This window comes from Sinohyriopsis cumingii, chromosome 1 (genome assembly GCF_028554795.1).
Source record: "Sinohyriopsis cumingii isolate HCF-2022 chromosome 1, ASM2855479v2, whole genome shotgun sequence".
Lineage (NCBI taxonomy): Eukaryota > Metazoa > Mollusca > Bivalvia > Unionida > Unionidae > Sinohyriopsis > Sinohyriopsis cumingii.
The window spans coordinates 63299045-63371133 of NC_142961.1; the positions used below are offsets into that span (position 1 = coordinate 63299045).

Genomic DNA, 72089 nt, shown 5'->3' on the forward strand with positions numbered 1-72089 from the left:
TCCACTTTTCATTCCATTAGGAAACTGCGGTAGCTCAGCTGTTCGAGTTTCGGACTTGTAATCCAAGGGTTTTAAGTTCATATCACTGCCTCTTTGTGCCCTTCAGAATGGCAAGTAGACCACATAGCGTCGGCATGATATAGCCGTTCAGAAAGAGTAATGGTAACTGGATCGTCATGGTGGACGTCAGATTGGCACCATTTTCATTTAGGACCATCTATAAATGATAATGAATCTTTTAGTTAAAACCTATGCTAGTATAAGAACCCTTTACGAACATTAGTGAGAGCAAAATTATCAAGATAGCCTGATGACGAACATATTTTATATCCGAGGGGCACCATATTCACTTCATCATCGCATTCTGTTGATACGCTCCTTTTTTGTCCTTGGCAGCCAATGCATCGCCAGAAGCCACGGTCAGTAATCTGCTACATGCATTTATCTCCTGTGCCTGCGTGTGCAGAGAGTTCTTCTTTTTTCATCAGCACGCATAAAAAAATATATCATTAATAACACAGTGCAATAATCTCCTACACGATTAATATGCCCTTTTATTCGATCAATAATGATTGTACTTGTAAGAGAAACTTTGCTTATTCAAAGAGTGTGCAACGTACTGTTGGGTCACAATGGTAAAAATATTTACTTACACTAGGTTAAACAGATGTATGCATATTCATGAGAAACGATGAAATCTCTGCACAGGCGGCCACGGGTGATAAAGGAGCGTAGCGGATTCTCGCTTGTGGCTGGCGACAATGTTTCCCGTGCATGAACAGTGCACCATTCTCATACACGTCAATGAAAATGTCCGTTTCATCGATCGATAGGTTGCTGATTTTAGAAGGGAAACTTCGATTGGCTCATTCAAACAGCTTTAACGGTCATGTATGGGTTACAAAGGCGAGAAAGGAAAGGGCAACTCCAAACAGGCGGCCACCTGAGATAAAGGGGGGGGGGGGCTAGCGGATCTATCGCCCGTGGTGTGCGACGATGATTCAACTTTTGACCAAGTAGAACTCAGGTTGAACCATGTGCCTAATTTCATGACCTTCCTCTAAATAATTTAGGAAGAGTAGCCATAACAAAAAAATTTCCAACGGAACCCTGACGAATATGGAAAACGTTGCAAATGCTATTCTGGTCTTTGACCAGTAGAGCTAATATATCTCACCACCTCCAAGAATAATGGAAGTATACAATAGTATGAAGGGCTCAATTTTCAGTACTCATATACATTCTGCACACGTTAAACTACCGTTATTTTGATAGTCTTTGGTCAGGTCATTAGTACTAGACGTAGCCATTGAATCGATACCATGAAACCAATATATTTCACTGTTTACTAGGGATAATACTTCAATGTTACGAAGTATGAAGTACGCAGGGCAAGAAGATCACCTTTCTGACATGTTAGGTTCTTCGTTTTGGATAATGAGCAAACAAACTAAGAACCAAACATGCAAAATAAAAAAGAATTTTAATGAATTCACGAGAAGTCCGTTCCTTCCCTATATTTTTCTTTTTCAACTACTGAGAATTGAAACCATTTACATCACGACATGCACGTGCGCTGTGTATACCCTTCATCGTAACCAGTGCAGTCGAAGCGTGCGTGCTGTCAGCGTGTAGCGGAAAAAGGACATGTTGCCAAAAGACAAGAAAGGTATGTTATTTTTGTTTTTTTGTCTATTTTCCTTGTTACCAAGGTCTGTACAGTTAACACAGATCACTTTCTCTTGATCTGAATATTTAATTTTATACCATGTGACAACAATCCAGAAGTTCAAGATGAGAATACTGTACAAGCCGATAAATATAATACACATTTTGAATGTCGCACGTGTTCCTCCCATAGCTGGATGAATAAATAAATAATTCACACACTAAATATTGTTATGCAAAGTTACCAAATGAAATGAAGAAAATTGAGGTACATCGGTATGTTATCGTACTATTTGCATTTACGTGTATTTCACTTCGCACTACCGCGAATCCATAGAGTATTTATCATAGTTCTAAAGCGGCTATCTTGTGCCAAAAAGGTGACTTTCATTTTAAAATAGAGTTGCATAGTAGGGGTAGGAACTATTTTTAAGACCACGACTTGAATGTTTAAACAATACAACAAAAAAAAAAAAAAAAAAAAGAAGCAGCCAAATGCTCGTTTTTTGACCATATTCGTGCGAAAAGGGAGGCAATTCAAAATCAACAGTTAAAGCATACCTGTGAACTGTGAATATCTGTTTAAAGATAAATGGTAGAAAGTGATATGTACAGACTATTTATTGAAATAGACTTATCTTTATAAGAACGTTGGTATAAATTAGTGAAATAGGCTTACTTTTTATAATTGTTTTTTAGAGTTGCTAGTCCTTAATCTATTGATTGAAATAGACATTGTACTTTGAAAGTTGGCTGAAGTTACTCGTCTTGAAATAAAGGCACATATGCAAAACTAATTCAGGAATAATTCTTTGTTTCTTAATCTTTAATTCGTTCACGGCAAAAATGCAGTAAAAAATAAAAATATTGCTCACATGCACAAGAAAGTCATAGTTACCAACTTTTCACTGCCATGATTACGTTAATTTTCTCATTGTGCACCGTCTCCCAGGACTATTGCGATTGACAGCAAAACTTTATGTAGGAACTTCGATTAACACAGTACATGACTCGGTACGGGAAAAATTTACATAAACTTGTCATAACTGACAGAAACTCGGTAAAGTAGCAGTTAACGAACTGTATTTAAACTGACTACACACCGGCATTTACAGCGTACGTAACTTGTATAAATGAACGAGTTCATAAGCATATGTAAATTTACACCATTTCAAAGAGAAGATTTGTAATTTTTATATAAACAGACTCAGAGGGGATTGTTTAGCGTCTTTGGGAACAAAATGTTTTCATAATATTTTACATGATAGCATATCGCAAGCTGAGGGATGTATTATAGGAAATGAAAATGATTCGTGCGATGCTATGGGATTGTTTTCTTTATTCCTCAACGCAGTTCAGAACAGCTTCTGATGACATCTATCATTAAACTCTCACGAATGTGAGCATAGTAGTTATGGGTCCGCTCCGGTGTTTCTCATTTTTGCTCCGAGTTTACAATTTAACGAAAGGGTATTTCCCAGATGATCCCCAATGGTAAACTTTGTTATGGAAAACACAACGAGAATATTATAAGGAATGTTTAAAGAGCACGCCATCTTCCCTTTTTACACTGAATTGTGGGGATTTAATTTAAACTGAAATCTTGCTTGTAGAGTATTATCTCAGAGAAAATTGCGAACTCTGCATGACTTTTTCACTTTCGGAACTTAAAACACACACACACACACACACACACACACACAAACTTTATAAAAAAAATACGTTTTTGCTATTTCACAATTCCATTAGTGCACTTTTATAAAACCGTATTGATTCCACTGTGAAAATTTATTTATGTTTAAGGACACGATAAGGCAGTAATTGCTGTGCACGAGAAGGCAGCCATTTTCATCAGCTGCCTGTTTCAGAAACCACATGGTTTCATAATAATGATCAAAACTAAACAAGTCCAGGAATCGAAAGACATGCGAGTCTATGCTAATTTTCTCTACATTGCAATAGTTTTGGAGCAAACGACCGTGTATTTTCGCTTTCATAATTTTGTTCCTTCTAGTTTTATTTACAAATGAATTGAAAGAATAAAACGTATATAATTTTTCTTTAATTTAAATCCAGCAGGTTTAAATGTAATGTTAATATATTTTCTTTGTAGGTCTCTTTATTTCCTATAATTTGGTACATTTCAAACACATTACTGCCTTAAGGAATGATGTTTTATGAAGAGCAGAAATGGTATAATAAGATATTTTCAGAATACTTTGGAATTACACAAATCCACTCTTTACCGAAGTTTTAACCATAAACTAAAAAGGGTTTTATTATGCATCATATTTATATACCATCCTACCAATAATCACATAACTTGGCGAAGGGATGCATCTGCGGGCACATATTTACAACAAAAATAGGTCACTTTGACCTATATTAAAAATTATTTGATTTTTGCTAATTTTTGTATTAAAGGAAAATTTATCCGTCGCCGGTAAAGGTAGTGTCACTGTCTCCTCTATCAATTTTCGCAGACTTTGGTTATTATTCGTGTTAAAGTTAATTGTTCACGGCAAGGTGATCGGATGCATCTGAGAGTACGACATTCGGACCACAAAACGGTCGCTATGGTCTACATCTAGTGTGGCCGATATTTACATTAATTTCACATAACCGTGTACTTCAGAATCGTAAAGCTTTGTGGTCGATTTGATTTCTAGGAGTTGTACACCTTCATAACAAAAGTAACTGACATAGAGTTCCATTTTATACGTCACAGTATTCACCAGTGTGTGATAAGGTTCATATAGAGTGCCAACGTCATAAGATAGGATAGTTGTAACTAAAAAATTAAGGGATTTTTTTGTTGGCAAGTGATAAATTACAGATGTAGCTGTAAGTAGTCATGGTACTCTAAAGAAAACAGAAAAGGTAGCTGATATTTAGGAGTCAAAATGTTAAAGGAAATAGTCGATGGAAAATGAATAAATATGTTTCTTGTTCGATATCACTGACATGCGAATGTCATGAAATTTCATTGTATAATTAATCACCTGGAGTGTTCCTGTTTGTTTGTGACCCCAAAGGTCAATTTAAGCCAGAATTTAAATTTTCAGCAATCCACTTTTAATGACTGCTGGAGACTACCAAATGCATTGTTGGCGATCCTTGTCTTCGGTGATACATCGTTCTTTTACCGTCTGTGTTAAACTTGGATGTCAGTTCCGTTTACTGTTTGTTCTAAAACTGTATTTATATGGATGTTCCGAAAACTCCCCAGTGCCTATAAAGCGCCGTAGCGGACAAAAGCTGGTCCAATCAGAACGTTGCCGTTGAAATTTTAAAGTCGTATGTCCAGAATTTCAATTTCACGTGTTGTATCAAAAATGCTTGTCCTTAAAGTTCCATTTTCTAGGTCGAGCTTTTAGATTTTATCTGTTGAATTAAACAGTAGTGGTTCAAAGTTATATTTTCTATATCGAGGTTTTTAGATTGTGTCCTTTGAATTACACGCCGGTGGTTGAAATTTCAATGTCATACGTCGAGAATTCCTAATTTACATATTGGTTCAAAGAGTTTGTTGAAAGTTCCAATTCATATGTTGAATATTTAGATTTCATCTGTTGAGTTACAGTGCCTGGTTGAAAATTCGATATCCAATATTGAGCTTTTAGATTGTATCTTCTGAATGACATGGCGGTTTTGAAATTTTAATGTCATATGTCGAGAGTTTCAATTTAATATGTTGAATCGTATTGATTGTGCTGAAAGTTCCATTTCGTATGTTGAGTTTTCAGATTGTATCTGTTGAAGTACACAGCGGTGATTGGATATTTTATTGTGCTTGTCAGAATTGTTGTCTTTATATGGTGAAATGATCTGTTAGTGTTACAAGTAACATTATACAATGTCCACTTTGACAATGACAAATAATATAGAGTATTAAGATACATCATTCGTGTATTCAATTATGAGGCGCCATTACATTTCATGCCTTTACAGTTTGAAAGTTACCATTCACAGGTCGAGAATTACTATGAATTTCTTCGCTAGAGGTAGCTCTCGTGAAGGAACCGCGTTATTTTTAAACAAGGGGGCTGCTTCTCGGTGCTGTGAAATTCAACAGATGAAATCAAGATACTCGCCATATGTATTGGAACTTTCATCGCAAACAGTTGCATATAACGTTTGAATTAGGAATTGTCAACATATGCAATTGAAATTTCAACCACCGCTGAGTAATGCAAAACATACACTATAAAACGTCGATATAGGAAATAGAACTTTGAACCGTCACTATATAATTCAACATCTAAAATCTAAAATTTCGATCTAGAAAATGGAACATTAAGCACATGCAAGTTGATCCAACACGTGATACTGGATTTCTCGACAAACGACATCGAAATTGCAACTGCAGCTTTTTCACTGGACCAGCTTTTGTCCGTTATGGCGCCTCATACAGTGCCCTTCAAAAGCTGCAGTGAAGTGAACCATTGCACTTGCTCTACATGTACGTCTCGTCAAGGAGTTATATCTTTGCCGGATAACTGCTTGACTTGTAAGGCAGACATCATTCTATAACTTATCACATCATGCCGGGAATGATCAAAATTGCTTGAGGAAAAAGCTGGCCGCCATTTGCATCTTCTCTTTCATCTTTAGGTCGATCAAAAGCCGAGAATGTTACTTTTAACGTCATCGTGAAGCTTCACTCTCACGCGCCTAACGGGCATACCATCTTCTTTTCGTGACAAAGTGTGTGTGTGTGTGTGTTTTTTTTTTTTTTTAGAGTGAAGAATAAGTTGTTTATATATCTTTGCATTAAAGAAAATGTGATACCTCTTGCACATCCATACCACCGCTCTCGTGGCCAAAATGATTCTGCCTCCCGCCTCAGCTGCAGGAAGTCGCGGGTTTGAACCCCTCCCGAGTCATCCAAAAAGATTTATAAACCATGACACTTGCAGCTGCCTCGCTTAGCGCTCAGCATCAAACGTTTAGTTTTAGGGTTGGTTGGCCTGATGTTGGGATAACGTGACTGGGTGGAACATGATGCTACATGTCTGCGGCATGCTGCCCCAGTGCTAGACATCACTATACACTGCGACACGACAGACATGGTAGCATAACTAAAACTGATAAAGCTACCGGTCTGTTAACAATCTAAATCACACACCAAACCAAATCATAACTAAAATGTTGGACTCGAAAGGCGAAGTTTTATTGCATGACATGACCTATTCACATATCCATGCATGTTTTAAATTATGCACACACGCTAGTATGGATGTATATTTACTTGAAATCTGTCATATTATGAGAAAGTCTCCTTAGAAGTAACATCTTTCCGAAAAACAAACAAAACACAACAAACAAAACCCTTCATACAATAGAGGTACTTCAGTATGCATGTGGATGTACAGGTGTGTGTGTGTGTGTGTGTGAGAGAGAGAGACAGAGAGAGAGAGAGAGAGAGAGAGAGAGAGAGAAGTACAATGGAACAAGCAAAGGAAACTGAATACTATCAGTAGAAACGTGACGTGGTGAGTAGTGTGTATCAACTGCCTAAGCAACTCCATGAGTGCAGGGGGAGGGTGTAACAGACCCATTGGGAGCTAAAAATCCCAAGAAATAACTTTCTTTTATTACTGAGATGGGGCCCCAGGATTATTTTTTGGGACTGGGTGGCATACTTTCTTCCAACTCCACACCATGTCGTGTCGCAAAGGTTATCACATAATTTACATTGGCTGTATAAATCCACTTGGATCATGGACAGTAGTCCAGTAAAAATGAACATTGCTTCCATTAATACAAGTTAAAGTGGTGTTTTTACTGGTGGTGGTGGTGGGTTATATTTTTCTGCCGCCTAAACATCTGCTGTAGCCACATTCAACGATAGGAAGACGTGAATTTTTCTGTCTCCATGTTTTTCTAAAATCGTCGGGGATCATCGAGTCCGTGTGTCCCTCGGCAACTACCTCCTCCGAAACCTCTGAGTGGGCCATGGTTGGAAAGGCGGTGGATTCGAGGAGGTAGGCTAATGAAATTGCGTGGAATTTTGCAATGGATGTAGCTTTAATTCGGACATGCTGTTTAACATTACAATAACTGATTAAATGTTTGTTGCCCTTATAATGTAAATTGGACACAAATTTTAATCATCCAAATCATGCGAAGTGTCGACGTTTTGCCGACATTAGACACTGAGAGATATTAATTATCATACTGATGTACAGGTAGCGGCAAATTAATGCTATATACTGGGGGGCAGATTACCTGACGGCGCACAGTTCACTAGCACGAAAGAGCGACGCATAGGTGAGTGGTTTATACTATGAAAACTGTATTTTATTTACTTTTTATCTCATAAATTATATTAAAAGAATTTAGTATAGAGGATAAAACAACTTAGTTTTACCTGAAATAACATGAACGTATTAAAATTGGAGTAAATTTGCACATTAATATCAATGTAGTGATGTTTCATCGCGTTTATTCAAAGGGATGGTTTCATTATACTGAATATTGCACAAGTACATTTTACATGACGGAATGTCAGAATGGTATCTTCTTGATGATGGCGTTATTCCATACCGATTGCATGCTGTAATTCAACAATGCATTGTTTGCCTATGCAATTATTTGAATCGACAGATACAAACATCTTCTAGGAATGGAATAAGTGTAATTGTATGCATGTATGTATGTATGTATGTATGTATGTATGTATGTATGTATGTATGTATGTATGTATGTGTGTATGTATGTATGTATGTGAGTGTGTGTGTGTGTGTGTGTGTGGATATATATATATATATATATATATATATATATATATATATATAATCGCGTGAGGGATTGTTGGCAGATGTGTTGGTGGCTAAAGCTTTTAATACGATTCTTTCAGTAAGAAAACTCCGTGTCTCTCTGACGTTTTTATTGACAGAGAAAAGGATTGGCTTGGTTTAAATCAGCTTCTATCCCGTTTGTTTCTTTATTATCTACCAAGTCAGTCCGACATTATTTATTTGTCTGTCATTCTATTTTCCTCAGCCTTGCTTCAATATGATAGGTCGTCAGATGAATATCAACTTTTATACTTGCACACCAGATATTTATGGATATGAAATTCACAATACACAGTATACTGTGAAACCCACAATACGCAGTATAAAATGAAACTCACAATGCACAATATAATGTGAAACTCACAATAGGCAATAAAAATGTAACCGACAATGCACCGTAAGATATGAAATTTAATATGACCAGAAAAATATACAACTTGTAATACAAAATAAAATTAAAAAATGTAACCTAATATTATCTTTTTTAACTTCAGTACTCGATTTGGTGAGTGGGTCAATGAAAACAAAACCTACCATTTTTATATTGTTTAAAAATCCATTTATATTCCAACATCCTGCGAAGAAAGCAATAGCTATGATATCAGATTAAGACATTGTTATAAACCTAAAAACTGGGGCATTATTATTGGACAAATTAAGGAAACCCATGTAAACAGAAAGGTTAACGTCTGAGATTAGATAATTGACAACTATGTAGACATAAGAATAATATCATTCTTTTCTAAATATATTCGTAGAATTTGTTGTCTACGCGTAATATAATGAATTATTCAAGAAAATGGTTCATTATTTAAATGGAATCCATATTAAAAATGAAATATATTAATGCCAACTCAGTGCTATGACCCCTACAAAAATATTATTATTTATGCAAATGCAATAAAACGGCTAAATGTGTACTCGTGTGTGAAAAGGAAGTCAACCCATGGCTTGTTATTTGACGTTGATGACTGCCTTAACAAAGGTACATTAATCATTCATGCCACTCGCAATTATCTTTAAAACAGATGCGTTGAATCCAAACAAAAACCCCTATGTTAATTATGCTAGAATTAGTAATTTGAGAAATTATGGGAACAACACTGGCTTACATTTTCCGTCTGAAGTCTCTTTGTGTACCTTGGATTCGCAGTTTCATGTAATTTCTCTGTAAGGCTCTTAGCAGTTATTGATCTAGATGGGCATTAACTTTGAAAAGAAATGTCATTGTGCGTGTGTTTATTGAACTGAGGGAAAATATTCCTAGATGTATGCTTTACGTCTTGATCTGCTGGAAAAGCCGGCATTATATACGTATGTATGCCTGCCAAATGGGTATATATAATGGATGCTCGACCATTAACAAGTCTAATGACCTTATAATTCGTTTCTTGACCTACACAAGTATATATACGTGTCTTTTGTCCTCCAGAGGGAAACTACAAAGTTTGGTGATGATCTGACATGTGCAATTATCCTATGGAAACGTGTTAGCATTTTGTCCTGTGCTGATCTTGTGATCTAGACTTGACCTCAGACCTTGGGCAAGTCAGACTGTATGGCTTGTAATATATCTTCTCAAGTTCTTGATGTATCTGATACAGTTAATACTATATAATAAGATATCGTATAAAAAGGGTTACGTGAGATATTTAAAAATTCTAGAAGACATTTCATATACTCTATAACATTAACAATAAATGGTTTAATATATCTTGGAAGCGTAATAAGATATCGTAATTAAAATTATATACAAGATTTATTATAAAGTTCATGATATATTTTAAAAAAGATCTGTAACAAAGCATGCACGATGTATTATATTATAAAAACAAAATAACCCAGATTCTCACTCCGTTATCAAGATCGCAGGTCTCTCGTCATAAGTGAAACGTGCAGATAAAAGTAAAAAATTTTAAATAATAATAATAATAATAATAATAATATCCTTTATTTATCCAATACGGCAAAATCACCTTATTGCTTGTTTGCATTATGGCCCTTTTAATTAAAATACGTACATTAAATGTATGTGGAGCTAGGAAAAGTTTACAAAGTTAACATCTAATACATACCATAAAGAAATATAACAAACACAAATTATACAAGGTTATCGTAAAGATGTTTCACAGCTACCATCTACAAATGTTGTACCTTTATAGAATCAGTATGGTTCATTAAAATATCTACAGAGGTATAGTCTCTTAAAAGCGAAAAATTAGGAGCTTGTTTAATGTCATGCTGCAACCTATTCCATTAGGTGCTTGTTTAATGTCATGCTGCAACCTATTCCATTAGGTGCTTGCTTAATGTCATGCTGCAACCTATTCCATTAGGTGCTGCAACCTATTCCATTAGGTGCTTGTTTAATGTCATGCTGCAACCTATTCCATTAGGTGCTTGTTTAATGTCATGCTGCAACTTATTCCATTAGGTGCTTGTTTAATGTCATGCTGCAACCTATTCCATTAGGTGCTTGTTTAATGTCATGCTGCAACCTATTCCATATAAATAGACCAGAGTAAGTAACAATTTCTTAAAATACTATAAATCACTGTTTGCACTCGATCGTGTACGTCTTGAAGGAACAGGCTGGTCCTAATATTTCACAACCTTGAACTTTGTCTAGCTTCTTCGGTGTTATATTGGACTTTATACGTACATTAGAGATCTGAAATAAATGTGAGAAAATAAAATGCCTCATTAAAAAAAAAAAGAAAACAATTGCAGTATGCCTAAGAGACATGCATCATAGACCATAGAGCAAAGATATTGTTCAACGTCATGTTCGGGTGACCTAGATGTCACAATGCGCTCACATTTACAGTTCACTGCTATCTCACCTCTGTCCGCGTGGGTCTGAGTCTGCTCGGCTAACGTAAGTATATCAGAAAGCTTGTCAGTAGTTTCCTGTCGGTCGGTGGTTCTTCATTGGGGTTTTTCTGGGTTCTTCCTCCGCCAAATGTACTGGCGCCGATGTATAGTTATCGTGTGCTGAAAAATTGTCAAACCCACCAAAAACCAAACCAGCCAACATTATGTTCAAAGTAAACATTTATCCTGCTTTCTTTCTCTCGACCCCGTTCGCCTTCAAAGTTGACATTTATTCTGCACCCTTCCTCTCAGCCTCGTTATCCTTATTATCCTTCTGTTGTTTGATCTTAGATTTATGTCGTTTCCTCCACCGCTAACTTTTTCTCAACAATATACACAATATAAAGTAAGCAGACAATACCATTGATACTGATTTAAGATAACGTTGGACATAGCCTTGGAGGCAACAGTATGAAAACAGTCACAATAAATAGGTGAACTACAGGATGCACATGTATATAATTTATTGAAGAGAACTCGTTATATCAGCTACAATGAGACTATATTAAAAATTATATTATAAAAATTATATTACATGCCATTTTCCTTCACCGTTCTTTCTTTCAGTCTGATAATTTTGCCTGAGAGGGACTTAAAGTCCGTACCTTACACCTTTTTAGGCCCTTTTTGGGGTATGAGTGCATGACCATACAAATTTGGGCGATAGTGCATGAGAGCTGGGTGATAGTTGCGGTTATTCGAAGAATACATTCGATATATGCTTGAAGCGCGTTAAAACTCCAACCTGTTAGTTTCATCGGTGGGTATGTTTGTATGCGCGTGCGTTTGTGTGATGCGAATCTACATACATGTACATGGATCTATATATAAAAAATTATCGATACGTGTGCCCTTTATTTAGGGGTCGTCCATTAATTATGTCAACAAAGTAGGGGGAGGGGGTTTGAAGAAGTTTGACAATTGTTGACATGGGGGAGGGGGAGTTCAAGATAAATTGACATCAACAATGTTATTTTTTTACAATAAATTTAATAAATCAAAAATAGGTGCGTTGGTATGGCACACACTCGCTCGCCCGTCAACAGCCCACCAGTTTAATCCTAAACCGGTTGAGCTCTTGCCAAGGAAGTCATAGTCTTGCATCATCATATTTTATTTTTATTCAGTGTAGATTGTAGACTGTAGACAGATTTTAAGGGAAGCTGTTACTAAATTCAAAGACTGTACTGAGCCATAGACATCTAAATAGTATATCCATGGACTTCTATTAAATAGCATCTATGTTATATGTATAGATGCTATATATATTGAAGTCCATGAGCTATCCCTCCAAGGATGGATAACTGAGCCTAGGAAACTTGAGAGCTTGACTATTATACAGCCATCTTTAGCATAATACATAAAATAAATTATGTAGCCTTCACAAGCCAGCCGTATAAAATATTGTTAGTTTGTGGGTGGGGTGGGGTACAATTTTATTAGGGGGTCACTGAAAGTTTGACAGTTGTTGACAAGGGGGGGGGGGTAAAAAATTGCCTAAAAATTGTTGACATAATTAATGGACGTCCCCTTACTTAAAACATTGCATATAAATTAATCTTCTAACATTGGGTCTTGATCGTGCAAATTGTATAGATCTAGATTTTACGAGCGAATTTCCTTTATGCTCACTATCAGTGATAACACTGACAAACTTCACGGCCGGATCACGTCACGTGTTTTGGAGGGGGTTTCCAAAATATCAAAAGAACTTTCCTTGAAAGGACACCAAAGCAAAAGTCGGCGAGTCTATTTACTTGAAGTGTGCATAATACTCAATATCACATGCGCAAGAATAAAACGATGGTCCAATATCAAGTGACAAGTGCCTGTACGCGTGTGTGTGTGTGTGTATGTGTGGTTTCTTTTAGCCGGGGGTATGGTGGGTCCGGGGTTTCCTGATCCGGCCTTGAAACCTATAATTTGTGGCACAACCATACCTAGTTGAGGACGGGGGTTTCGGGCAAGCTGTTTTAGGGTGTTAAGCGGTGCCTTTTGTTTCTGTTTGGAACGAAAATTCCGTGGGACCGCAAGAGGACAAGTGATCTAAAGAGCTCACCGCTATGGATCACTGTCATCTCACCTCTGTGTGTGTGGGTTCGAGTCTTGGGCTCGGTCAATATGGGTATGTGAGAAAGCTTGCCGGTAGCTTCTCGTGGGTCGGTGGTTCTTTCCGGGATTTTCCAGGGTTCTTCCCCCATCATTTATACCAGCCTCTTTTTATCAGGCATTGTCGGAAAAACAACCACAAAACCAGAATGATGGTTGCTGGAACTGATATTCATTTCTGACACTGGTTAAATCAGAAATATTCATTGATATTATACAAGGCCTACCACCCGTAGGTGTGTTTTACTGCTACACGTGTTCAACAATTAGGTACGACTGGCAAACCGTAACGTGATATGAACTATTGGATATGTTTTAGGTAACTGTTAAATGTCCCTGTATCTTTCCATATCTTGTATGATTGCAGTCTTTAAATCCAAAAACCAACATTGTGATTACATTTATATTATTGTGTCTCTTGACGCAAATTGGAATAATATAAAACAAACACATAGGACCCTGAAACTTTAAAGGAAAGAATCTGCTTCATCTTAATATTAAGAAAGCCTGAGAAAAATGTTGTTTACTGAAGTTGTGGACGAATATTTTAAACTAAAAGTAATGTGGGCAATACGGTTTTAAAAATTGTCTACAGTCAGACGGTTTTCATCCTCCAATTTGCAATTACATAACAAATATGGGCGGTGGAGTAATTATATACATATCGGATATGATGCACCAAATTAGACGCTAAGATTTACAACGACGAAACAACGGGAGTCTTTGGGTAGAAATAGTTTTAAAAAAGAATTCGGTTGCTCGTCAGCCCTCTATAAAGATCCCCAAATAATCAATCAGGTATTAGTTTTTGGTCACTATCTGATAGGGCAGTTTATGTAGGTACGAGTTCCACATCGATGGTTGTATTATTGGGAAATTGTATTGAAAACGTTCTTGCTCCAACAAAAAATAAGGGTATCTTCCAGACCACAAGTACATATAATTTATCCAGTGTTGTCTCCCAAACAGCTAAAGAGTGACAGACAATTCTTCAACTTTGTTGGACCCAATACTTGTTGTCAATAATATCCAACTCATGGCAGAGGGTACAAATGCTGTCGCCCGTAATATTAATGATCATAGAACACTATTTGTCTATCCATTTTACAGTGAAACTAAATCGATGCTTCAAGCTCCCCTCACCCCACCGCTCTGGTGGCCTAGTGGTTAGAGCGTCCGCCTCTGATGTGAGAGGTCGTGGGTTCGATCCCCAGCCGAGTCGTACCAAAGACTTACAAAATGGTACTAACAGCTGCCTCGCTTGGCGCTCATCATTAAGAGGTTAGTATTAGGACTAGTCGGCCTGGTGTCAGGATAATGTGACTGGGTGGGACATCATGCTACATCTCTGCGCCCCAGTGCTAGACATCACTATAAACTGCCACATTGCAGACATCGTAGTGATATGACTGAAAAATTGTTAAAGCTACGTTAAAATCCTAATCACACACACCCCACACCAAAGCAAGGAATGATAGGAATGTAGGCTTTAATGAGCCCAATGGTCAGATCAATAGCTTTAAGTGGGATCAATTATTTGGTCATTGGTCGAATACACTGGACAACAAATTTTTACAAAAGTCATGTTACTGAAATAAAATTAGTCAATTCTTATCAATTTTTATGTGCTGAACACGAATATGACAGTCAAATTGCAAAATTGGCTCTAGTTTTTTTGTAATCTGCAAGAAATTAATGTTTACATAACGAAATGCATTCCAATAGTAAAAGGTCAACTGTAATAGCCTACCTATAAAAAATCAAGTCATTGACTACATCTTAGATTTCTTCGCCTGTCTCTTGTACAGCTGTTCGGGAGCATCTCTGAGGAGTGTCCAGCAGTAGTCAGCCAGCATTGTAGTGGACCATTTTCCCTGGTATCTTTGTTCCATTGTTGCGATATCTTGATGAAAACGTTCGCCGTGTTCATCACTAACAATACCACAGTTGCTAGGAAAGAAATCCAAATGGGAATGAAGGAAGTGAATCTTTAGAGACATATTGCAGCCAAGTTTCTTATACTTCATCAACATGTCTTCTACTAGTTCCTTATAGTTTTCTGCCCTAACATTTCCGAGGAAGTTTGTAGAAACTAGGCGAAAAGCATTCCATGCTTGTTTCGCGTCACCTTCCAGCAAGTTGTTGAACCGGTCATATTTGAAAAGCTCTCGAATCTGAGGACCCACAAAAACTCCCTCTTTAATCTTTGCTTCGCTGAGTCGAGGTAATTTTTCATGCAGGTATCGGAATGCTGGCAAAGTCCGGTCAATGGCTTTCACGAAGTTCTTCATCAAACCTAGTTTGATGTGAAGGGGTGGTAGCAAGATTTTCTGAGCCTCAACCAGAGCTGGGTGTTGGATATTCTTCTCTCCAATGGCTACATTCTGCCTGTGAGTCCATTCCTTCCTCATGTAGTGCATTTCCCTTGCTCGGCTATCCCACTCGCATAAGAAACACATGTATTTTGTATATCCTTGCTGCAGTCCCATTAAAAGGGCAACTACCTTCAAATCACCACAGAGGTGCCAGCTGTACTTGTTATACTCAATGGAATTCAGTAGCTGCCTTAAGTTATCGTATGTCTCTTTCATGTGGACAGCATACGCTACTGGAATAGATGGAAGAATGTTTCCATTGTGCAAAAGCACAGCCTTGAGACTCAGTTTCGAAGAGTCCACAAATAGTCTCCATTCTTGTGGGTCATGAGTGATTTTTAAAGCATTCATGAGGCCCTCAATATCGGAACAGAATATCAGATTACTTTCCTTTCTGAAGAAAGGCTCCAATTGCTGGTGGCGCTTTCGATATGCAGTAATTGTGACATCTTCTTCTAGAAGATTCCATTGTTGGAGTCTTGATCCTAGCAATTCTGCCTTGTTCTTTGATAAGTCCAAATCACGAATCAGGTCATTTAGTTCTTCCTGTGTTATTCTGTGTGGGGTTGATGATGCACCACAGTGAAAATCTGGATCACTGCATGCTGATGGACCAGGAGAAGAACAGGTCGACTCACCTTTGTCTTCGTCAGATGAATCAAGAGAATATTCTGCTGGAGGTTCTGGAATAGGAAGTCCCTCACCATGTGGAACTGGTCTCAATGCAGACGGAATGTTTGGGTAGACTATTCTCGACTTCTTTCGCTTCGTTATCCCGCCGGAAAGAGGAGGAACCAAGCAGAAGTAACAGTCATTTAGGTGGTTGCTTGGCTCTCTCCACACCATTGGGACTGCAAACGGCATTGATGACCTTTTGCAATTCAACCACTGTGAAAGCTGTGTTGTACATGTAGCACAGCATATATGCGGAGCCCAAGGCTTGTCTTGGTCACCAACCTTGCATCCGAAGTAAAGATGATATGCCTTCTTCACTTGAGAATTGATACTTTTCTTCTGGTTGGCAAATGTCACTTCCCCACAAATATAGCAAAAATTGTCCGCGGTATTAACACACTTTCGAGGCATTACTGTTCTTTATTGTACGTAAATGGATAAAATAATAAGTTTTATGTAACAGTAGCTTGAACTGTCTCGCACAACGTCTAAAATATTTTAAATGCTGAACCTATCTGATTGGGCTTTATATAGTACACTGCTTACGTCAGCTTCAGCAGCCGCCTGGCATTAGTATAATAGGCCTACACATGTATAGTACACTGCTGACGTCAACTTACTTCAGCAGCCGCATGGCATTAGTATTGCATTGCATCAGAAAATGATGCAATCAACTGTGGATGATGTGAGCATGATGGTATTATGCAATGTTACATCATTATTCCGGATGTTGCTGCAGTCCTACTGGAGAAATTTACACAGTGAAACATAGAAAATGAGGTATATGAATATCTTCAAAACGAGAGCCAATACAAATTTTTCACGGTTATATTCGTGTTCGGCACACCAAAATACTACAGATTAGGGCCTTTTCAAGTCAGTAATGATTTCACTGTTGACCAGTGATATTAATGCTTGTTTTAATAGTTTCAACGTTACATTCTTAACATTAATCAAAGATTGTATTCAAAACAAAAAGGTTATGCTAAGACCAGACGACACAAAAATATGGTATGATTCCGATATCAGGACACTCAGTAGAAACGGGATAGAACACGAAAAAAGGCTATTCATCCGTGCCAGTAACTCGACATATTTGAATGACTAAATAAATATGAAATAAAGTTCATTCAACGGAGAAGGAGTCTGAATTATTAATTTTAACATAAGCGCAAGTTTAACTTCTCTACTATATACAGTCCCAGAAATTCTTGGTGAATTGCTAGATATTTCCTGACAGAATCGAAATCTACGAACCAAATACCGCTAATACAGTCTCCAGATCCTCGTAAATCCGATTAGTTGTATGTGAAGATGTTAACAAAGCTGTATTTGTGTCAGTATTGATGTTCGATGATAAAAAAAAAATGGACTCTTACAGAAATCGTCCTTAGAACTTGTAATGAACTATCATTTATTAGGATTACTCAGAGTTTTGGATGCTGTACAAATGTTTGATGTCATTAAGGCGAGTGGTCCCGATGCCATTAGTCATAAAATGCTCAAACCAGTTTCACAGTCACTACGTAGATAATTAAGAGGAAATCCCAAACTAACCAAAGCCTGAAATCAAATTATAGGTTTGTCAGTACAAACACTTTTATTAAAACTACGAAACGGTTTAATTCCAAAATTGCTTAAATCTGTTTCTGCATCGATGGCACCTTATCTAGAATCTTCTATTTATGCCTTTTTTGTTGCTCCATCTCATTATTTTCTCCCAATAAAGCCATTTTAATAATTATTTATGAAATTAATTAGGTACCTATGCCAGCCATGTTCAATGTTTGTATTATTAAATATTCTTGGTATGTAAGAGGCGATAACAAGTTATTAGTACCATTTAGCCAATTCCCGTTACATTGCTTGCAATACAGCAGTGTTAAAACACATTTAGTACTGCTCAAGGACGAAGTAAATCTTGAGGTTTCATGAACCTATGCACACGACCATTCCAATCAGAAAAAAAGTAAAGCTGTGCAAACCACAGTACAATCGTGGAATGTAAATAAGTAGTGACCTACAATATCAGTGGCGCAAATGAATTGCTCTGCCCTTAAAAAAAGAAAACAGAAACAAAATCAATGGAGTTGAATTTCAAGTAGAAAACTACTAGACAATAAAAATGGGTAAAGATACATGTGCGATTATGCTTTAGACCGAGATTGATTGAACAGATTAAGCTGCATGGCGTATGTCGAAGGCGACAAACCATTTACCATCGGCTCGAATACGAAAAGAGGCAATTTGAATTTATAAGGCGTTAAATTGGTTCGATATCGTACACATTAGACAGACCTTGAAAATGGTACCTTTATTGATTACTAAGCCATTCCCTGTTTCTGTCATCTTTGAAAGCACAATTTATTGTATTGATTTAGTGTCACTGGCATCATTTGGTCCAACGTTGAGTAGGATTAAAATATAAGAACAGCGGAAAAGATCTGCTAACTTTCCTGTCATTGCTTCACGCTGGTGGCCAGTACAGGAATTATATTTTAACAAAAGAAACTGTGTTACTCTAGGCAAGCAAAAAGGTGTGATGAACTTGGATTGGGTTCACCAGCTGCATCAATGTTTAAATAAGAACTTTGCAGGAATATCGTACACTAAACAGACATGAAGGACACAGAAAACACCTTATCATTATATGGACATGTTCAGTGTGTATCTCAAGGTGACTCTATTTTCTCGAGTCTTTGTTGTTTGCATATAAACATGTTGGTGATTTCATCAAATGACGAAGATTTTCTGGGGTAAGCCATTTTGATCCAAGTCTCATAATAAGTTGAACTTTTGTCGCACATTCTTTTTTCTTTCTTTTCTTTTCTTTTCTTTCTTTTTTTTTTTTGTCTTCTTAGTTTCAATTAAATGGACAAAGATGGTGTAAATGGAAGCTTATGCTAAAAACAACACGAACAAACTTGGCAATCTTAGCTACTAAAATGTGTGTGTGTGTGTGTATCGCCTAGGAGATACTGCAAATATCGTGTTTGTGTATATTCATAATTTAATTTCTGCACTGTCTGACCACATCGCGATGGCGAGGGTAAGGTGGATTGACATGGAGTTCATCATACAGATTTTCGTATGCAAAGGTTTTACCCCTATGCCATTTTTTTTTAATACCATAAGCGTCATGTCTAGACAGTAGGTCGAATTCCATGCACACCTAAACACGTACAGGACATTCATCCTCGTGAGCTTTCACTACGCATCATTTTGTGGCGTCAAGAGCAATCAAGGTCGTCATTAGTATGGATTGTATTAGGTAATTGGGAAACCAAGCAAGACGAGTATTCTTGAAAAAATAAAATACAAATCCAGATTTTAGAGTATTTTCACAACCCATTTTCACTGTTTATTTGTTAAAGTTATAGTTTAAACATAGGGTCCAACTTTATTTAAAATGCTAACATAAATTCGGGATATAGACATAAAAAGAAAAATTAAAGTGGTTTCTGATACCTTTCTTTCCACCTTTTGACCCTCAGTCCAACTTTATGTAACAAGCATTCGTACGTTTCAAATGCACGAGCTTTGCTCATATTGTTATGGTGTTACGTATATCTCTAGTACATGACTGAATTAACATCATGTGCAATGTTTGCTCATGACCTTCAATTGTTGCGATTATCGATAAAGAAGATATTGCATAGCTAATTTTGTACACGGGTACAAATTCTATTTTAAGATATTACATACCATGTAGATTGCATATCATTTATAAATAGACGTTAAGGGTTTAATCATAAAACCTGTTGACAAGTTTCGGGTAATTTCTCATTGGCTGCTGGGTTCAGGTGGGTTCTTAGAAGAATTAAGTTATATCCCATTGGATGGGTTAGGTCACTTGAACAGCTATTGTGAAACATTAGATTGAGTAGTAAGATCTGTCATGTGGGGTATATTGCATCATGCATGCGTAATAGACGCTCAGGGCTGGCAAGGTGTGGGTGGGTTGGGGTGGTGTGGCAACCGGGTATATATCCATGGCCCGCACGGTGGTCTGGGCCGAACAAAACTTATTTCTATAAAAGAAAAAAATATCTGAACAAGAACTAGGAGAGGCACGGGTGCTTCTTACCCGAGGGCCCGTGATCGCTCTCTACGGTCCATTAATTATGTCAACAATTTTTATGCAAGTTTTTACCCCCTCCCCCCCCCCCTTGTCAACACCTGTCAAACTTTCAGTGACCCCCCTAATAAAATTATGTCAAAATTTTTTACCCCGCCCCCCCACAAACTAATAATATTTTATACGGCTGGCTTTTATGCTAAAAATAGAATTATGGAAATTAAAAGGTCTACAAATAAATTTTAATACATTTTTTTACTTGTTTAACAGATTTCAAATTGACTATAACACTTTGAATTCATGAAAAAATCGAGGCTTTATATTTTAGCTTCTATCATCTTCCCATAGGGAAGCCAAATGTTCCTCAATTGTTATAATGGGCATAGTGGCTGATTCATTAATTTCTTCAGATTAATACCATATGTGGTTAATCTGTCTACAGTCTACAATCTACATTGAATAAAAAACAAAATATGATGATGCAAGACTATGACTTCCTTGGCAAGAGCTCAACCGGTTTAGGGTTAAATTGGTGGGCTGTTGACGGGCGAGCGAGTGTGTGCTATACCAACGCACCGACTAATTTCCTATTTTTTGATTTATTAAATTTATTGTAAAAAATAACATTGTTGACGTCAATTTATCTTGAACTCCCCCCTCCCCCATGTCAACAATTGTCAAACTTCTTCAAACCCCCTCCCCCCTATTTTGTTGACATAATTAATGGACGACCCCGCAGACACTTAGAGATGTATATCAGGGGAGAACTATGCAATTAATTCATTCTTATTTAGGATTCGTTCCTACTTCGGATTCTTTTTTACATCGTAAAATCGGTTTGCAAATGTATTTATACTGTGCTGAGATAATTTGAGAGAAGGGATTTGTTATGATTATTCACTAAGTGCTCATTGGACTTAGAACAGGGTTCTGTGACTATTTGTAATTATTCAAAGGAGTTCCAAACAATGCCATTGATACGTACGTACATTCGAGGATCTGAAATCCATTCGGAACATCGGATTCTTTGGACCTGAATAAAACATTTTAGGATTATTTTGGATTCAATTCATAATACTGTAAGTTCTTCTTTCATTAACATTGTATAACTTTGACAATTTAATTATTTGTTAAGTTTTATAAACCTTCTTGGTTTTGATTCATTCTGTTACTTAGTTTATGACCATAGAGTCGTAACAATATACAATCAATAACCTCGGTAATTAGGAATGCCATCATACGTATAAGAAAAGCCGTCGTATCTGGTCATTATGTAGACTCGCAAGAGCGGTCTCTTTGTTGATTTTACAAACTGTTTGATATTTCAAACCAAATTATTTAATTTTTGGAATATATTACTGCTGATGTTATTAATGTGGTTTGGTAGTATTCCTAGTGGATACATTCGTAACAATGGGAGAAAACTTTCATAAAGGATGACATTTTATTTGCTGCATATAATGGAGTAACACTCGCCCCATGCTGTTTCTCAGTTTCAGTGACGGAAATTGGACTTAAACGAGGAGAACCTACTTTTTAATCCAGGACGAGTTTGATGCGTGCATTTAGATGTGCAAACCACATGCCGCAGATAAAAAAATCTTAAGCACTGTGCAAATAAATTTCATGTATATGTATAGATTATGCCTTGTTTCCTCTTTCTCTCCTTTACTAATCAATAAAACAAAGGGTCAATGTAGATACATATTTGCAATTCAATGAATATGGCATGGTTGGATGAGAAATCGTCATCTAGATAAAGCTCTTCGCTAGAGTGAACTCAGTTTTATTTGTCTCGCCTGTTTATTGTTAACTTCCTGTCCAAGACCCAGAGTTGGATTTATATGGCGATAATACGTATGTCAGTAAATAGCGTAAATAGAAAATCCAGTCAAAAGGTGTCCCGGCACTTGGGCATCAAAATTGACCTTGGGCCACTATAGCGTTAAGGGAAAGTGGAAGATAGGTTGGGGGTTTGGGGGTTGGGTTAGTTGTATAGGGACAATATCTAAAGTTTTTTTTTAGGTAAAGAGAGCAAATCTTTTCTAGGCAAGGTAGTGGCCCTGAAAAGGGCCATTGGTTTTCTTGTTAACACCATTCCGTTAACACAGAGAGCATTGCATAGGTCTTCTTCTCTTTCTCAAACTTCATCTGATTTCTGGACCGTAGATGAGGACTCTCTAAATCCTTCTTTTCCAAACGCTCGTATCGGTGATCCGGATTATAGTCCATGATGATTCGACATACATGGGTTAGTCCGTACGGAACAGAATCTACGATACGAGAGTAGACGATTAAGCGTTAGTCTACATCGTGTGACGAGAACAGGTGAAGAAAATGAAGTGAACCGCGGTTATTGACAGTGGAAGAGCGGATCGAAACAGATTGAGTTTTTTTTTTCTCCAATCCAAACACGCGTTACAAAATTCCGTCACAGCGCGGAGTCTGTCTTCTAATTCGAAGAGACTACATGTGATGTCACATTCCCTATATAGATGCGTAAGCGTATGTACGCAGTGAATCTATGCGACTAAAAAGAATATGGATTGGGGTGCACCGGGAGTGGAGACGATAAGCGATGGCATAGCGACAGCTACTAAAGTCAACACGGTCCTAGTTCCAGAAGAGACCGATTTTAAATTGGACTTAGTGAATTTTCTCTCTTCTTCGCAAGAATTTGTTCTGGTATCAGCACCTTTGCCACCTTCTCCTTCCTTACCACACGTCGAGGATTTTAAACAGAGACAGGAAGAAGAATTGGAGAAATTGTTACAGCAGAAAGAAGCAGGAAGTTTTCTCCTTCAGCAGCAACAGCAAGAAGAAGAGGCAAGAAGAAGGAAACGACAGGAAGAAAAAGAACAGGCAGCAGAGAAGAAACAAGGTATAGGGTAGGAGGACAATGAAATTCAAACAGTGACGGTACTCTTAGACATTTTGGCAGAGTTGAGGAGTCCAAAACAAATGTATCAGGTTTCTTTAATACGACCCAAGAGAAAAAGATCCTCCCGAGCCAAACAGCCCAAACTCTGTTACTACACCTGAGATACCAGCCCAAGTGATTTCTACCAAATCATCGACAGTATCAAGTCCAGAAGTAGGCCTTGGAAAAAACTGCAAGACGTCCTGGCGCAAACGCTACACCTTGAAAGCGCACCCTCCAGAAGAACGCAGACCTCTATTGTTTCGAGGCAAAACTTTCAAAAATGGAAAATAAATTCACGTCTATCATCATGATGAGCATTTTGATGCCATTACCAGTATCGCTTTGTTTCTCGGATACAGTTATTACTGTGAGAAATGTGACTATGGCTATAACAATCGAGAGCAACACAAACTTTATGGATGGAAATATGAGGGATGTTTAGCCTCTAAACCCTGCCTGGACCAAAGACAAGAACGAGAGCATTGCCCTGCTTGTCAGTGCACTTTTATCAGCCCTACTTGTTACCAACTACATCTGAAGACGCAAGGTTCACAGCAGAAAAGTGCTTGTCAACTCCTGAGATTGTGCTCTACTTGGGACAAGGCATACGCACCAATATTACCAAGGCTCACGTATGTTCAGAAAAGAAACGATGTCTCATTTGTCACCCAATCGTGGACTTGGAAGACGAATGCTACATTCAAAAATACCATTCCAAACATGAAGAGGAAGATGGCCAAAACAAGAAAGGTAATTTCATCTTTTTCGATTTCGAATGCATGCACGAGACTGGTATTCACATTCCTAATTTCTGCGTGGCTCATCGAGCGTGCGAGAAGTGCATCCAAGAACCTATCTTTTAATAATTTCCCTCACTGCAAAAAGATTCCTGGAGGACGTGAAAAAAAATCTTTCGGAGACCTAACACGCTACCCAATTTCGCCCAATGGATCTTATACCCCATCGACGAAGCGTGGAGCCAAGAGGACATCGAACATTACGGAGACTGTCATCGCCATGCCACGGTGATGGTTCACAATTTCTTGGGGTACGATGGGCAATTTCTTCTCAGATACTATAAGGAACAAAGTATCGAACGTTCGAAAGTCACTTTGAACGGAGCCAAACTTATTTCCATGCACGTGGGACAAGTGTAGTTTAAAATTTCGATGAGTTACTTGGCCATGCCATTGAGTCGAATGCATAAAACGTTCGGAATGACAGAAATGACCAAAGGCTATTTCCGCACTTTTTCAATACCAAAGTCAATCAACACGCCGTTCTACCCCATTTGCCTGAATCTCACTGCTACAACATGCATACCACACTCACGCCTCGGACCTCTTCGACTTTCAGAAAGAAATGTTAAAGTATTGTCGTTCCAACAAGGATATTTTATGGCGTTGCTGTGGAAAATTTCGAGAAATGTTCATGGAGCATGGATGGATGGATCCTTTGAAAGAAGCCCCCACCATTGGCAAAGCGTGTTCTTTAGTGTACTGCCAACGATTCGTGCCCGGAAACACCCTGGCTGTCATAAGACATCAAACGACTAATTTTGTCAAACGTCCATACTCTGTCAGAGCCCAACGCCGGCTACATTACACTTGTGACAAGGAAGACAAATGGATCCAACATGCCCGAAACGGATGGAGGCGAAAAGACCATCGGAACTTATTTGGTGGATGGTTGGGACTTAGAAAACCTTCAGATAGTGTACGAGTTTAACGGGTGCTTATTTCACAGTTGCCCATCCGCTACCCTCAACGTGACACCATACATCAGTTTTTACAACTGACCATGGAAGACTTGTACGAGGCCACTTGTCAGCGGTGCTCGAAGTTAGAACAGCAAGGAAACCAAGTGGTGGAAATAGGATCACCGATCACCGTTTGAAAACCGATCCTGAGTTTAAACGCTTCGTGAAAAGTTATAAGCTGTGGACCCACTGAACCCGCGGAACAGTTTGTACGATGGACGGACGAATGCCACCTGTTTGCTGTACCATTCTGACGGGGAAAAAGGAGAAGAAATCAGATACTTGGACGTGTGTTCGCTGTATCTTTACGTGTGCAAATATTGTCACTTTTCTGCAGGGCACCCGCATTTGCTGTCGGAACACATAGACCTGGACATCATTCGACAATACGAAGGATTGATTAAATGTAATACCTTGCGTTCCACGGACTTGTACCATCCCGTTTCCCTTGTACCATACTTGTGTCGAAACGTGCAACCAATACCGACCATGTTAGCACATCCAGGAAGAACGCGCCTTGACAGGAACATGGGTCAGCATTATTTAAAAGCTCTGGTTCCTGGGATAACAACTGTTAGAAGCGTACAAAATTTACCACTTTCCCAAGACAGAACAATATCACAAGGGTGACGAGACTCAGAAAGGTATTTTTGCAGACTAGGTGGATGCCTTTTTGAAACTGAAACAAGAAGCCAGCGGCTATCCTTCCTGGTGAAACACTCACGAAGACCAAGATAGATACTGGGAACAGGAAGGCATCCCTTTAGACCACGTGGAGAAAAATGAAGGAAGGCGATCGTTTGCCAAAGTGATGTTAAATTGCTTGTGGGGCAAAATGGCACAACTACAGTGTTTACCCAAGACGAAGTATTTGACAGAACCTTTCCGCTACTTCCAGATGATTCACGACAAAAGCAAATACATGAAACACGTGACGTCCTTCGTCAATTACGAAGAATTGGACCTTGTATAAGCCGACGAATTTGGAAATGTCACCATTGCGGCTTACGTGACAGCCCATGCTCGCTTAAAATTGTACGAAGCTTTAGAACTGTTAGGGGATCGTGTCCTGTACTTTGACACGGACAGTTGCATCTACATCGATCGACCGGGTCAGCAACACCCTAACATCGAAGAAAACCGTTTAGGAGCCTGGACAGACGAACACCCCGACGACAAGATTCTAAGTTTCGCGAGTGGCGGTCCTAAAAATTACGGCTACCAATACCGGGACAAACAAGGAGAAGTGCACACGGAGTGCAAAGTGAAAGGACTGACTCTGAATTATCGTACCAGTCGAGTGGTCAAATTTGGGGTATTGAAAGAAGCCTTGCAATCGGGAGAGGATGGAAACTTTAAAGTGACCACTCACCAACCGAACAAGATTGTACGTTTACCCACTCTCCACATCGTCAGTCGACCCCTGGAAAAAATCTATCAAATCGTGTACCAGAAGCGAGTGAGACTTCCCAATCACTTTACGTTGCCGTACGGTCACATCGATATTGGTCAGCATATAAAAAGGGACAACGTCCAAAACCAATAGTTCATTGTCACTACCAAGACCAATCGACAAAAATGAATCCTTTCAAACAGCAAGTATAGAGCGCAAGACTCAAGTCCAACGAGAAACTCGGGTGTGAAATCAATGCCAGTATTCAGACAGTGGATGATTACCAACCCTTATTACGAGCACTGTTTCCCATGAATTTGGGTCGTCGTGTAGTGTGTGTTTTAGTGACCTGCTTTCTGGGATTTAGTTTACCAGACGATTCCCTGTGGGCTTTGTACGATCTGTACAGTGAGGTACCGCAAGAAAACATGAAATTGGTATATTTACATGTCCACGAGAGATTCATTCTTTTGTGCTTTCATCTGGATACTTCTCGACCTCTACGGGAAAAAAGATTGTCAACTTTTAGGTATTGAAGTTGTGTACGACGATGTCTGTAGCTTGTGACTTACACCCTCACTGAACAGATATCCTGACTGAAAATGTTGGGGTTTCGAGGCTTGGCCCAAAGAAGTGGCCAATTATGCCCAAGAGTTGCGATCCTGACTTCAAACGTACTGGGAAAAAGTAACTTTTAAACCTGTTTTAGTGATGGTGTTAGAAGAAGAACCCGTACCGAGGAAAACCACTCCCTTCAGGACAGGACTGTCACGGACATTCCCGAAAGGCCATTCCGGGAGGACACATATGTGACTGTACCCAATGTAGATACTGTAAGAATATTTCACACTGTCCCTAGGACACCTTTGTTACCAAAACATGTTGTACAGAGACTTGTTAATATTACACTTTCATCGTTTTGATGTGTATTTTACCGCCGTATGTAACCATTTGGCTCTTATGTATTTTTGTATTTCGTGTTGTTCAATTTTAAAATAATAAATAAACGTGTCATGAAACAAAGTATAAAACTTTTGTTTTCTCTGTCTACGTGTCAAAGGTGATATTCCCAAACTAGTATGGCTACCTCTGCTGTTTCTGCTCCCTCTTCTTCCAATTTCAAAGTCATCGGCGAAAACTTAGATCGTGTTAGTTGGGAGGCCTTGTATATTCGCCATCCCTTTAACATGTTAATTGCCGGACCCAGCGGTTCCGGCAAAATCGAATTTGTCAAACGTTGGATCGAACATAAACATCATTTGATCGATCATCCACTTCATCGTGTCGTGTGGTGTTACAAAGAGTGGCAATCGGCGTACTGTCTCTTGCGAGAAAGTCAAGGATATTCCATCGTGTTTGTGGAAGGCATTCCTAACGAAGACAACGGGATCGTATCTGACCTCAATCAAACCCATCTGGTTATCTTCAACGACATGTTAGGAGAAGACGATGAAGAAATTAAACTGTGGTTTACGCGCTAAGAGCATGCTCGTAATGCCAGTGTCATTTACATCACTCGAAATTTGTTTCAACAAAGTAAAGCCTATTGCATCATCTGTCTCAATGCTCAATGTTACGTGGTCTTGTTTAAAAACTACCACCCCCGATTATTTGCAATTTCGAACCTATCTGTTTCACCACTGGTGCCAAGACGGAGGGCCCGTTGTGTACATGTCCCCGTCGTCGACTTCACAACAACAACAATAAAAATCTATAAAAACCTCGGACACTTTGGGTCAGTCTCATACAGCGTCAACACAACGTCCTTTCAGTCTTATCTTCCCGTCTACTTGATTCGTGCCTTGTACGGGATCAGTCGCGAAAAAAAAATTCACAAATACGTGCTGTTGTCTTAGAAGCCAGTCTCAAAGAAGTCTTACGATGGTTTACGGCGTAAGCACACCAATTACTGCAAGGCATCATTCACATCCCATATCAAATCAAACACTTTTTGAGAGAAACAAAGTAGCTTTGACGCAACTGGCCGATCCTCGCATCGACACACAAACCAAAAAGCAAATCATTTTGAAGCCTAGAGGAAGTGGTTCTCTAGGAGGTGTCGTCATTCGCTCCCTCTTAAAATAAGATCGCAATGCCCCCAAAAGCCCTCTTCAAGACCCCCTCCCCGACTTACCCAGAAGAAAATAAAGCAACGGTGTCAAGATCAGGTCGCAGCCTCAGAAAAAGATATGTCCCCAGAAACAACCCCAGAAAACAGCTTCTGCCTGCAAGAGAGGCACTTCGGCCAGGATGCAACCTTACTTTTGTAAAAACCACTACCGGCAGCGACAGTGACCGCGTCTCCAGTAGCCTCAGGTTCTTCCACTTCTCCGTTGCTTGTGATGCCACCCGTTCTTCGTTATTTGATGAAACAATGGAAACCGCGACTCCAAGAATTTCTCCTCCAGCGTTGACACCCTCTTCCCCTTTAGCTGCAGTGTCAGCTGCTTACCAAGTTACTTTGTCCAAAGGATCAAGTTTGTGTAGATAATAGTTTTATCAAAATGGAATACCAAGTCAACATGGTTCCCTGGATAAGAGGCAATATTGAGAGCACTTAGAAGGGATTTTTTTAAAGTTCCCCGTTTGTCTTCTGCTTATTTACATTTATTCGCAGTCCTTCTTTCCTCTCTGAGAATTTCGGGGAAATGGTAACTGTGAAGCAAGCGCAGAAATGTAGTAGGCTGCTTCCACAAGCTGCTGGACTGGGTTGTTTGTATAGGCTTCTTGATAGAATTGAGAGAGAATTCTGACCCCATAGTGCCATTGCGGCGGTAGGGATTTGAATGTATCCGGAGAACACCAGGCGAGATATTGTACTGCATTGATAGAATATCCCACCTTTTTATGTCGTCCATCGCAGGTCCCATGCCCATCTTTCGGTATTGTGTTGCACTGGGTCAGTCTCCTCCCCGTCTTCCATTTCTTGTTATCATCCCACAGCTCCTTCATCCTCTTCACCGCTAGGGGAGGATACCTCTAAGTCTGCTTCTAAAGTGGAAGTTTCTTCTTCACGGGAAAGTGTTTGCTTTTGTGCCTCCAGTGTGCTAAGAAGTATATGAGCAAATTGCTTTGTTATTGCAACTTTCTCAGCCTGTTGTTGTGATGTTTCTTCCGGTACGTGGTCCATTTTTGCTTTGGCAGCCTTTTCCTCTATCCTGGCCCCTTTTGGTGAATTTGTAGGAGAGATAGGCTGCTGAAGTTTGGTCACTTGGTGAGTCGTAGAACTGGAGTGGCGTGATAACTGGGTCTGCTGTAGATCCACCTGATTCCGCTGTCTCCTATTACGATTCCTGGGCCTTTTCTTAACTTCTATGTCGTTTTCCCATATTAAGAGCAATGTTGTGCGTTACCCTGTGCCCTTATATTCCATCCTGTGGCTACTGCAAGGCCAAGTCCTTGAAGTGCACTCGGTATTTGAGTTGGGATAATATCCATCGCTAGCTCCATTTATAAATTTTAGTGTTGCTCGCTGCTCTGTTCGATGAGGACTAATGTCAGTGTACGTTGTCTGTACGTTGAAAAATAGAAGTGTATATATAAACACTTTGTTTCTTTGTTTTATGTATAAAAAAAAATTAGAAGTGTGTCAATAAGCATTCGTTTCCGTAGCTTGTCAAATAGTTTGTGTTTTTGTTTATAGTTAGTGATTGTGGGTAAAAAAAGTGAGTGTTTCTTTTAGGTCCGCACGTTCTATGTAATGGATAGTAATGTGGGTCTTGTAAGTTTCGGTGCCAATAGATGTTTTCTTTCACGTCCGCGCTTCACTGATGAAGCGAAAGCGTTCGTCAGTCTGGCTACCTAGCGTTGACTAGTCAACATAAAAACGAGTAGCGGAATTGCGAAACAGTTGGAACTCCAAATGTACCAGGAGTGTTCCAGGCGCCTACTTGACGAACTGGCCATGGAGGCCATAGTTGAAGCTGCCAGGCTTGAAGAAGATGAAGAGAAGAAAATGAAAAAAAATATAGAAGAATGAAAAGAAGACAGGGATCCTGCCTCACCTCATACTGAGACTTTTGTGTGAGGTCAAGGCTGAAGTGAGGATACCTCCACAAGCAGCACCAGCACAACCACGTCATCTAGAGCCAATGCCACAACCACAGCCTCTACCACCAGTAGCAAGAGAGTGATCCACCAGATGGAAAACTGGGAGGAGAAGTTGCGAGAGTAACCACGTCAACATCATAATCATCCCCGGGTCTGATGTTGGAGAAGACAGTGTGAAGTCTTCAGGGTTCAGCAAACTGAAACTAGGAATGATATATCTGCCTCCGCACTCTCAGCAGCTAAATTCAGATAGGAGCAAGATTGAAGTAGGAGGGGTGGGGGACTAGGCCTGGAAGGTGTCTTCACTGACAGGTGCATTTGGACCTAGAGAAAAACTTCCCTTATCAGGGATAACCAGATCTCTAGAAAAGAGACTATTCAAGTTGCCACTTTGTGTGAATTTGGAGTAGTGTAACTATAAACACTGGCTCCTTTACTGATATGTGTGTGTTTACTCGTACGTTTGTGACTTTGTGTGTATGTGTTTGTATGCGTGCGAATACGTTGTGTGGATAATACATGTTTGGGTTTATATGCATGCGCGTACGTCGTGTTGATAGTTGATTTGTTTTTTTTTCTCTCTTTCCGTGTGTGGATAGTAGAAAATGTTGTTTTTTTTTCTCCTTCCCATGTGTGGATGGTAGATTTGGGGTTTGTTGTTTCCTCTTCCCGTGTGTGGATAGTATATTTGAGGTTTGTTTTTTCTCCTTCCCGTTTGTGAATTTATTTGGGGTTTGTATGCGTGCGCGCACGTTGTATGGATAGCAGCTTTCTCCCCCCCCCCCCCACACACACACTTCTGTGTGGATAGTAGATAATATGTGAAGTGAGTGTAAGGGATGTTTTCATTCACGTCCGTGCTTGAAGAATATAAAGTCGAGCTTTGGTCATTCGCGCCATGCAACTACAACAAAGTCAACAATTATTGGTGCCAGACCAAACCAAAAACTGGAACAACACGAGATAAAAACAAAAAACAAATTCTAGCTACGAAAAAGACACCAAAGAAACCAAAGACACAAAAACAAGAAGTGGCCCAACCAAGACTGACCCAGCCACAACTAAAACAGACGTGAATAACTATGTGGCCGACCAATTTGACGAATGGGGCCCTTCCTACCTATTACAAAATGTTCAACGCAGCTACATATTTCGCTGAGGCATTCCGGACAATACTAGAGGCCCACCAAAAAATCTACTACGATGGAACACTAGGAAAACAATACGTGAAGAAATCTGAAGATGCTAAAGAAGCCATCGTAGACATCAGCACCCGGGGAGAAGAATTTTATGACTGCTCAATCCCAATCTCGGCGATGATGATAAATGAGCTTCTTACGTTCCATGGAGTGCAGTCCAAACCAATCCAAAAACACCATCAGTGAAAACTCCTGGTCCTGGGAGACCTATGCTGTATTGGTGGATACGCAGGACGAAGAAGTGAAAGATTCAGCCCTCCAAAAAAAACATCCATGTATGTATGTATGTATGTATGTATGTATGTATGTATGTATGTATGTATGTATGTATGTATCTATGTATGTATGCATGCATGCATGCATGTACATATGTCTGTCTCTCTACTCTATTTATCACTACTATTTGTATTTGTATTTGACTCCTATTGTCCGTATAAAAAAACAACCTATCTTCCACATTCCCTTGACACTATAGTGGCCCTAGGTCAATAATTACGACGCCAATGTGTGGGGACACCTTTTTCAAATGTTGATGCCAAAGTGCCTGGACACCTTTTTGAATGGATTTTCCATTGACGCTAACAGTCCCCCTTCACTACTTACGCCGCCTATTTATTGCGAGATACTTGTACAAGACCCAGAGTTGGATTTATATCGCAATAATACTTGTATCGTTTGTTTATTCCTCACTTCATGTACAAGACCCAGAGTTGGATTTTTATATCGCAATACTACGTGTATCGTTTGTTTATACCTCACTTTTTGTACAAGAGCCAGAGTTGGCTTTATATCGCAATATTACGTGTATTGCTTGTTTATTCCTCACTTCATGTACAAGACCCAGAATTGGGTTTATATCGCAACAATACGTGTATCTCTTGTTTATTCCTCACTTCCTGTACAAGACTCAGAGTTCGATTTGTATCGCAATAATACGTGTATCGCTTGTTTATTCCTCACTTCATGTACAAGACCCAGAGTTTTATTTGTATAACTCGGTACAAACACCTGTTTCTCATATACAGATATCACGGAAGAAACCAAGAATACGGAGAAAAGGATGACAAGGAGTAAATTGGTGAATTGGGTGTGAAGATGTTTATCAATTCTTGCATATAAACGAATGCTGTTGGAGAAGGTGAAGATCATGGTTAATAATTATATAGTATGAATCACGCAGACATTTTACTAGTTGGTCAGTTTTCACATAATATATGGAAGCATTTCCTGAAGTATTAAAATAAGATTTTTATATTGAAATGTGCCTCAGAAACGGATTATTAACGTTACTGTATTCATGCATAGATAAAATATTTTAGATGCCCCACGATTTAAAACCTCAACATTCGGTAAAAATATCCTTTTCATATGCAGCTGCCACTTTATGGAATGACCAATCCGGTGGCCTAAGAGATTAGGGCGTTTGTCTCGGATGAGGGAGCTCGCAGTTTCGAACCCCGACCGAGTTGTACGAAATACATAAAATGGTACTTGCAATTGCCTGGCAAAGCCTGTCAGTAGCTTCTCGTAGGTCGGTGGTTCTTCCCATGGTTTTCCAGGGTTCTTCCTCCACCAGTTATACTGGCCGCCATGTATATAGCCTATCCTGTGCTGAAAAATGGCGTTAAACCTGAGAACAACAACAACAACAACTTGCAACTGCCTCGTTTGGCGCTCAGCATTAAGAGGTTAGTGTTAGGACTGGTCGGCCTGGTGTCAGGATAATGTGACTGGGTGGAACATAATGCCACTTGTCTGCGGCATGATGCCCCAGTGCTAGACATCACTATAAACTGCCACACTGAATATATCGTAGCTATATGACTAAAATTGTTAAAACTACGTTACACATACACAATGAACTTTATTTCATTCAGATCATTAAATTCTATCCTGGAATGGTAAAATGTGTAAATGTAATATCTGTAAACAATACTCCTCCCCCGGCCACGATGACAGCTAATGCTTGCATTTACGTTTGTCGATTATCTGTCATTGTCTTGTGTGCCCTGCTGTAGGCTGTTCTTTTTAAGTAAGGCGTAAGCATGTATTTTAGTCTTAATTAAGTTCTTCTGCATTTATTTCAAATTTCAGTACTGACCAACAATTTTATTTTTTGTATAAATAATCCTAACCTGTGCGTTTAATTTATCTTAGATACTAAATTCACTTTTACTCACTGACTTTTAAAATGCGTGGTATGGTTTGTCCAATTCTATATTTATGGGTTAAATGTTTGTATATCTTATTAATCATGTTTGTTCTAATGTCTTATTTGATTTATGTGATGTCGGTAAAAAGCTCATTAGAGCTAATGTAGAATTGTTGTTTTAAACCAAGCCGACGTTAAATAAATCGTATCGTATAAAAGTTGATAAATACCGACCCACCCAATTCACTCTTTCACATCCTTTAATCCGTGTTCTTTGTTTCTTTCCTTGATATTGTTCTATTAATTACATTCTTAATCTCTCACAAAGTTCCATATCAAATGGCATATATTAATAAACTTTCTAAATAGTAAAATCCTTACGTAAGTGAGTTGATTTTGGAAATCAAGGACGTTTCTTTTCAGTCTTTACCTTCTTTGAAGAGGTAAATCTTGTACTACAGAGGCATATATTGGGAAGAAAAAACATTCTTAATCAAGATAGGTTTTGTTTCTTCTGTTAACTGAGTCTCTCTTATTCAACGTAGGAAAAATTTAGGTTGAGGCTAAATATACATCTGATCATTCAATGGTTTCTCTACATTTAAATTTAAAAAAGTTTCAGTGGGGAAATATTTAGAAAGTTTATTAATATTATGCCATTTGATATGGAACTTTATGAGAGATTAAGAATGTAATTAATAGAACAAAAGCTGAATATTATTAAGGGGGTCAATTTTTTGTCAACCTAGGATGTTCCTTAATTTCTGCCATTTATTTACATTTTCAGTTTTCTTCTAAATTAACTGAAAATTTAAGTGATTGCAACGCAAAATCTGTTGCAGCTGTAATTTGAATCCATGAATAAACATTTCGGCACTACATTTCTACCCCAAATCCAAACCGCTTTGTTTTGGTAATGTTTATTTTAAGAGCAGAAAGAACACCAAAATGTTCTACAACTGGTAAAGCATTATTATTTTGAAGAGGATTAATGTTGTCATCTATGAGTTGTGGAATTAAATATTCAGTATTATCAATCCTTAACAGATTAATATACGTATCGTTTAGAAAATTAACTTAAACGTTTCAGCACAATATAACTAGGTACAGGGAGATTGGGTCACCTTAAATGCATCCTCTGGTAATATTACAACAACAGAAAAATCATTCATAAAGTTTTAGGCAAATATTTCATCCGCAAACCAAAATGAAAATGGGAATGGATTCTACACAAAAATCTCTAAGAAGCAGAATCAAAACTTTTCAAAGCCAGAAATTATAGTAATCATGTATTGTATCACTCAGTATAATACCATAAATGGTGTTTTCTGCAAGATATATTCCTTTTAAAAATCCTGTTAGATCTCCCGAAACCAGAAAATCAAATATATTTGTTTCTTCTGTTTGCAGTGCAACCATAATCGAGCCTTCATTCATCATCAAGGAGTGGATATTATATGCTAAGTTTGTAAATACTGTTTTGTATATAAGCTGTAGGTATATATAAGTATTCCTTGTCCAGGTACTGAATGTAATCTTTGATCATCATATGCATTATTTATTGCCCTTTCTAAAACAATCATCAAGACCTTTCCTCATCACCCCTCATTAAACAAAAAAAAGGCACAAAAAACCCACAAAAAACAAGCGCAAAAAAGCATAAAACCATAGGTTTCTATTTTTCGTCGTCACCTTTCAAACGTGAAAGAATTTCTTCATGTTCAATTTTGTTTTCTAATTGGTCGAACTTAAAGATTAATATTGGTAAGTTATTGTCTTTCAGAATTTCGTTTAGATTGAAATAAATTCTTTCCTTACTAAATAAATATACATAACAATCTTTAACCTTTTATATTTACAACTGATCTGTAATTAGGGAATCGACTCTTCTATTGCTGTCTACATAGTTTTGTTAACAGTATTGCACCTTTCTACCACCCTTACCTCCGAAAAAGATGTGCCAGGTTTGTTTTAATCTTTTATTCCATTGTACATTAGCCCCTACAACGCTTCCATTTGTTTCTTCGTTTAATATTTTCTAACTGCTGTTGTTTTCCATGAAAAGTAATTCGGAGTTACTGTCCGAAGTGAAATAGGCAAGTTAGTAAGTTTGTTAGCAAGTAAGCTAACAAATTTGTAAGTCAGTATCTTAGAAAGTTGGTAAGTAATATAGTAAGTGACTAAGCATGTTGGAAAGTAAACAGATTGGTAAGCAAATTAGTGAGTTGCTGGCTAGATACATCTTTTGAGTTTTCTGAAAATGACTCTGTATGTTGGCTGTTGCTGCTCACTTCCAAGGCAACAATTGGAAAAGAACAGTAATATGAGACAATAGCAAGCAATTTCTAAAGCTGGAAACTCAGTGTAACAAACTTCATAAGGAACTATGAATACGGATTGACCGTAGCTTTATCCTCTACCGCACTAATGAAAACAACATCGGATGTGTACTTCTCAACATTTGTTTCTTAATGTTGAATTCACCACTTTGTACACATCCTAATAAATCATGTGTTAAATTAAATTTTCATGAAGTTTTAAATTTTAAACTGAAATTTTAGACAGCAAACTTGACTAATGAATGGTATTTAAAACACTTGATAGCATGGGTATGTACAGCTTGTTGTTGTTGTTGTTGTTGTAGGGTTTAACGCCATTTTTCAGCACGATGGGCTATACATGGCGGCCAGTATTAATGGTGGAGGAAGAACCCGGAAAACCCCGGAAAGAACCACCGACCCACGAGAAGCTACTGGCAAGCTTTCTCACATGCCCACATTGGCTGAATCTTAGACTCGAACCGCCGCAGACAGAGGTGAGATGGCAGTGATCCGTAACGAAGAGCGCTTTAGACCACTCGGCCACTCGGGGCCCCATGTACAGCTTGTATCATTTTGTCCAGTGATAGTGAAATAAGATGACTCAGTGATTTTTAAAGCAAATTGTAGTATGCGTGTTCAAATGCATATAGGTGTACACAGAAATAATGACAAATGCTATGTTCCACATTTGACCCTTTCGTTGGCCTAAATGGTTAGAGCGTCCGCTCCGGATGCGGGAGTTCGCGGGTTCGAGTCCCGGCTGAGTCATATCAAAGACTAATAAAAATGAAACTAACGACTGCCTCGATAAGTAATCGGCATTACGAGATTAGTGTTAGGACTAGTGGGCCTGGTGTCAGGATAATGGGACTGGGTGTGATATGATGCTACATGTCTGCGGCATGATGCCCCAATGCTAGACATTACAATAAACCTGCCACACTGCATACATCGTACCGATATGACTGAAAAATTGTGAAAGCTCGCGTTCCACATTTATTGTGTTTGGCACTCAGCCAGTTGTAAGTGTAAACGAACAGCACACTAAAATGTTCTATTTCGATGGGACCAGTAACATATTGTATAACAAACAATGCAATGAGTTACAATGACATTAACCGCGTGAGGTAACAATGTAAGAAGAAGCTTCACCTGGGGGTGTGTGGCTATTTCTTATTGAACAATGATGTTGATCTATCTCATGAAGACATGAGCCATGCCTTTGATGTATTATCTATCAGTGTTGTAATCCTGGTCACTTATGGCAGGTACATTGGAGACATCTTAATGGTACAACAACCTGACTAATGGGCAACTTCCAAACCAATCCAACTCTTCAACCTTGTTCCAGATACCAGGCTAGACATGAAAGATATAACATGTTTCATGTATGATGTAGGTAAATGAAGTCAAATATGTTAGACATGGAGATTTCAAATTGGCATTAAGCACAGGAACAAAATTAAACTTATAGTGACACTCAGAAATGTGAAGCAATGGGACTGTATTAAAGGGAATATTCGTCCCACAAATATGAGGTCTCTATAAATATTTTTATCAGATTATGTTCAGCCATCTACAGGCTAAAGGTATACCAGCTGTCATAAAGTTTAGCCAATGTGGGATGGTGAGATTTTATCATTTGTGCAACAGTTAGTACACGCTAGTATATATTAGTACATACCATTATACAAGGAAGTCCGGAGACAATGTACTAAATTAAAAGATATTATCATAAAAGTAAGCTTGTTCATGATGGAAACGACAATATGGATATTGCAAAGTGATTAGTCAATACAGATATGTGCCTCGCAGATCAAGTATTGGTACCAAAAGATCCTAAATCATCGACCCAATGTGAAATTCTGATCCCCAAAACTTGTAAAAAAGAATGTAAATTTGCATATGTGACACGTGACATGTACTTATTAAGGTCGGCTGTGCTTGCTTAATTCATATGATCTGTTTGAGAATTTCAAATGTATTTTTAAGTGTCGATTATTAAGTGGAATGGTTCATTGGAATGGTTCATTGGATTGTGATGTCTGCTGATGCTCCAATACCGCACTCTGTCAAAGTACTAAATTAAAATATATTGCCATTCAAAAGCATATTCATGATGGAAATAAAATCTTGGGATACTTTAAGTACATACAGTCAATGTGCCTTACAGATCAACTACAAGTACACTGAGATTGTATACGATGCATGGAATGTGAACTTCTGATCCCAAACATTCAAAAATACATGAACATTTGCTCATGTGGGACATGTAACCATGTTAAGATCAGTTTTACAAAGCTTGAACATTTCTGGTATAATGTTTTGAGGGCAAGTTAACATTAGTAAATAACAATGCATAAAGCAAAATTGTTCATTGGAATGGGATATCAGCCAATCACACAATGCAGCACCTTTTAATCAATGTCTTAACCTAACTAAACAAAAAAGGAATTAATTTTGCGTTAAATTTACTTTGTTTTCACGTTTTCTTATATCTGACGGTACATAGACTTGGAATATTGGATCCCTTTGGTTTATATTTTTTTGGACATTTTTCATTCTGACAGTTTAATATGGCTTAGTAGACAATGTGAGTAGACTCTACTGTAGAGTTTTCATCTCCATCCTCTCATTCAGTACAGTATGACTATGTACATGAACGGCGTTTGGGGGTGGCAAGTGGGGCGACCGCCCCAGGCCCAGCTCTCGAGGGGGCTCCGCGCTTCAGGCCTAAGGTCGTCCTTATGAGCTTGACAAGCTATATTCTCCGGTAAACTGGAAACACTGATACAGGCCGCACGTAATGCACGCAAAGTTGCGAAGTAAACTTAGTCACCTTCGTAACGCAATTAACAGGTGGCAGCACAGATGCAGCCATTTTCTCAACGCCACTAGTGGGCAACGGCTGTCCGATAACTTGGATCTTAGTTTTTCAAATTTTCGCAGGGTTGCATACCAATCGAGATACCGATACTCTGGCCCCGCGCGGTCATGGTCGGCCCTAGGCCCCGCGTACTTCTACCGCCGCCTATGACTATGTATGTAAACAATAACTGAAAGCCACATAAACATGTAGGTGTTACTCATATAGTCACCACATTATAAACATAAAAATTAACGGCTTGGGCCCAAAATAAATAACAAAAATGACTTAAAGACACAGTATCAACTAGAAAGCTGTCTTCATGTAATTGGAATAAAGCCTCGTCCTGACTTTGAAAGATATTTTCTCTGACAGAATTTCACAGATATCCACCATTGCAACTTGAATAAGGTAGAGGAATACTTGTATACTGATAATAATGAATTAATCACACAGACTCTATCTCATGCTCAATATTTTGACATTAATTATTTTTTTAAAATTTAATCTTTAAATTTGTAATAGCATAGTTCTATTTTTAAAGTAAATATACACAACATGTGAACATTTAATGCGTCTATCTTTAATAATAAACTTAGGATACCATTTTAAACCTTGATGTACATGGCTGATAGAGGACCAAGATCACAATTATTTGTCCTATATGGTCTCATCATTTGTTTCTTAGCATTGGACTTTCCAGTGTGTCCAAATCCTAATAAATTATTTGCTAAACTAAAATACCCACACAGATGAACTAATGACGTTATTGTCATAGATTAATCGGCATTTCTTTGAAAGGCTGGACCCTAAACATAGGACCGTGCAATGGATCGCATATTTCACTTCTGGATTAGCATCAACGGTTCTTACTCATTGTGTAATATCGCAGAAATACACACACAACCACAGCAGAATGCTCAAATTCTAATCAATGAACAATTACCTTTAAATCAATCCCAAAATGCAAATATCTATCTCTTATATCAACACCAAAATGAGGGAAAATCTTATAAGATATACGAACTACATTCTTACTGAAACGGAAGTAATGATTGTGACCCAATTCGTGTAGGAATATCGCAGCCGAAGAACACTTGTATACTGTGTATTTTGTTTCACAAACGAGACAAAGAAGTCGCCTTCTACTGCTGTGAACGGTTCGTGTTGTTTGGTAAAATCAGCACCGTGAAGTGTACAGTGTTTCTATGTAATGGTCGTTTCATGTCAACGTAACAGATTTATACACCTACGGACTGGGAGATCAATCGAGAGTTGTGAGAATTTTGCTCTTTCTGAAACCGCCATACACATGGTCTAATTTGAGAGAGAGAGAGAGAGAGAGAGAGAGAGTATTATTCTTGAAATTAATGTCCGTGACATTAGTATCATGTTTATAAAATAAGCATCTTTGTATTGAAAAGCTACAGATATTGCGCATATATTTTGCACTGAAAGCTACTGGAATATTTTTGCACACGGACTTGCATGAAACAAAACTATGTTTTCTAAAATAATATGTATATTTGATTTGCATTGTGCTTTATCTTTTCCATAAATGATGGCAGGATTTAAACCTACCTTACTAATGTCTTTTTTTTGTAAATAGCATCTAGCAAGTTGTTTACTAATTTGGTGGGAAAATTACCCTCTTCATGGCTTCTGTTATTGTGTCTTAGCTTTTTCTATAAATGTTGTTTACTTCAGAATTACTCGTACCATATTTAACACCAACCGTAATGGAACCAATTCTAGTTGTTTTTCAGTTGATATCTGAGAGGATTTATTTTTTTAAATTATTCACTGGATTTACAAAGTCCTCATTAATACTTTTCGGACTAATTTGCTATTTTGTGATTATTGTGAATTCATTCAAAGACATTTTTGGATTTTATCATTGTGATACTTTAAGACTGTTATCACATCAACACTATTCCAACATATTTGTTCATCAACCCTTTCAAATTAGGAATTCATTTGGGAATATTAGAATTTGTTTGGAATACTCTATACTTTTGGACTCGTGATATAACTTTTAGGACTGTTTAGGATTTAATTCACATTACTGTAAGTTGGTTTAAAATTTTCGCTTTGTATTCTAGGGAAATAAATTATCTGTTGAAATTATCAAACTTGTTGTGTTTTTTTTTTTTTGTCTTTTCAGTTATTTATTTTAAGACCATAGAGTCGTAACAATATGAACATGAACACAGTACAATGTCAGTCTTGAAATGGATGTCGAAATTAAAGCAAGACAGGTATATTCACTACCTATGCACAATTTGTACCACTGTACTTACCTACCTACTTTTTTTTTACCAACCTACCTAAGAAACTGTACGCCGGCCTGACTGATGTCCACAAACCAAGCACTTTCCTGAACCTATGAACCTATTCATTTTAGCACGTGCAGATTAAGATGAAGATATGAATATGCAACATAACTTATGCTGACCTTTTAGTTGTTGTTGTTGCTGTGGGGTTTAACGCCATTTTTCAGCACACGATAGGCTATACATGGCGGCCAGTATTAATGGTGGAGGAAGAACACGGGGAAAACTCCGCAAAGAACCACCGACCCACGAGAAGCTACTGTCAAGCTTTCTCACATACCCACATTGGCTGAATCCGAGACTCAAACCGGCGCAGACAGAGGTGAGATGACAGTGATCCGTAACGAAGAGCGCTTTAGACCACTCGGCCACTCGGGGCTCCAGCCTTTTAGTATGTTTTTTCCAACTCGGTGCGTAGCACAAAGCAGTCATGGTGCTCCTCAATGTATAACTAATGCACTGAATTTAATGAAATTTGTACATGAATTATACGGTGAACTCGTTAGTGTAGTGACGCCGAAATGATTAAAGTGGGGGAATGAGTTTGAAGAACGTTTTCTAACGAAAACGAGGTCCCTAAATTATGAAACTTTCAATAATGTCAACCACTTTCACTGATTATTTATATAACCTGAACAAATATCTTTACACTGCAGACGCCCCTTGCCATCCTGCCCAGTTGAGTAATAACAGCATGGGGATGTATACAAGCGAAACTGAGGGCGGCTCCGTTGAGAATTTGCAAGTCAAAGAGGGAAAAGATGACATCACGGAAATGTCTGACGACTACCGACCAGGCGAGAGAGGGAAAATCCTAGTCTGTGTTACTTTTGTGCTCGAGTTGCTGATTTTAGCCGCTGTAATTGTGCTCGAATACTTTCTTAGGTTTGTACGTGTACACTTTAGTTGTCATCTGCTCTTTTGCTTACTTGTCCAACCACTAGCTTCTACATCTTTTGCTTGTGTATTGGGTTTCTGTGACTAAAATGAACATCAAAAGCGACATGTCTGAAAGGTTTCGCACTCGTAATAAAGGAAAAATAATTTTAAATATTTGCAAAAAGTTTGCTCTTTTCGAATTTCGGGCCTACAGATTGAACAGTATGAAATGTGGCGCAAATGGAAGATGAGAAGTCTACCATTGACTTAAACATGCAGTGAATCCCATTACCTTTACCAGCCATCGAAATCAAACCAGCCCCATCTCCCTCAAATGAATATGATTTTATAATTATCAAGTAAACAATATTTCAGGTCATACACAATACACAAATGGAAATAAAAAAAATTAGCGTACTGTCATAGGGTAGTAGATGATGTGAGAGATGATGAGGTCTCCTCCGTCCCGTAGGGCTTTTGGTTATCACTAGTCTACAATATTTTTAGAATTCGTCTGCTTCAGGGATAGAATGTGTTACTTATTATGGATTTTGATGTGCTGAATTCAAATATGACAATTAAAACGACTCACTGGCTACTGTTTCCAAGAAATTTAAGTTTTTATATTTATGCATATGTATATTGTGTATATAGCAGAGTTTTAATTTAATAATCAATTGTAAACCTAGTTTTTTTTAATGTGTTTATGGTTGCTTTACATGATACTATCTCACCTGGCCTGTTTATGTAACACTTTAAAAATGGCAAAATGGTTATATAAGTAAAATTTTATTGATGAAGCAAAAGGCATATACATGTGTGTATATATATATATATATATATATATATATATATATATATATATATATATATATATATATATCATGGATATATCGACAGTTATCGCAGCAATTGAATAACTCGAGAAACAGATGTCCCTACAAATAATATTCATTAACAGTCTAAAGTGTCTGGCTGATTATTACTCCACAGATGGTCGACGCTGTTCCCGGTGAGGAAGCAGAACTTTTCATGCGTTGATCCGGAGCTGTCCTACTCGAAAGATGACCCTTCTTATTCAGCTTTTGCCTTCAGTAACTCCGTCCCTGATGACACCATATACGCCCTTACTTTCTGCGTTCCCCCATTTGTGGTAATCACATCTTTTGACTAGAATATGATGCGACAAATATTTGTGTTGCTTTTCCCTGTGTGACATTGTTTCGATAGTGTTCATATACAAATATATGAACAGATAAAAGGAAAGTAACGAGATCCAAGCAAAATTATTCTACTTAACGAAAGGAAGTTGAACGTGCATGTCTCACGATTATCTCTTATTTCTGAGTGTCTAAAAACAAAGTGAAAAAGCATTTTATGTATATAAATATGAGAGAGAGAGAGAGAGAGAGAGAGAGAGAGAGAGAGAGAGAGAGATTGTTTCGTAATTGGGATATGTATGACAATAAGTAGTATGTATGTATATATATATATATATATATATATATATATATATATATATATATATATATATAATCTGAGAAAGATCGAGCTTTAAATCTTGAGATGAATTTAAATTGATTGGAAAGAATATAATATCCTTTCCGCATTTTTATGTCTTCTTTTACTGTTATTAGAATATTATTCATGTTCTATATACATGACAACTTTTGACAGATTAACAAAATGCATAATCACATCAAATTCTGTCTCCTTTTGACTCGCAGATTATTGTGGGGGAAATCGGAGTGTGGGCATTCAGTGATGAAGAGCAGAAGGCAGTAAACATTGGGTGTCGGGCATGCGCAATACCTCAGGTGGTACGGCGGTTACTTCGATTTATCGGTAAGTTTTGTAAGCAACTTGCACGAAAGACCTGTGTGTGCGCTTTTTGTTCGGTTTCTTTAATACCAAATTGAGAGTAGTATCTTTCAACATGCCCAATTTTATCTACATAAACTTTTTATCTACATAAACTTTTTTCATGTTAAATTCATAGCTGTATTCTTGATGGAGTGCAAATGTAATTGCTGTTATTCTTATACTGGCGTGCTGTTTAACAATTGCCACAAAACTACGACTAATGCAGATTAGGAAAAATTATTTTCGTATAATGCCACAATCTTTTTTTTTCTTTTTTTTTTTTTGGGGGGGGGTATTTTTCAATCCATGCATTGTCCCTCGACCCAGCATTACAAAAAAAATAATCTTTTAATGTTCTTCAAATATCGATTTTTCAATATTATCCTACATTTTTGCACACACGATTAGATAAGTAAATTTATTTTTATATTGTAAAATTCATCAGAAAAATACACTAGAAGTAAACTTACTTTAGTTTAAGCTTGTGTGAGACGAGTCCTGCTAAATTTTAATAAATTTTAAGGACTACCTTGAATTTTATGGTTTCAGCTTGCTTTAGGGAAAAACAAAAAACCTCATTAAGCTCTATTTCAGTTCTGGTTATATTTGTAATTGCCCAGGGTCATGGAGCGGAATAAATAATTTTGGAATGTATTTAATTCCTCTTGATGTAAATGTAACCATAACATAATAGAACAGAACCGAACCAAGCTTTTATTATAAAAAATCTCAGGCCACGCATGTGAGAATACCACAACTGCTATAATACTGTAAGACAACAGCACTAACATATGGAGATACAAATCACAACATAGGTGAACATGTACAATCATAGCAAGACTAAACATTTGGACGTTCGTGAAATCATTTGGGTACGTACATGTAAAATTGTTTTGGTAGAGCACAATGCCTCTCATGGAGTGCAAAAATGTAACAAAAAGAGAGAAAAAAGAAAAATAATATTGTTATGAAATATGGAAATAATATACTTCCACAGATAGCGGAAAGTTTACGATATTGTTTTCTTTATTACCGTAACACATTTGGCATGATTTTGGAGAATTTGGGGATATTTGGTATCAAATAAAGTTTGTAACTTTCCAAAGGATAGTTAGCGTTATTAGAACTGTTTTAGAAACATGACTAAAATGTAAACAAATACTCCACGAGGTCGCACACCTGTGTGAAAGAGAAACAAACTGAAGCACCGAAGCAAGGCTTAATTACTGTCCCATATCCGGTGGAAGAAGAGTTTGCGAGCTTTTTGTTACAACAGTTTCAGTTGGCTTTAAAACTGCCAATCGCCTGTCACAGCAAAATTAAATTGTTACAGGTGTATTTCTGCGCACAACAATAAGGGTTTTTCAGGTCAGGCATCGCTCGTTATCGAATATTATAGTAGACGCTACAACCTGTGGCTGTCGATCAAGGGTGATCAGCTACACCTGACTCCTCCTTTAAGTTCTTTATGTGGTGGATCAGACAGCTGAACAGATGCTCATCTCCTGGCTGTGAACATCTTCGCTAGCCCAGGTTCCGATAACCCTATCTACGCCTTGGCATATCAAGCAATCCACCGCATCCAATCAAGATTAAGTTCTTCAAATTTGAACACTGTTCCTACGTGATCGAGACATGGGCAGCACCCAACATGAATAGACTTATAAATAAGCAATTTTCCAGTGCCGGTCCGGGTTTGCACAAGTACTTTTTACTCAAATACACCTGTAATGGCTTCGTTCTTGTACATGGTGATAATTTCGATGTTAAATTTGCAAAGTATCTTTTTTTCTGTCAATTACCACCACCGTTTATTGCCGATGTACAGTGCACCACGCTACTGGTTAGTTGGCATTACATACTATTGGAGGCAACACATGAAATTCAGTAGATGTCGCTACGACAAAGGACAAATATAGATGTTCGATCCGCCAAGGTGCAGATAGTTATCGGAACAAGGGCTGGCTAAGATGGGATATGAAAGCAGAAAGCAAGATCTGTGTGGACAGCACAAGGCATAAGGTCAGATGCATTATGAACTAATGGTCATCCACTGCATCCGGATTTGTTTCCAGACGTTTCGACATTGTCGTGTCACTGAACTGAGACCGGGCTGAACGAGAGAATGATTGAGACTAAGCGCTGTTTTTCATCACCTAATTGCGACTCGCGCGCGCAGCAAAGCAGCTGCTATGGATATTCTGGAAGCGGTTGATGCAGACCTACTCACAGGTGGCTCTGGGCATTTTATTGCTTTTTGTTGTGACGAAGCAGATTGGAACTCAGCAGCCACCTGGGTGGCCTAGTAGCCATTGTTAGGATCACGCTGCTCACCGCTGAAGCACGAGGAAGTGTTGAAGGACGTAAATCTCTGAGTGATGGGAAGAAACGCTTCAAGGATTGCCTCAAGTCACCCCATAAAAACTTTAACATTGATCATGAGACTTGGAAAGATGTTGCATAGCGTCGCGCCACCCGGCTGACTCGTCTATACTGAAGGTACAGACTTTGAACGGGAGAGAACTGCGGAGACAATGCAGACGCGCAAGCAGCAGTAATCTTAAAAATTGCAACATGTCCTTTATTGATCAAGCAGACCGAAGCGGCGTCTCCTCTAAGGTTCAGACCTCAAGTTGATTTTATCAGCCATTTGCGTACTCAGATATCAAAAGCAGGTAGTGATATCATGGTCACTCGAAGGACGAACATTAGTATATGATAGAATTCACCTTATATAAATCGAGGAAACTTTGGCAATACCTTTAATCGCGGGGCATTAGGCACATTAGTTTTACGCAGTCGGATATGCATGTGATGTTCAATAGACGTGTGAAAGAGAAAACTTCTGATAGTACTAATCTGTCGGGCCAGGACATGTAACTAAGTCTGAAATGTCCCTATCAGCAACAAAAGATGGAAAGTAGGTTATTATCTCCTCGTTTTAACAACAATAAGTAGTCATACTAAAGCAGAGTTCCACATCTGCACAAAAATTACAAAAATATTCCTGGCGTAAATAAATTGCATCTCTCCTCCTGCCACTTGATTTTATTTTGTACGCTCATATTATTTCCTAACCAAATAATGAATTAAATGTTGGTGAAACTTCAAACTTCCGGAAAGCCGTGTATCTGTTTATTATAACTTCCGGAAAGCCGTGTATCTGTTTATTATAACTTCCGGAAAGCCGTGTATCTGTTTATTATAACTTTATCTTTAACCTACACCGATTAGTTGAGCGAGCCGCGTTAGCTCAGCTAGTAGAATGTTAGACTCGTTATTTAAAGGTTGCGAGTTCAATGCCTGCCCAGACCAGCCCGGGTTGCTGCACCAGTGTGTCGTGAGGAGCGAGAATTAGCCCCCATTTCCTCAATATAAAAAGGAAAAAATAGTTTTAAAATGTCGCTTAAAAACAACCAACCAACAAACATAATAGTGTGAACACTGTCATATGTAAAACTGCGGTCTGGTCTAACCGGACTTTATACATGTGCCAATGGTCTGAAGGACGATGAAGTCACTGAAATTTATGTGCATCTCACCCGAAAAAAATTGTATTTATATTTATTTTTATTAGTCGAAAATTATGTCTTAAACGTTTTAGGTATATATATGGTACATTATATTTTTATTTTTATTCTTTAAGAGTACACCATCATATACATCAACAGAGCTATCTACTTAAGATTTAATCGTCTCACAAAAAAGTATATATTGTTTAATTCTTGCTGTTGATTAGTTTTTAATGGCATTTTGAATATATTACTGGCAATATCATGCAAATGCTCCAATAGACCGAGACTGACTAGAGGGAGTATCGAATCCTCAACCTAGTGGAACACGAATCGGACGATTTACCAGCTCAACTACCACTTCTCACCATACATTATATAGAAGGCTATTTCATGACACGATATATATATATATATATATATATATATATATATATATATATATATATATATATATATATATATATATATATATATATAAGGAATACACGTCTTTGATTTACCTAGACTTTATGTAGCAGCTTTGTGTACACTCTACTTATGTGATAAGTTTTCATGAAATGAAATTACTTCCACTGAGTTTAAAAGCACTGAAAAAAATGTTAAAGTCGTTAAATTGACTTTTGTAGCCGTATCAAGTCGCTGATGTCAGATTTACTTTTGTAGCTGTGTTTTTCTTTGGGGCCTTTACGTTGATGATATTTGTTGACTTGATCAAGCTGGTGATCGGGAGACTTCGGCCAAACTTCCTGGAAATCTGTGAAGTGAATAAAACCATGTGTGCCGCTAATTCGAATTTCGGTGGTGATGAAATGTGTCTAACTGATGATGAGTTAACACTTCGTGATGCTAGGTAACTTTTACACGCACACACACACACACACACACACACACATATATATATATATATATATATATATATATATATATATATATATATATATATATATATATATATATATATATATAAATCATGTCTATGAGTGGAAACGCTTGATGTATTCGAGTCTCGTCACTTAATATAATGTCTAATTTCTGATAAATTTTTGAAAATCAATTGGCTGATCTTAATAAAAATTAATCCCTATAAGGACTGAATTTTTATTATTTCAAATATATGAGCAATACGGAATTATTAATAAGTAAATCGCTCCTTAAATTAGCAAATAGAGACAACCATGAACGCTATCAATAAGAAAATCCTGGATCAATTATTGCTTTAATGGCAACTGCTGTCTTTATCACTGTTATGAGTTTTCATATTACAGATATGTATACATATAGTAAACTGCATGCATTACGTTTCCCGTGTTATTTCATATTTAATGTAAATTAAATGAGAAGTGGGACAAAATAAATTTCTCTCCCTTCGAGATCCTGTACCAAACATGTACAGATACCGTTATATATTTTAGCCCAGTCTGAATTAGTAAATATCTGAATAAGAAAACGCGTACTTTACCATTCAGTATTTATAATTGTATATGAACCACAGGTTTTCTGCAAACATTGTATTTTTATTTCTTCCCACAGGACATCGTTCCCATCCATGTTCTGTGCAATAACATCATACTCGGCGATTTTTATTGCGGTAAGGAGAGAGAGAGAGAGAGAGAGAGAGAGAGAGAGAGAGAGAGAAGTACAATGGAACACGCAAAGGAAACTGAATACTATCAGTAGAAACGTGACGTGTTGTGTAGTTTACCAACCGCCAAAGTAACCACACAAGTGCAAGGGAAGGATGTGATCACAGGAGTCTGACGTTTATCAATAAAGTGAGGCGAAATCTCTGACAACGTGAAATCACCTTATCGGTAATATAAAGGAACAAGGAGTGCAAAGGTGACCACAACCCTCCGCTCAATTCGACTTTTCTCACGCGTCTTTTATCGCTTCAGAATCGCAAGAAGACTGAAAAACTACACATATACATTCATAAGACAGTGACGTACCAACATATAACTCTCTGTCGACCATGTCATGAATCCAAACCGGCGAATTAACCTTTATTTTCACCATTGCGGTCACAAACCCTTTCTGTTAGAATCCACCAGACGGAAGTAGCCCATTCTACCAGTTTCTACCCTGCAGTAAATATGCGTTAGGGTCTCATAATCGTACCGAACACGGCGCAGAATCTGTGTTATCTTTTAATACTAGGGAAATTTAATAATGTGGTATCATTAGATTAGCTGAATTCGCTCAGAATAATGAATGTATAGTGAAAATGTTATTTTCAATATTTAACGAGTTTTTCGAATGGAAATACTGCACGACCTTGGGAGTGCAGTCTATCCATCCGACAAAACGAGTTCATAATTTCCCATACAAATGCAGTAACCTTTTTATTATAAACTATAAAAAAATATTTTACCTAATGCTTAATTATATGAACACAATACACTACACGAAAGAAAGTAAATGAATGTATGCCGCATTCCAAACGAAATACACAAGCGCATATTGATCATTACACAAAAACATTATTACTGCGCACGTAACTCCACCCAGATAAATTTGAACTTAGTCGCGCGCTCGACATAACTTTCGAAACAAAATGGCGTGTCTAGGTAAAATTGAAATTTGGAGTCATATTGTGAATGAATGTGCATTGCAACAACTTTTCCATTTGATCTGGAATAAATAGATTTTGGTATCTATTTTCGATTCTACGAAATTTAGTGATTATGGACTGGATTTATATGTGACAATTCCACATGAAATACATGGGATTGAAGAAGCGAGGGAGAAGCGTATTGACATCTGCAAATGTGCTTCTGTTTCTGTCACTGAATGTTTGAAATCATAATGTGGGAAAAATATGAAGTCTTTCAATTGCAATTATCAAAAAGACGCTATGGAATTTAATGCTTATTTCATTTTGAGTGCAGTAAGGAGGATGTAATTGCACTTATCATCGAAAATAAAGTACAATTTCGAAATGTGTAATCAAGATTGAGAATCTGTGACATGGCTCATGTAATTCGGATTTGCAGAACTAAGAAAGTACATTTTGAGGAAATGCAGGATGTAAAACTGTAAGCATATTTTTTTTGCCATTCTTATTACCAGATAAAGAAGACAGTTTATGCCTTGTCAATTGTATGTTATTTGTAAGGTCCCTTCCTGGCATCTACTGAATAGCTAGCCTAAATCCGAAACATTGTATCAAGTTAACGCAGAAAATGTGCTAAATCAGCTGGTATGTGGCAGTCCACGAAACATCTGTTTTAGTTCATTCAGAAACAAATTTAAACAACCACAATGTAAAGCGCCTCTTACGCCAGTGTACATGATTTGTGTACAAATCAAAAGTGCTGGCGTCTGCGTCCACTGTTTGTTTACAATAGAAAGTAGTTCCTTTATGCACTTGAATGTAATATGTGTATTTGCACGCGAGTTCAGTATCGGGTAATACTGAACGATTTTCACAATGTAAAGTTAACGGGGGGGGGGGGAATGAGCATATGATAATAAATTACTACTATTTTCAAAAGTTGTAAGTAAAATGCTATCACTTTGTACTTTGTACATACATACATACATACATGCATGCATGCATGCATGCATGCATACATACATACATACGAGTCATACCAAAGACTTACAAAAATTGTACTAACAGTCGCCTCGCTTGGCGCTCAGCATTAAGAGGTTAGTGTTAAGATTGGTCGGCCTGGTGTTAGGATAGTGTGACCGGGTGGGACATCAAGTTACATGTCTGTGACATTTTGTCCCAGTGCTAGGGATCACTATAAACTGCCACACTGCAGACATCGTAGCGTTATGACTGAAAAAATGTTAAAGCTACGTTAAAAATCCAAATCACACACATACATACGGTAATAGACCTGGTGGGCTTTAAAGCTGTAATATGATGGATGGGGAGGGTGGTTTTTTATGTCATAAATTTAAAATGTTGTTCATGTCAATGAATATATAAACTGCTGTAAGAATTAATATAAACAATGTCATGTATTAGAAATGTTCAGATCGCGACTTACCTTGATATATGTATTAAACCATTCATCTTGTATGTCAAGTGTGATTGCCGGTCATGTGGTAACAAATGTCATAGAATTCAACCTCGCACATCGTTAAATACGCACAAAATCATCTGGAATCTTATTTTATATGGATTCGTCACAGCCTGAAATATGTTTATCACACTTAAATTCCCATCCAAATCATTATTTAAATACCACTAAGCTCGATGACTCCAACAGCTGACATCACGAAAATACGTCTGCAGGCAAGATGGCCGACACTAGATCACATGACCGGTTCCACACAGTAAATTTGTCAAGTTCGCATTTTTTATTAAATTTACTTGTTGATTGTAAATGCTGGCCTTATTTTATACAAGTATAAGTATGTTATGAATATTTGATGGTGTATTCTTCATAGTAATGTTGGTCAATATATTTTCAATGTTATTAGCGTTCATCGGTAGTTGTGTACTCCTCACCTAAGCATAACTGTCTTGGTTACGACTTCAAGTACATTGACTTTTGACGGACACGACATAATACGTAATGTTTATATATTTGCTAATGTAAACGGACAAGTGATGATAGTTAAATTTTATACTTACCCTCAGTTTGTGTCGCTGGTTGTAGAGCATCAGACCTGTTTGGCGTCCCGGAGAAGCAACGATTGGTTAAATTTACGTCACATGAATATTTTCCGAAGAGTATAAATAGGAGTGAAGTTCGAAATTCGACAGATAGCTGTCAACATTGTCAACATCTCTCCACCCAAATAAAAAGAGAACTCTATTGAGGTAGTTATAATTACAACTTTATTGGATGGCATTTAAAAGCTCATTGATACTTATAAAAAAAAAAACAAGCACAGAAATTTTAATTTCTTTATTCTCAGATAGACTGGAACTACATATATATATAATACAACAATAGGAATCAATTCAATTCAAACAACTTCAATTCACTCCTACTGATTTAAGCTTAATATAAAAGTAATATTATGCCACATAAATAAGCAACTATCTCCCGCCACACTAAAAATTTAGGGTTAACTTCAAAATACTTACTCCGTGGGTTGTACATTTCTTGCTGAATGATTACGTTAAGGTTATGAAGGCCAGCATATTGTGGCATTTAGGTATTGCATATGTTACACGTAATGAAACACATACATTCATCTTTTAGTCATATTTCTTGCACCAACCATCTAATCACAAGTTCATGGTCAAAATAAATAGGTCCTGACTTTGAGCATTCTTTACATTTATTATTACATTTACACAAGTTAGCCCATACCCCACAATATGTTACAATACATGCATGCATGCATACATACATACATACATACATACATACATACATACATACACACACACATACATGCATGCATGCATACATACATACATACATACATACATACATACATACATACATACATATAGTTACTGATAGTGTTCAGACTGTCCTCGCATTGTATACACATTAATCCTGATAATTTTAGTATTTTGTGTAACCTGCCTCATCTCCCCCCTCTCTCTCCCCTCTCTCTCTCTCTCTTCACACACACACACACACACACACACACACACACACACACACATAACCATCATCATCAATGGTTAATCAGTGGTTTAAAGTAATCAGCGTTTCTCCTTTCCTACTGTTTTTTATTCTCTCTATCATTATCATCATCATCATCATAATAAATATTACATCTCTCATACAAGTATGATATGATGATCTTACCAGGTGGTAGCCTGTAGAAAGTCGATCAAACACATTTTAAAATCCACCGGGTCCAGCATCCGTCTTTAATATTTGAAGTGTGATGACGTCATTAACCGTTATTTCTACTATCCGAACTTCAACTACATATTTCAGTTCTGGAAATTTATATAAAATTATAAAATTATACAATCGAAAAGGAAAGAAAGCTAAACGTTTTATCTTGTGAAATTATTTTCATCATGTTATTCAGCCCGTGGTAGAATGGGCTACTTCCGTCTGGTGGATTCTAATAGAAAGGGATTGTGACCGCAATGGTGAAAATAAAGGTTAATTCGCCGGATTGGATTCATGACATGGTCGTCCGAGAGTTATAATTTCACTGTTTTTTGAATGTATACATGCAGTTTTCCAGTCTTCATACGATTCCAAAGCGATAAAAGACGCGTGAGAAAAGTCGAATCGAGCGGAGGGTTGTGGTCACTGCTGACTGCTTGTGTTCATTTACATTACCGATAAGATCATTTCATGTTGTCAGATTTCGTCGTACTGTACTGATAAAACGTCAGACTCCGATGGGTGTGACAAACCCATTGGGATCCCAAAATTCTCAAGAAACAACTTTCTTTTATTATTGGGATGGGGCCCCAGAATCAAGATTTATGGGGATTGGGTGGCCGAATTTCTTTCTACTCCACACCATGTCGTGTCACAAAGGTTATCACAGTACTGAACTAAATTCGTGCTGATGCCGACGCCGGTGTAGCGGCGAGTCAATCACAAATGAAACCTTTGAATACACTATCAAAAACCGTAACCTTGTTCAGTACCTGGTGATAAAGAGACTCTCTCTCTCTCTCTCTCTCGTGGGCGTATTTTTTTAAATATGATGTGTTGCTTTTAAACGACTCCTAAACGACCATTCATGGCAGTAGAAAGCGACTTCGTCTTTATCTACTTTGTAAAACAAAATATACAGTAAACAAGTATACTTCCGCTGCTATATTTATAATTGTCACATTGTCACATTCATTACTTCCGGTTCAGAACTCGGCTTTAACGATTAATCAGGCAATTATTGGTACACGAACTCTGGTTCTAAGTGTGGTCACATTGACTCTCACATCAGGATTACTCAAAACCTGTGACTTTCACCCAGTAAAATCTGTCATCTAGTGGTGGTTTGGGTTGGTTTGATGTCAACATAAGTACATTATTTAGTGCCTAGACAATTGGAGTAAAGTGCCTTGCCCAGCGACACATCACGGCAACTGGCCTAGACCGATCTGATGGTAAGATTCGAACCAGCATTTCTTCTGTAATAAGTCAACCACTAAGCCAATGCCTCTATTATGCGTCTCTTGGGAAACGTAGGAAAGCGCATTAGGTGTATTCATGGTATCCGATTTTGCAGGTGGTTTCTAGTAAGTGAACAAAGACAGTTGCTTCTTGGAGTGGACAATGATAATTACTTCTTGGGGTTAACAACACAGATTTAAAAGACAAGGGAAGAAAACCTCATTAATCTCTTGTCAATGAATAACTCGTTATATTATAGTATTATCAAATTATTATTTTTTATTACAAAGAGCAGTGTGGTATTTTGTTGCTTCTTAGTCTTTTGTGACCTGTTTAAATAATGCTAACGAGCAGTGTAAGAGAGGGAAAGTTACTTCAAGTGAAAGAGAAGAGACTTGGGGTGGTGGGCGAGATCGATGTTAGACGTGAGCGTATTCGAATAATAATGGTTACTTGGAGTTGAATTTCTGATTTCCTTGCAGGTGTAGCGCCACATAGGATATTGAAGCACTTTCGTACAATTGCGTCTTGTAAATGAATGTTCATGACATCGAATTATTTTTGAATATATTTTAAAAAAATGAAGAAAAACAAACAATAAAACCTCAACACAAGATATTCAAAGCTTTTCTTAAAAACAAGATCCTGGAAAGCTTTTTATTTGAAAAAAAAGACATAGAAAATGGGCAAAGAAATGTATACTGAAGTTAATGGGGAAAACATATTCGGTGATTGCTTTGTCCAAAGAAAAGAGACCGGTATTTTAATAAATATAGTCTGCTTGCAGATCTACATACATGGCGCCTTACGGACGCGTTCTGTCCGCGTGCTCCGTCCATTCTTGGCATTGGCTTTCTGCATGTTGTCCCTCCTGAATGGCCTGTCCGAGTTGGCCCTGCACCGCAGCTTCTGGACAGATGTTGTGGTGGGTTTCGCCATGGGCATTGTTATGGCCGTCTATTTGGTAAGGAAACTTGTGCATATAGTTTGTATCCATTTTATTTGCAACCTTCAGTTGCATCCTACAATTGCATACATGACCGGAAACTTGTACATATAATTTTTATCCATTTTACTTGCATCCTATAATCACATACATGACCGGAAACTTGTATGTATAGTTTTATCCATTTTACTTGCAACCTACAGTTGCATACATGACCGGAAACTTGTACAAATTTTTTTTTTTTAAAATCCATTTTACTTGCAACCTACAGTCGCATACACGACCGGTAACTTGTACATATAGTTTTTATTCATTTTACGTGCATCCTACAATCACATACATCACCGGAAACTTGTACATATAGTTTTTATTCATTTTACTTGAACCTACAATCACATACATGACCGGAAACTTGTACATATAATTTGTATTCATTTTACTTGCAACCTACAGTCACATACATGACCGGAAGCTTGTACATAGTTTTTACTCATTTTACTTGCAATCTTCAATCACATTCACGACCGGAAACTTGTACATATATTTTTTATTAATTTTACTTGCAACCTACAATCACATACATGACCTGAAACTCGTACATATAGTTTTATTCATTTTACTTGCAATCTACAATCATATACATGACCGTAAAATTGTACATATAGTTTTTATTCGTTTTACTTGCAACCTTCAATCACATTCATGACCGGAAACTTGTACATACAGTTTTTATTCATTTTACTTGCAACCTACAATCACATACATGACCGGAAGCTTGTACATCCTACAATCACATTCATGACCGGAAGCTTGTACATATAGTTTTTATTCATTTTACTTGAAACCTACAATCACATACATGACCGGAAACTTGTACTTATAGTTTTTATTCATTTCACTTGCAATCTACAATCACATACATGACCGGAAACGGGTAGATATAGTTTTTATTCATTTTACTTGCAATCTACAATTACATATATGACGGGAAACTTGTACATATAGTTTTTATTCATTTTACATACATGACCGGAAACTTGTACTTATAGTTTTTATTCATTTCACTTGCAATCTACAATCACATACATGACCGGAAACGGGTAGATATAGTTTTTATTCATTTTACTTGCAATCTACAATTACATATATGACGGGAAGCTTGTACATATAATTTTTATTCATTTTACTTGCAACCTACAATCACATATATGACCGGAAGCTTGTACATAGTTTTTATTCATTTTACTTGCAACCTAAAATCACATACATGACCGGAAACTTGTATATATAGTTTTTATTCATTTGACTTGCAACCCACAGTCACATACATGACCGGAAATTCGTACATATAGTTTATATCCATTTTACTTGCAATTTACTGTCGTTTACATGACTAGTATATCTTTACGTTTCTGTAGCTAAAGATACGCTTTAATTCTACCATTCTACTTCTACGTATACAGATACAAATGGTGGTGGGTACTGTTCTTTTGTTGATTCTGCTTTTATTTGTTTCGTCGACTTGGGCTTTGTACTCCTTATTCAGTGTTTGTGTGAATTATTTTCGTAAGTTTTTGTGACAGTTGAATCAATTCTTTGTACAAGTTTAACATTAATGAACTTTGCAGAACGTTTATTCAGTTGCCAATTGACGTAAACTATAATGGGTTTAAGGACAGAAGGCCAGGATTGTAGTGAAATAGCGGCAGGAATAAAGTGGGCAAGGCTACATATTTCTAGCTCTAATTAGCGTGCCACATGCCGGATGTATCGGATCAATTTAATTTTATGCACACCTAATTATTCTTTAATTTTGTTCCCAAACGCCATGCTTAAATCATTTAACGTGATAAGAAAGGCAAAGCGTCAGCCATAGAACGGATTTGCGTAAAGTTTTAGTTCCATTTTATTACAGGGGAGTTTTGTTCTGTATCACTTTCGAGAGTACGTGTCGGAGAGAAAGCTCATCCGTATGCTTCACGGGTTCATGATGGACCATCAACTACTAAACGAAATTACTAAAGATGTAAGTACTTGAACTTGAGGTTCATACCATTTTCGATAGAAACCCGACGAATATCACTAAAAAGGAGACAAAATAATCCACAATCTTAATCGGCTTCACGTTGTTGTTGTTGTTAAAATTACCCAGGACCAGTAACTTAAGTTTACATCAGTGATTAAGTATTATATGTGGTATCCGAGTTAATTAGGGAATAAGTAACACTGCTTTAGAATTAGTCTAGAAATCGCAAGAGTTAGTCATTTGAGATTACTGATTTACGTTATTTCACGGTCAAAGGTGAAAGGTTTTGGAAGTCGTTGTGCATCCAATGTATGAATTTTAGTTAGGCATTTTTGACACAATCACATACCAACACACTTGCACACAAAATAACATTGGAGTTTATATGAATGTTTAGTGATTTTGAAATCACAAGATCAGAGGTCAAGGTCTCGGGTTTAGATGTTTTAATTTGTTAGAAGTAACATTCTCATTCTTGAAGCAAATGGTATATTCGTACTTCCCTCTCAAACTCATTAGAGGACACCCGTTTTTCCCTTGATTCTCGAAGTGAATTGATACCGTAACTTGATAAATGATAAAAATGTATAGCAAGCGTACAAGTGAAGCCAAAATTACATTTATTGCCAGCGAAAAAAGTTCTCATTAATTTTTCTATGTTTATGTTTTAAGGGCAAATTGAGGCTGTTCCCGTTCCCCTTCCACATTCCACGCGCCCATACAGGGCCCCGCCAAAATTATCAGCGGTTCGATGGAATCAAGCCACACAGTCCACCTCTAGAAGTATACAGGGATATGGCTAATGATCCCTACAGGGACCGCAATGGCACCGGTACCGGCGTCAATCAGGAACAGGGGATCTCTCATCTTTGAGGCTACTACACGAACCGGAAGAAAACCCGAGCCTTTTTACTCTCACAACGCTTGTCACACGTACTAGTAACTTTAGCTAAAAACTCAGATCGAATTGTCATGCACAGTGCATGCTTTTCATTGAAATTAATCGTGCAAGAAAATGAATAGACCATTTAAAGGATTTCAAATTCTGCAATATTTACTCCAAGTAGCAGAGTATCACAATACTAGGTCGAAAGTCTAAGCTTGTTCACTCTGCTCGAAGCGTTCTGGGAAAAGAAAGGTTTACAGGATAGTTGAAGACAAAGTCCAAAGTAAAACGCAAAATTGTACATATATATGACTGACAGATGTCGCCATTATAACATACACTTTTGTAAAGTGTTGGGAGATTAAAACAAATTTTAAAAAATGACAATGAAAGCAAAGTGTTGAGAAGTGCTAACATGGGCAAAAAAGGCGAAAATCTGAGCGACCATTGCTCTGTATGATAATAAACGCGACCAAATATTTATGATTCGGCCTTTAGCTTTTAACGGTAAAACATACATATTGTGTCACTATCACGACGTGCTTTATGTGAAAGATCTTCAAGAGATCCGATGTACATAATACAGGCTTTGTTTCCCAGGTAAGCATGCGTTCTTATCTTCATCAGCAATATTATAAGTTTTGCAATAGTTTTCCACAGTTGTATCAAGGAGTCGAAATTCATCCAACTAAAAGCACGCCCATGTTTGCGGGGGAGACAGTGGTACAAGGAACCACTGCATTGTTTTGGCTTTATCGATTAAATGAACACTGGAGCCTTCTTCAGCATTAAATTGTGCGGCTAAAACAGTGAAATTCCTAAAATTGACATCGGCAGAATGAAGTTGTACTATTTCAGTACTATTTGTATTTCGCTTGCGATTGTTATAGACCAAGGTCAGACTGTTATTGTAGGTTACTGTAGGATCCACATTTTGGTAAACGTTTCAAAAAGACATTTATATCTGAGACAAAAACACAGTTCATAGTGGTCTTTATCAAAATGCAGCGTATACGCCCAAACTCAAACTCAGATTGGACGATTGTGAAATATTACCCATGTGCTTTTGTATATCTGCACCACTAGTAGCCGAGCCTAACTGACAGAAAAAAATGTTAATAAATTGACATTGGTAAACTTAACGTAAGTACGTACGTATGCATGTATGTATGTATGTATGTATGTATGTATGTGTTTGTGTATGTGCGTGTTTGTGCGTGCGTGCAAGCATTTTTGAGATTTTATTAATCGTTTTGAAGACAAATAGCATCAGCATGCACATATCGTATTTTGCCTAGTCGTTTTAATATGTATTTTGTATTTTAAGTGGGCACAATTTGTGATATGGAAAAACTTTTCTCACTCTGTATTAATCTAAATATTTGTATTTGATCAAATACTTGTCTTCTTTAATTGAGTTTAGTCCTAATTGACCTTTTTGTATTTGCAGTTGCATAATACTGTGCATTTGATGTCATTCTGTTTTGTTAATGTGTCATAAGCAATGACAAATTAAAATATTGTCCAAACTGTTGGATGGACGTCGGGATAGGTAAACTTGTTAGCAATTATCAACTCTGAGCATACAATAAAATGACAACTTTTGTAAGCTATATGGTCAAAACTAATACGGTACGTTTTGTAAGCTGTTGAAATAATAGCCGTGTAAGCTAACAATACATTTTAGATGCATTGCTTTTATGGTGTTAAACATTAATTTTAAGTTATTAAAATTACTGTGGAACTTCAAGTAGTTGTGGATTATTAATTATTCTTGGCTGTCAGACTAGTTTGGTCATGGACCAGTCTTTAACTTCTACTTTTTTTACAGTTAAACTCTAGATAAAAATGATTAAAATCTTTCAGATATTTTGATTTGTAAACAACGTTCCGTACCCGAATACAGTCAATATCGAGTATGTTTCTACTCCAAGTCAAGAGCTGTGCTTATGTTAGTCTCGCGCCATTAATCTGGAACCAAAGCCGATGGAATCAGAGTAAATCTCGACCTTTTCTGTCAAACTTGAAAATACTGCCGATCCAAGGATTGTAGGATTGACCGTGAATTTAAGATTGAAAAATGATAGTTTCGGAGAAATGACATCGAACTTGAGAATGCACAAAATTATTGCGGAATAAGGTAGTTAGTATGCAGTTTGCTTCCTGAATGTATATGTACTAAATAGGTCCTTTTTAATATATACAAACTAAGAAATATATGTGATCCCGTCAAAAGATGGGTTCCTTAGCGTACCACTCATCTGAAATTTTCGCGATGAAGACATAGGTTCCTTCTAAGTATGTTATAGTGATAATAACTACCATCATCCACATGCATGCTAGGATGCAGGTTGATTCTATTTTGATAATGGACGAATGTAATAATTTACTCAACGGCCGCGTAAGATCCATCGTCGTAAGACACAAGCTATAATCAGCTACGCACCTTAATCACATGTGGCATCTCGTGCAGTGCTTTCCTCATTTCACATGGATATGCATACCCATGCCTAACCAACCGCTGCGATAGCGAGTATGCCAACAGAACGGTATAAATCTGTCCACTCAGTAAAGCACGAACTGATTCATTCACCCAAAAATTAAAAGCGCGTGAGTGGTCACTCTAGTCAAGTAAACCAAATTATGCTTATACAGCGTAAATGCGTGGCCTTTTGATTATAAACATCGGAAAGTTGCTTTCTGTGTTTTTAGAGTTTTATGATACTATTTTAGTTCTGTTTACAGCCATGAATTTATTTTTAAAGTGACTCTAGGCTCTATCCAGATACTTTTGTGTATGTTTTATCAGTGATATTTTATTTGTAATAAAATGTTTTGATCTGTTCGAAGAGTAACAGTGATTTTTATATGTGGAGAACAATCGACAGCTTCCCAAAAAGGTTCCATCATCCTCAAGTTGCCTTGATGATCAGATACGTTTGGCTCATTTTGACATTTCCGTAACCGTGTCCAATACATGCGTAGTTTGAAAAAAAATTAATACAAACATAATAAGATTTCAAAATCAAAGTTCGTGTTTTCTTATTTTCCTCAATATCACACACAAACGCGCACGCACGAGCGACACATTTGGTATAATTAACTACCTCTGGTTTCTAAGAGTGGAATCCATGACTGTTCCAATGGCGTACATCGCTCCAGTCCCATATTTGTGGGTGTAAATCAAAAGCCACACACATTCTTGGTAAGAATGAAAAGGATATAAAGCACTTCAAATGATTTCTTCACACATGGGTAGATTTATATTGATCACTAACCTTAGCACTATCAGCACGATCGGACTCGGCCAATGTGGGTATGTGAGAAAGCTTGCCGGTAGCTTCTCGTGGATCGGTGGTTCTTTCTGGGGTTTACCCGGGTTCTTCCTCCACCATTAATACTTTCCGCCATGTATAGCCTATCTTGTGCTGAAAAATAGCGTTAAACCCTACAATAACAACAATAACGATCAACACGACGAGTATTTCATGCATATATACAAGTTCTCTGTTATGTCTTTACACACAGTGGTGATAAATTTGTCAACGAAATCCAAGAAATTCAGTCAATAACACGCATACAACACGTCGCCCAAAATTCACAGGAATCGTGTTTCGTAGAGTCGGTTCATTTGAAAGTACTTGCAATCTACCAAGTCAAGAACTGTGTCGTTGATATCGTATCCCTGAATTTATTGTAGGACAGAAGTCGTAGTATGGAGACTCTTAAACGTGTTCGCAGCTGATCTGTCTATTTGAACAGTTGCAAAGTAATCGGACTTTATTTTGCATTCAGATCCCGATGATTAAAATATCTCTGCCATTTTGAATGCATGTGTTCTTTGCATTTGACTTGAATCTATACAAACCCTTGTACATGCGCTTTAGGAGCTCCAATGATCGATTCTGAGTGTATTTTTGTAAACTAGTCATTAACAAAAATGTTTTTGTGACTAACTAGTCATACGTTTGATGGTAAATCATATCGAATACATTTTCAGTGATTAACTCGCACACGTCAAGTCGTGGATAAGTTTCGTGTTGAGACGATATTTATTTTTAAATGTTTGTAATCCGGTACGTGTGGAACCTATTCCTAGACTTCCTCCCGTAGAATTTTGTGCATCACTCGCTGTACGCATATATCGTGGCAACCAAAGTGACAAAGTAAAAAATTTTTCACTGTAATAAATCTTCATGTAGCATTTGAATATCAGTGATTAAAACGTCTGTCCCAGATTCAACTGTTCGTGTTTCACTTGAATATGTACAAACTCTGATAAATGCATTCTCGTAACTCCAACGGTAGATTTCGAATGTGCTCTTCAACTCACAACTCGTACAGATTCACACCACAAATGAAACAACGCACTGTGTCCTTGACTTGTTCTGATATTACTAAAGATTCTGGAGAGAGTCCTTCTTGATATTTTCGCCATTTCCTTTTCAATGAACGTCTGTCAAAATATTCGTAGCCAGGCAAAGGCAAGGAAACGAGTATTCGAAGTACATGGTTACCAAGGCACATACATGGTATTATACCAATGACTTCTGATTGTGTGGATGACGATCCTCTTTAACGGCACAGATAGTGGAGCGATGCATTATTCTTGGACATGGCACAACACTGGTCGCAGAGCACGGCATCACGCTCGACTTTATTGAACTTGGAGTCGTGATGTCTTTCGCAATGTGTCTGCGTGGAATTCGTCTTTCTCGCTTGAAGTCTCTAGTCACGATGGTCCTTATGTCTTGGAGCTCTCTCCATTTTATACTGGAGAAGACAACGTTTTGTAATGAGGAAGTCACATTCGTTTATCGTAGATTTGGTACACTTTTCCAATGGACGGCTGATAATTTAAAAGCTCGTGACAAGGTACTGTTACTAAGTTCTGTTCTACGTGTCCCTGTGTGATGTTTTCTACCGATGTTTGAATTGTCATTATTTTCTGGAACCTGACACCAGTAAAGACGGCCTCTTGCTTTTTCTATCTTAGAAACTCGGTGATGTGGGCTGAAATAACTACCTGTAATGGAATCGTCGTCTTGTTGGTAATGATTTGTGTTGTAAAGTGCCAGATTTCGTATACTTTTAGCAATAGGAATTCACGATTGAGATCATGGAACAATTCGACACATGCCCACGGACCTTTTAAGGTACGTTCTTGATCACGTGAAGACGTGAATTGTTTGATTATAACATTTCAGTACACATACGACAAAATCAGAAAAAGTTTCCCTGATAACGAGGAGTGAACACGGTCAGTGGAAGAACTTTACATTTGATTAAAATTTCGTACTGGCGAATGTGTTCCATGAAGATGCTGTCTGTCCAAATTTCAGACGGCTAGTGGGGAATCAAACATATTTAAACGCCCAAGGATACAAGGAACATCTTCCATGTATTTAATTTGCTCTCATTGAAATTCGTAGAATTTGTACAGCAATCATGTAGTAATTGTCAGGCCTCGAAACTGATAAGGTATTCAACAGATCAGTCTCCACCATATCTTAGTCATCTACAGTGGGTCGAAATTCTGCATGTTTTCTATCACTTGGTATCGTTGACTTTCTACAATCTAGATTAGTTGGCAAGTTTTGTCGTACAACTCTTTTACGGGCAACTCTGTCAAAGGAGAGTGTGATTCTCGTTGTAGATAACCGGTGGGCTGTCCATAAAACAAACGTCTGTGAAATTCGTAGTAGGTATCAAGCAAATTTGAAACTAACATTTAGCCATTCTGTCATTCCAAACGTTTTACGTACCTGAATTTGGCTCTTCGTGGTGACCTTTGGAAATATATTCCTTCTTTTGAAGAATATTTCAAAAGAAACTGTCCGTCACATCAGAGAAATTGAGAGCAATGGCTATAACTTATTCATGACATTTTCCTTAACGATTAACTTTCTTCTCGCTCCATACGTTGGCGGTGGGATCTCAGATACCCAAGGCCAAATCATAAAGGGTATGATAGCCATGAATTATTTTTACACGTCACCCTGGAATTGCGATAGAGTTCGAAATATGATAAAAATAAAGGTTCCGGAATACAACAGTTTGAAGCGCTATGTGCAAAACAAAAGTTAAGTGGGAATTTCAGTCTCGTAAGAACATTTATAATCGGAAAAGCTAAATTATACCTTTTCTTGTTCTGATCATTCCGTTAATTCCTCGGGTCTGTTCTCTTACCTTTGAATATAACATTGACACTCCAACTCGACGATGTCGTCACAAATAAAACACGTCTTTCCTGGATAAATGTGCCTTGTGACTTTTTGATATTGATGCGTACATGCTATTCAAAAGCGGGACACGCGGTCAGTGACTTGCAAACACTTGATTGTTGGAATTGTCATGCGATGTCTCCCGTAACACGTTGGACTGAAAAATGTTTGCCGCCAAGTAAAGAATTGGATCCATTCTTATCCTTCAGGAATATATGGTCTGTATGTTAAAGATCCATGACCTATCTCTCCACAATGGCTATGTTGTTCCCATTTTGTAAATCTATGGTCACATTTGTCGTAATAGTAGCCGTGATCGAGAAATCCTATGATACTAGTAATCGCATCGAAATGATTTTGGTGATGGTAAATGTGAATGTATTTCCATATGGAAAATTGACTGATCGAATTTCAATGTGTAACGACGGGCGTGCACATCTCGAAGTTTGTGCATTTCAGGAACTCCACATACGGTTTCTTTCGAGATTTCTGCTTGTTCCAAAGGGATTTCTGGTTCTCTTAGTCGTTTGACTCTCTCCTATTATTTTGTACTTTTCTATTACGGTTTCCATTCTGGTGTACCGTCCTTTTCTTACACGAGTTTGAATTACCACATTGGCACTGGCTAAGCACATTCGATTATGACGTTTGTTAATATGCACGATACTTTGTTTAATACACTGAAGTTGATCCACCAATAAAATGTTTTTCTTTTTGTTGGTTTTTGCATTCTCCGCTGTTTGCAGGAAGAGAAACGTGTATCATTTTTAGAGTGGTCTCTCCTTGTAATGACGTGAGGAATTGTCTGCAGGTGTACTAAATTCCATCCAAACTTAACTATACTTAAATTTGAACAGGGGTCTGTGAATTATGGTACCCATCGCCCTAACTGTAATTACCAACTCCAATTTATACTATTTCGACCAGCGACACATCACCAAAAACTTACGGTACAAAGTCGATGTTATACTTTATGCATTATTTCTTAGTAGACACTCTGCAGGTGGACTCGGTAATTCGTATGCAAGTACAGTCAGTCCGGATTCCTCCGTCAGAATTCAATGTATATTGAGGTTATTGTAGAGAAAAAAAAAATATACTCCACACAGTATCTCAGAATGATGTTAACGTTATGATTAACATACATAATGTTAACGTTTTAACTTTCTAGCTTTCTCCTATAGAATCTAAGGATTCAGAGATCCCGCCTTTTTTCCGCCCACTGTTTCCTGTAATTCTCTCTCTCTCTCTCTCTCTCTCTCTCTCTCTCTCTCTCTCTCTATGCACGTCTTTTTCTCATTTTGCCCGAATGGCATTTATTGAATTGTCATCGTTATTTATTATCAAACAATGTCTATGTAAATCATTGGTTTGGTTGTTGTTCTTGTTGTTCTTGCCATTTTTCAGCACACGATAGGCTGTACATGGCGGCCAATAGTAATGGTGGAGGAAGAACCAGGGAAAAACCTCCGAAAGAACCACCGACTCACGAGAAGCTACTGGCAAGCTTTCTCACATACCCACATTGTCTGAATCCGAGACTCGAACCCATGCAGACAGAGGTGACATGGCAGTGATTCGTAACGGAGAGCGATTTAGACCACTAGGCCACTCGGGGCCCCAATTGGTTTGTTTGAATTACATTAATTAGCCATGTAGCTAGTAATTAAAAACGACTGATTACAAATTAGTTTTTTTAATCTATTTTATGTTGCATGAATATGTTCTTCATATTATTTTTTGTCATTTTTAGTGATTTGGCAATACTCCTCTTTTGATACAAGTATTCACTTTTTATATCTCGATACTCGCTTTTCTCGATTTGTGAAGCCATTCAAATAAATTCTGGATTGCAGCACAGTTGTTATATCAGGATATTCAAGATCGTTGGAATTCATTCGGAGTTTGTTTTATTTTTATGTTTAATTTAGGATTATTTGGTGTTCAATTCACAATGCTCTAAGTATTTCCTGAATGTAAACTTTGTGTTGAAGATAAATAAATGGGTTGTTGATTTTACTTAAAATTGTTGGTTTCACTTTCTTTCTGTTACATAATTTAAGACCTTGAATCGTAATAATTCTACCTTTGCACGTGATTGCATATAAGCGTACGTGTCTGTGTGTAAGCACTCATATCCGTGTGTGTGTGTGTGTGTGTGTGTGTGTAATCCTATCCTTATGCATGATGATATATATAGACGTATGGTTGTATGTAATATAAACCCCACGTGACAGAATACACTCGTTTTTTGCTTTGGCATATTCAAGTAATCTAGCCCAACGAATGGGAAATTGACAGAATTATTCTAGAAACGTCGAAACACCATAAATCACTTAGAAATTAAGCCATATGCACCAATTAAGTCCTATTATTAAGGTTATTATTAATAATTGTCAGTCATCCGTAAACATCTATTTATAGAACTATACAACTACTACAACCTTTCAACACTCGGCAGAACTAACTAAAGAACCTTTTGTGCGCATTACAGCCATGAATAAAAATGATCAAAATTAGGTCATGTACTAGGCGTTACAAAATATACCTACATAACACATCCCCTCATAAGGAAAAGAAAAATTGATGCAATAAAGCTTCTTTTTTTACCATATTAATCAAACAGAAAATTGATAATAATAATTAAATCACACGCTAAGAAGTATAATAAACGTACAAAATTGTATACAAAAGAAAGCGAAATAAAACTCTTATGCACATGAAAGTGCAACTACCATTAAATTTACTTTTCTCTTGATGTACCGAATATCAATGTTGCCTTATTGCAACATCAAACTTCATTTCAACAACATATGATTTTTTAAATTTATTTTGTTGATGAAAGTAAAGACGTTGCGATCACTGAGTACAATAATCGGAGAATGAGCAGAACTAATATGCCCTTCAAGTGTTGTAAAGTCGAAATTAAAGTCAAACACTCCATATCAACAGTGGGATAATTTCTCTGATGCTTATTTAACTTTATTGAGAAAAAGCAAATTGAACGATGCACGCCATTTTTATCTTTCTGAATTAATACGCCACCAAAGCACACATCACTTGAGTCAACAGGCATTTTATATGGTTGTTTAAAATCTTGGACCTGAAATGACTTGTGCACTCTTAAGTATGGTCTTTAATTATCTAACACCTCCTGATATGTGTCAGACCAATACATTTGGTAAGGGGTTCATCAATTTATTGCAACAGTTGAGCGAAATTTCCGTTAATATTCAGCCATACCCAAAGTCGCATAAGTTGCTTTTTACCGATAGGCACAGGGGATTTGGTGATAGCTTTAACCCTAGCTTCTACATGCTAAACTTGACTCACAATATGTCCCAAAAGTGTGACGCATGCTCGGCAAAATTCACTTTTATCTAGATTAATTGTCAAATTTTTTGCATTCAAGCGAACAAAGAATTTCTTGATAGTTTCCAGGTGATCCTTTCAGGAATCGTTGTAAATAATGAAGTCGTCATTGTATGCATCACATCTATCTATACCAGATGTAATCATGTTTATAAAGCGCTGGAATGTAGAGGAAGCATTTTACACACCTAATGGTATCACCTTTTACTGATAAACTCCATCTGGAGTTGCAAAAACCGAAAATTTCTTTAGCTCAAAGTGGAATCTGCCAAAATCCTTTTAACAGGTCAAACATGGTGACATATGTTGCGTGTCCAAAATTTTAAATTTGACACTTGTTATGTATATTTAATTTAATTATTTGTTTGTTAGTTTTAATTTTTTTATTGTATTACATGTTATTGTAATGTAACACTGTATGCTGGACTTGATCTTGTCCAAAACTGAGTTCATTTCTGCTTGACCTGATTGATTATTTTTTATTTCTTTTATGCAAACAAATAATAATAGCTTCATTATTCTCTATTCGTATGAACTTATTAACATGATTATTATTCAGGTCAACACGAAGGCGTAAATATGTTGTTTTGGGTCAGGGATTTGGAGATTCGTAAGTGAATTTTATAGGTTATTGTGTTGTAAATAAACAAGGCTCATTAGATCATCCTAGATGGTTACTTTCCATCAGGTAATGGTTGTTTTTAGAAAATGCTAATTGTAACCTGAAGTCAAGCAGAGAACAATATAATCTTGTGACTGTGCGAAATTTATCAGTCATGTTTTAACATCTAGCACCTTCAAGTTTTATTATGTTGTGACCAGTTTGGGATGAATGTTATTTCCTTCAAATTATTGAATTCAACTGATTATTTTCTCTGGAAATACAAAAGTGCTCTAATAAAATTCTAGGATAAAGACACTCAATGAAATTTATAGTATATTCAAACCTGGAATAATATTTCTGTTATTCAACAAGAGACTATTGATACGTCAAAACTCCTCAGGCTGTAAAAGATACTTTATCGCCTTTAGTTTTGGATATCTTATGGACTTGAACTGAGTTTTATTCAGGACTTTAAATTACTAGGACTTGTCTTTAATTCTTGGATTATTTTGGGATTTCATTCGCAATACGAAAGTTCCAATTTCTCATTTTCAGTTTGTATTATAGGGAAATAAGGGGGCCCCGAGTGGCCAAGTGGTCTAAAGCACTCTCCGTTACGGATCACTCCATCTCACCTCTGTCTGCGTGGGTTCGAGTCTCGGATTCAGCCAATGTGGGTATGTGAGAAAGCTTGCCAGTAGCTTCTCGTAGGTCGGTGGTTCTTTCCGGGGTTTTCCCGGGTTCTTCCTCCACCATTAAGACTGGCCGCCATATATAGCCTATCGTGTGCTGAAAAATGGCGTTAAATCCTACTACAACAACAATAGGGAAATAAATTATTTTGTTAAATGTTGCAAAGCTTGTAGTCTTTCACTTTTTTCTGTTACTTATTTTAAGAGCATAGAGTCGTAACACATTGTTCACTTTTCTGTAGTCTGTGCATGCACAAAATAATGATCTGGTTTCAGCACAAGAATACATGGCAAACTCCAGTTACTTTTGCTTGGTTCAATAAAGCGATGCTGCTTGAGAGGGTTCAGCCTGTAAGGGTGCTGTTTTACAGGTCTAGAATCTACAATTTCAACATCATGGTAGTTTGTTTGAGTTTGAACATATTATCTGCTTTAACTCATTCTTTTCCTGTGGCTGTATATGCGAATGTTTATTGTCCAGATTCTTTCTTTATTATTTCAGAATTTTGAAGACTGGCTAAACCAGACTTATTAGATTCTGGTTGTACGTCACCATTTAAATCATCATAGTTTGGGACAGGAAGAACTAAATTTACTGAATGATTTACAGAGCTATCTTCTGCGCAATACTTCCTAACTGGTGGCGGAGTTATTTCTGTTTCCGCCTCCCAGGAGTGTTGATATAATTTTATCTAACTTCTTAAGGACCATATTATCGAACCTGAAGGATTTTGAAGTACTGGCAAGAGAAACCGAGCTTTATCACCATGTTGAAAAGCCCTTACCATTGTAATTCTGACCTGCTTTAATTGTATGTTTGAGTGAGTAGACAGAAAATTATATCTTATTGCTTCACAATCAAATACATAATCTTAGCGATTATTGTCTAAATCCTCTGCTAAAAGAAATTTTTCTTTTAACAATTCGAATGGTCCGTGGACACTATGTCCAAAGATGGTTCAAAAGAACTAAAACTGGCCAATGGACAAGTAAACAAGATCTACAATAATTGGAAACGTCATGCTTAATTTAGGCACAATATAATTGATGCAAGATTTTGTGGTAAATCTTGACGACTCCCCGACGATCAGCCAAATGTGTTTCATGGGCTATATCAAGTCCTGTCTGTCTATACGACTTACTTACCACTGTATATCTCAGAATCTTTTTTCCTGTTCGACGACAAGAGATTGTCGTTTGTCACCCTGATTAGAAATAAGAAAATGAGTTGTTAAAAGAGTATTACAGGATAAACACACCTTTGGATTGATCAGTAACAGGAGCAAAAGTGCACATCAAAAGCCTGACAAATATCTGTGTCAGCCAAAGGAATAGTTTCTGATCAACTTCATTCTCAGGAGCTCTCTTTACCATAGCTCTATTAACCACATATGCTGTATATATATCAGGGATATCTTTTTTTTTATTAGGATGAACTTTCTGAAACAAACAAGGGTTGTCAATTACAAGTGTAGTAACCACATCCATATGTCCAGCTAATTCGTTACCTATCAATAAATGAACACCCTCAACGGGTAAAGAAGCACAGCGCTAACAGGCACTGCTCCAGAAACTACGTCTGCTGACAAATCAACATTATGGAAGGGAATTTGAATAAATCCGCACTCTGCTCCCTAAACAAGAACAATTTCAAAAGAAGACTTCTCAGACAAAAGCAAAGTACCTGACAATAACAGACTCTGAGAAGTTCCTGTGTTCCTTACTATTTTAATAGGGATATGATTAGTTGAATCACCAATAACACTGGACAACAAATTTTTACAAAAGTCATGTTACTGAAATAAAATTAGTCAATTCTTATCAATTTTTATGTGCTGAACACGAATATGACAGTCAAATTGCAAAATTGGCTCTAGTTTTTTTGTAATCTGCAAGAAATTAATGTTTACATAACGAAATGCATTCCAATAGGAAAAGGTCAACTGTAATAGCCTACCTATAAAAAATCAAGTCATTGACTACATCTTAGATTTCTTCGCCTGTCTCTTGTACAGCTGTTCGGGAGCATCTCTGAGGAGTGTCCAGCAGTAGTCAGCCAGCATTGTAGTGGACCATTTTCCCTGGTATCTTTGTTCCATTGTTGCGATATCTTGATGAAAACGTTCGCCGTGTTCATCACTAACAATACCACAGTTGCTAGGAAAGAAATCCAAATGGGAATGAAGGAAGTGAATCTTTAGAGACATATTGCAGCCAAGTTTCTTATACTTCATCAACATGTCTTCTACTAGTTCCTTATAGTTTTCTGCCCTAACATTTCCGAGGAAGTTTGTAGAAACTAGGCGAAAAGCATTCCATGCTTGTTTCGCGTCACCTTCCAGCAAGTTGTTGAACCGGTCATCTTTGAAAAGCTCTTGAATCTGAGGACCCACAAAAACTCCCTCTTTAATCTTTGCTTCGCTGAGTCGAGGGAATTTTTCATGCAGGTATCGGAATGCTGGCAAAGTCCGGTCAGTGGCTTTCACGAAGTTCTTCA

The 72089-nt window shown here is 37.5% G+C and overlaps 1 protein-coding gene across 3 annotated transcripts; it reads left to right on the plus strand.

Moving 5' to 3' along the window:
- The first annotated feature begins 1598 nt into the window (after positions 1-1598).
- LOC149806992 (phospholipid phosphatase-related protein type 5-like) lies at positions 1599-60450 on the plus strand. 3 transcript variants are annotated; one of them, XM_089960467.1, is made up of 10 exons: positions 7899-7941; positions 32932-33044; positions 42235-42463; positions 43451-43610; positions 44185-44302; positions 48499-48685; positions 49366-49423; positions 55630-55806; positions 57704-57814; positions 58487-60450. In XM_089960467.1, the coding sequence occupies exons 3-10, from the start codon at positions 42273-42275 to the stop codon at positions 58685-58687; spliced, it is 1203 nt and encodes a 400-aa protein (XP_089816593.1). In that variant the 5' UTR covers positions 7899-7941; positions 32932-33044; positions 42235-42272; the 3' UTR covers positions 58688-60450. The 3 variants fall into 3 exon arrangements, with proteins under 3 accessions (XP_089816577.1, XP_089816586.1, XP_089816593.1); XM_089960451.1 differs by lacking the exons at positions 7899-7941; positions 32932-33044 and adding an exon at positions 1599-1669; XM_089960460.1 differs by lacking the exon at positions 32932-33044 and having other exon boundaries at positions 7790-7941.
- Positions 60451-72089: the final 11639 nt, after the last annotated feature.

Coding starts and splice junctions, on each gene's coding strand:
- LOC149806992 (XM_089960451.1), top strand. CDS start 1,648: ATGTTGCCAAAAGACAAGAAAG. Junction 43,611..44,184: donor TCTGCGTTCCCCCATTTGTG/GTAATCACATCT, acceptor TTTGACTCGCAG/ATTATTGTGGGGGAAATCGG. Junction 57,815..58,486: donor TAAACGAAATTACTAAAGAT/GTAAGTACTTGA, acceptor TTATGTTTTAAG/GGCAAATTGAGGCTGTTCCC.